The sequence below is a fragment of the Trematomus bernacchii genome, unplaced genomic scaffold (assembly GCF_902827165.1).
Source record: "Trematomus bernacchii unplaced genomic scaffold, fTreBer1.1, whole genome shotgun sequence".
In the NCBI taxonomy this organism is placed as follows: domain Eukaryota; kingdom Metazoa; phylum Chordata; class Actinopteri; order Perciformes; family Nototheniidae; genus Trematomus; species Trematomus bernacchii.
Window position 1 is genome coordinate 13621187 of NW_022987720.1, and position 72089 is coordinate 13693275.

General features: G+C 40.6%; 2 protein-coding genes across 3 annotated transcripts in view; one reads left to right on the forward strand and one right to left on the reverse strand.

Moving 5' to 3' along the window:
* Positions 1-1041: 1041 nt before the first annotated feature.
* Positions 1042-31144, forward strand: mrc2 (mannose receptor, C type 2). 2 transcript variants are annotated; one of them, XM_034143088.1, is made up of 29 exons: positions 1042-1306; positions 6742-7146; positions 8842-9015; positions 9154-9318; positions 10008-10121; positions 10336-10479; positions 10572-10763; positions 11232-11386; positions 11538-11642; positions 15062-15177; positions 15266-15414; positions 16303-16520; positions 18822-18964; positions 19056-19149; positions 19238-19367; positions 20221-20253; positions 20378-20544; positions 20784-20952; positions 21034-21176; positions 24739-24847; positions 25206-25372; positions 25461-25569; positions 25674-25912; positions 26042-26204; positions 26654-26803; positions 27045-27158; positions 28046-28225; positions 28732-28755; positions 28850-31144. In XM_034143088.1, exons 1-29 carry the CDS (start codon positions 1180-1182, stop codon positions 29068-29070), a joined length of 4419 nt encoding a protein of 1472 aa, XP_033998979.1. In that variant the 5' UTR covers positions 1042-1179; the 3' UTR covers positions 29071-31144. The 2 variants fall into 2 exon arrangements, with proteins under 2 accessions (XP_033998979.1, XP_033998980.1); XM_034143089.1 differs by having other exon boundaries at positions 21037-21176.
* Positions 31145-66308: 35164 nt separating this feature from the next.
* The window catches only part of rnd2 (Rho family GTPase 2), a 24995-nt gene continuing 19214 nt past the window's right edge, over positions 66309-72089 (reverse strand). Inside the window, exons 4-5 of the mRNA XM_034142921.1 lie at positions 69696-69830; positions 66309-67370 (exon numbers count right to left, since the gene is read on the reverse strand). Of these exons, the coding sequence (XP_033998812.1) occupies positions 67101-67370; positions 69696-69830 (405 nt within the window). The 3' untranslated portion in view covers positions 66309-67100. The remainder of the gene's footprint in view (positions 67371-69695; positions 69831-72089) is intronic.

A 72089-nucleotide genomic window follows, 5' to 3' on the forward strand; every position in this document is an offset into this window, starting at 1 on the left:
TTCCAAGAAACTGCTGTCCACAGTTGGTCAGAGAATTGTCAATAGAGTGATGCCGGACATCCTGCAAAACTACGCCACCCATTTCGCTGTACAGTTTACGAAGTGAAGACATGTTTTGTTGCCGTTGAAAAGATTCAACAATTATCGATTTTATGACGATTTTACAGCAGTTTCATTAGGCGTCAAAGAAGAAAAGGCCCAGGTATGAAGTGATGGGTACAAAGATATTTAATTGATACAATTTGAAGTTTCTCAAACTGTATGTTAATGTTGTAAGGATAAACCTTTATTACGTTTTCAAAATCAATCCAAACATAAGCTTTGACTGAAATATACACTTTGATATACCAATTTATGTTTGATTCACATCCTCCCTTCAAGCACCATCATACTAGCTTTCCAAGAGAGGCAGAGGAGTGTGATGCCTGGATAATGTTTAAATAATGTCCACAGCCTTCAGCATCTCAGGGTGAGTCCATATCCATACTTGGGGTGAGGCCAAACATTTGGTACAGCTCTGGTTCTTTCTCTGCCAGAGATAATCCTCCAGGTCTCTAAAATTGTCAGCTGGGCCAGGGGTCAGCAGACTATGTGCCCGACTTGTGTGCCAAAAAGACACATGAGTAAAGAAACAGAAATGTTATAGAAATGTTTTTGTGCAAAAGACTGAACATAATATATACTTAAAATAATAATAATTATGTCCAGAATGGATTTCGGACATTTTCAAATATCAGAATCAGATTTGACATGTGATTTTTGTTCATCGTTATACTGTATTTGTTTCATTTAGTTGTATTTTAATATATTTTTTCCGACAGCCAAGATTAGCTTATTTTCAGAATGGTTTTGTCGGATTCTTAAAGACTTTTTTCTCAAGTTGGTGTTGTTTTCTCCCTGACACCAGTCCTCGGATGCTATTGGGGGTTCTATCAGGCTCCTGGAGGTCCCCGGACCACATGTTGGGAAACACACACACACGCGCGCGCACACGTTGTTGACGCTGCTCCATTCATCTCACTCTCCTCTGACTGAGGCAGACGGAGCTCTAGCGGTCAGACTCCTCTCCGTCCCTGCATCACATCAGAGTCAGACACTGGGGCAGTCCTGCTCCGGATCACTTTTTTTCTTGGGACGTTTTTTTTGCAGCGTGTGTGTTCGTGGGTTGCAGTTGTGAGCATGCAAGGCAACGGACGTCACCGAACCAAGGAATCAAGGAGAACATGGACAAATTGGCAACTTTTATTTTACAAATGCACTTTATATTTATTCATCTTTAGTCTGGAACTGAAGAGGAGCGTCACTGGTGAGCAAAATATCAACTTTCGCTTAATTCCAGTGATGTAAAAGTCGAGAAACCAAGTCGACGTGTTACCTGTTGTGCATGCTTTCTATTTTTGGTAACGACTTACAGTTAGGAAATGCGTTAGAAAGCCGACACATAAACATAATTTCTGCGCATTCTGCAGTTAGTGCTTCGGTATGCCACGAACCAAAAGTCCGAGCAGTGAGTGGAACCAGATGTGCAGAAAAACGGAGGGAGGAGGGAAGGGGCTGCTGGCTTACTGTCTCTATTGTGATTTCTATTTATATATACGTTTATGTAAAGCCGCAAAACAACGCACACATTGCTTTGTTTGTTCTATTTTCGTGCCGGGTGGTGTTTTTCTTTAGGCTACATTATAAGGGGTGACGCTTGGTTTGGCACCCTGCGGGCAGATGTGACCTTTTCATCCGGTTACAGGCTGCAATTAACACATTGAGCCGGCCCTGAGCAGCTACTACACCATTACATGTTATGGGATGCTTTGGAGAGTACAACCAACCACACAATGTCTTCTAACACATAGATTATACTTTCTTTCTTTTTTAAAGTGTTGTTGTTATTTTTCATCTCGTATTTATTTTTTCCAGTGTTCAGGCTTGTTTTCAATGTGTTATAACTTGAATAAGCTCTCTGTGATGTTATTATTATTATACAGTGAATTGTGCAACTTCAAGATGGGTTGCATCATGATATTGTTTGTTGGACTATATTGTCAGTATTAAGTAATTTGAGCATAAATACGTTAAACTCTGGGCAAAATAGGCTACCATAAAGTATGTTCTCTTATTCACCAACACAATAAATTTTCATTTTTTCCTTTAATCTTACATTTTCATGCACATTTGTTGCAAATGCTTCAGCTTCTCTAATATAAATGTTGCAATTATTTATCTTCTTTTGTCAAATTAGACTGAATATCACTTTTTTCTATTTATTTAAAGACATAACCTTACATTTTTTTGTACCACTTTCTGACATTTTATAGTCCAACCAATTAATCAATTAATTTAGAATACAATAGGCAGATTAATCGATAATGAAATTAATTGTTTGCTGCAGTCCTATGATGTACTCTTACTTTGATCTTGAAGTTACATGGAGATACTAAGATTGGTTTACACTTCCACTTTTTACACTCTTTTCCCTACAAAATTGGCTCCTGCTATATACACATCCTAAACAAGCTGGAGCTCTTTTTCACGATGTTTAACTGCTTTATTTTGAAACTAATTCTGCCTATATGCCATCAAATTCCCCTGTTGCCAAAGTTAACAATCCCTCTTCAATTCTTTGCACCACTGGACGAGCTGCAGAAGGATCGAAGGGGAAATAGTCTTTGTGGATTTATTTTATGAAATGTGTTTTTGGATTTGTTATTTTTATTGTTTGCGCAATTTTCAGCCAGTTAAACGTTAAACATCTTAGCCTTTTATTATTGAACTCTCATATTTTGTTCAATGTCATTCTAAATGAGTTTAATGCTCTGTGGTGGTTTCTGGTGTCAAACTCACGAGAAACACTGTTATTGATCTTACACTAAACACCTTTCAGAAATGATTAGATCATTTATCTTTATAAATCAAGGTTCAAGGTTCAAGGTTCAAGGTTCTTTATTTGTCAAACGAACATAGCTACAGTGTAGTTATGTCGATGAAAATCTTGTGTCACAGTCCTTACCTTGGTGACAGATTGCACCTTTTTTCACGTATGTTTCTACATTTCAAACACACTTTGCTAGAGGTTCCAGTTCGCTCCGTTTGTGAATGTGGCTGAGAGATGCATACCCTTCTCTCTCCAGATAGCCCTCTCTTTCTCTCCTCTGCCAAGGTTCTTGGATGAGGTTAAACCTATCCACAGTTTGGGTTGCTTCAGAGGCCAGACCACCATAAAACACCAAAGAAACAAACACAGCAGGCTGGAATTTCCTGGCTATTTGTTGATTACATTATATCACACTGGCCAGTTAAAGGCCTGTTTTTTTTATCGCAGACATCTGTCAAAATATGGAGAGGTTACGGGAAAAGCCTGCTTGAATGTCAATCTAGATCTTAATATACAATCTCACGAACAACACATTTGAAAAATAGGCTATGTTGTGGTAACTATTTGGCAACAGCAATGAGTCACACTCTACCAAACAATGTGATCTCGAGAAGTTTGTTGAACTTGTATGGTTTCATGTCGAAATTTGCTTTTGAGCCTTCACCCACGTTTGCAAGTATTGTGCTCAAATCTGGTCCAGCAGATGACCCCATAGTGGAGGCGGAGGTTCTGGGAATACGTGCCTCTACTGGCGCATGTCCTTGGCTGTGAGATTCAGCCTCTTTCTTCAGCAGGAAACTGTCTCCAACATTGAAAAAAAGGTGTGACAGGGCAAAGAAGAGGATGAGATCACAGCAGGAGAGCTGTTGTGGCTTAGCTTTCACAGGGCTCAATGGCTTAAAGTAAATCTGGAATTCTGCTCTCTCTCTCTCTGAGTGCCCGGGAGTTTTCGCACATCAAACATCCAGTTGTGTGCCCTCCAGACTGGAATTAAAAGTTATTTTTGAATTTGCTTCTTGCTGTCAGGATCTGCAGCTTCAGGTTGTCTATAGTGGTTCAAAAGCTTTTGCCAGGAACTTCTTATATATTCAAATATGAATACTGAGCTTACATTCATATATAGGAGTTCATTTAACACTCTCTGTAAGGCTGGGCTGGTACCAGTGTTGGAATCTTCTTACAGGCACGTTAGAGCTGACACTGATGTATTTCTTTTTTAAAGCTTTAATTCCCGTAGTGAAAAGGACAAAATGTCATACGACCGATATGTTGGCACATTTGTTAACAAGTCAGTGTTGTGTAACTCCAGCTATTCAAGTAGGTGTACGTACATCCTGAGCTTAGTTAATAACGTTATTTGTCTATTGTGGAAGACATCATTTTAATTCAGGGGTGTCAAACTCAATTTCATCACGGGCCACATCAGCATTATGGTTGCACTCAAAGGGCCGGTTGTAACTTTAAGACGAAATAATTAATTAATATAACTTCATAATTAACTACGTCTGAAAGCAGAAGTCTAGGGCAAATAATTGCAAGTCTCTTCAGTAAGAATGTCACAATATGATTTTGATTGTGACATTTTGAAAAAGAGAAGTGACATTTTGAAAAAGAGAAGTGACATTTTGAAACAAAAATCTATTTATGAGAAAAAGGCTAATTCTAAGAAAAAAGGCATATTTGGACAAAAAAAGTCAAATTCTGAGAAAAAGTCAAATTTGAGATGCATTGTGGGACATGTCGTTTATGGGCAACGTGCTTCTGTAAAGTGGCATGTACTGTAACCGTATAATAAACATATTATATTCTTTGCAAGCTCTTGTGGGGCCACATAAAATGAAGTCGCGGGCCGGATTTGGCCCCCGGGCCTTGAGTTTGACACCCCTGTTTTAATTGTATAGTAGAAACAAATTACAGCAGAGAACTGAGGACAAGGCACAAAGGGATTCCATCTTTTTAATAGTTGATTCATCTGTTACATGACTTTTTAAACAGAAGTTCCAAAAATAATGACTAGTTATTCACTTTTAATTCCAAAAATATAATGCTCTTTTTCTTCTTTTTATAAAATAGCTTCCAATTTTAATGGATTCACCAGACAGTGATTTTCCACCGGTTTTTGCTGATTTAGCTGACGTTTGATCGAGGAGTCACTCAAAGATCATACTGCTGGAAAATGAAGACCAACTGAGATGTTTTTTGATAACTGAACTAGTGTTTGGATATATGTTTAACTCTCCTGAGATGTTGTGTGAACAGATTTGAATCTTTAACAATCAAAACAATGAACAGGCAGTAAACAAGCCGACCAGCTGGGTGTTACTGTAAGCTATATGGAGTTATAAAAAGAACATGGTGGTGGTAATTATATCTGATTAACCGTAAAGAGCACTTTCAAACGTATGCTAAACCACTCTCCCACTGCGCTCTCTTTCTGCTTTGCTACCGACCAAAAGAGCTAACACTGCTTCTGAGAAACTCAACCGCAGAGGCTGGAGAGCGAGGAGAGAGGCGTGTCTACCGTGTCCTCCAGATTACAGGGCGTTTTATGGGGGGGCTCTTGATGGGACTCCATTGTCTTTGTGTCTATAAAAGCAGCACAGGAGGTTTTGAGTGTTTGAGTAGAAGTAGGAAACAAGAGAGTGCCGCAGACTGAGTGGAGTGAAGTTTCCACACATAGGAGAGTTATGTTTTTCAACCAAATGCACAGTGATCTTTTCCTACCTTCCCCACTTCCTGGCCTCTCACAGGAGCCCGGCGAGAAGGAATGCTGTAGGTCTCGTTTTTTTTCTTCTCTGATTCTCAGGTCTTAGAGAAAGGATTTATGTGAAGGCATATTCCTTTAAATCCTTTTAGCACAACCTTAATTTAGAATCACTCCTACACTCCTGATTTGCCTCTCTGTTTACCAACTTCACACAGACTCACTACCTCGCACCATTATCTTCACAATTATGGCCTCTGGTTACCAATCTCTAAATCCTTCACAAAGAAATATCACAAAGGAATGAAGGAAAACCACATATATTTTTGAGAAAGGGTGTTGCAGACTTCCAGTCACTGAGGCTTGCGCCCAGCCACTGCTCTGAATGTGTTAAGTTCAACACTTTTTTCCATGACTCAGTTTTCTGGTAACATTTAGTTTCTATTTGATATTTTTGTGTAGCATATGAGTATTTGAGAATACTGCAAAACTTTAGGTTAACAGCTTGTAGTAAACCATAGCTCCTATGAGAATCACATTGAAGTTGTGTCAACAGTGTACAGCAGTGAGAAGTCAGCAGAATGAAAACAGCCATTTCTCCCCTGGGGATAATTACAGTTTCATCAATTTACTCAAGTTGAGAACTGTCAAAACATAAAGTAATTTTTGGTCATTGTATCACCTAACAGCTTTTTATGATAAAGACCTTTTATATTATGTGTCTCCCAAAACTGCATAGTCAAACCCAACATAAATAGACACCACACAATGCAATGAGAGGCAAGGCCAGGTCAGTGTTGGGTAATGGGGGTAATTCTTGAAACACGGTACATGTTGATTCAACCCTGATTGCCAACCTTGCATTAAAAACATGTGTAACCACTTTTCACAGTTTATTGCATGACATTTCTGCAATCTCTCCCTACTGAAAGCTCAGGGATTTACGGTTATTACAAGATTATTATTATTATTAATACCACTGACTGAAGTGTATTACGCAGGAACATCAGAGGGCGAATCTCAAACTAGTCCTGACCCAGCACTGCAGCCATTAATGGAGATATTGATCCAGCTGCTGACCTCTTCTCTGCCACATTTGCTGCTAACACGGAATGTTGCTTTCATCAGCGTTATTGACTGATGCCATTGTTTTCCTCTCTCTGCACAGCGCCGCTGGACTCTGACGATTTCGCTTTCTTCCATGAGGGCGCCCAGGGGTGCCTGGGGGTGCGGGATCACTCCCTCGTCCTGGCATCCTCCTGTGAGGAAGACAACCAGCGCTGGAAGTGGGTGACCCGGGGTCGCCTGTTCAACCTGGGCTCCTCGCTGTGCCTGGGAGTAACCACGGGTAACGCCAGCTCCAGATCGGACAGGTCTCCTCTGGGCGTGTACACCTGTGACCACGAGCCCCCCAGAATACGCTGGACCTGGAACTGTGGCCAGGTGTTGGACAACCTCAACATCTATCTTCCCTCACCCTCATTTTGGAACTCCTCCTCAACCGCCCCCCCTTCAAAGCTCAAGTGGACCATGCATGGTGGGGTAGAGGACCTGTGCTCCAAAACACATCGTGGTAAGCATGCTTATAATCAAATGCAATTTCAATTTGCATAAGAAGGATTCTTCAGACACCTAAACATGGACAACTACACTCACTAATTCCTTTTAAAATAGCTTTATTTTTTTAACATTGTTAATCGTTAACACATAATACGGATAATACAATAAACAATAAACATTTGTATTGATTTTTGAACCAAAGAAAAAAGAGATTGCTAAGTAATTCAATTGCTAAAGTTAACAATTATGTGGTGAACACATAAACAACTGAGATTTAAATAATATTTGACATGAAGCATGTAGAGATCTGTTTTTGCCTCTGTTTGTGAAAACGTAATACTGTAAGAATTGCCTATTAGATTATGTAGAAAAAGGGTAGGCTTAAAAAACCTTAGCTTGAAAAAATATCCTCTATGACTACTCTAAGGACCAATAAAATATATAGATATACTTTAAAATATATGTATTTGAACATATATAGAAATAAAGAAAAAATTCATAAACAAATACATAAATAAAAAAACAAGTAAAATCCATACCAAATTAAGAAATGAGATCACACTGGAGCATCCATTCGAGGTGTACACATCTTTCTCTATTAAACCGACCGACGCCCCTCACTTCCCAGCTGTGGTGATTCAGCTCCTCTTCTGTTTGGCCGCTGAGTGAGGAAGATAGACTTACTGTTGTGAAGGCCACAGCTGTATCTGATCAAATGGATCTGTTCAAAATGTTGCTTCTAGGGCATCTTTGAGGACAAGTGGCTGACTGCCAGTCACAAAGCCAAGGAAAACATAGCTGGTGTTTGTAAACTCGCAGTAAACACAGAGCTGTCCTTGCCCTCAACTTTATTTGTATTTATATATAGTTTTCAGTCCAGATTAAATCTAGCCGTGGTGATTTACTGCTAAGCCTCATTTCCGCTGTCAGTATACCATTCTTACCGATATCAAATGTCCCAGGTTGTTAATTGACAAACTGTGATGGAAGACCACAAAATCTCCTGTTACTTTCTTCTTTATCCGACCTCTTCTCAAACTCTTTCACTCATGTGTGGCTTTCTATTGCCGATCTTCACACATTTCTCTGTAAAGTCAACTCGCTGCTGGAGAGGAATGCCTCTGCCATTAGTCAGCAGAGGAGCGACTCCGCTGCAGCCAGCCAGCAGCGGAGAGGGAGTTTCAGAAATCTGTCCCCCCTCGTATGTCTGCCATACTTTCCATTGGTTTAACATGTTCTGGTAACTACAGATCCAGCCTCTCCCTTTCTTTCTTTGCTTTGCTCTTTTCTCCAAACCAGACCTGGGGATTTTCAGAATCAGAATCAGAATACCTTTATTCGTCCCACAGAGGGGAAATTTACATTTGTTAAAGCAGAAAAGAGCCAAAGACAGCTTAATGTATATATTACAGATTGTGCTTTGCAACATCAATATTTACATCTAATCCCTTTTGTATAATAATATTTTCCGGACAACCTTCATATTTCTGTTTGTTTACTCTTCCTTCCGCTGACCACTATTTGACTTGACTGTTTTGACTGTAACATCATCCTCTGTTTTTCGCCGTGTGTTTGATTATCCAAATCCTTGAGAAAACAGATACGGTATTTCAGTTCAGCACAGTTCACAGCAATAACTTTAGGCAACACGAGCACGTCGCTCCTGCTGCGTGCGGGGAGTCAAAGTCTCTCCTGTCTGTGTTCCCAGAGATCTACACAATCCAGGGCAACTCTAACGGACGGCCCTGCTATCTGCCCTTCCTGTATGACGGCCAGTGGTTCCACAGCTGCACCAGCATCGGGCGTGAGGACGGTCACCTCTGGTGCGCCACCACCCACGACTACGGCAAAGACGAGCGTTGGGGCTTCTGTCCCGTAGAGAGTGAGTTATGACTTTGAACTTGATCAAACTCAGCAAGCTTCACCACAATATCCTCTCTCCCAACTGTTTGCTTTGCTGTTATTTCCCTGCTTTCTCCCTTGGCCTAACCACCTTCTTATCTCCTCGCCTCACTGTCAGGCAGTGGCTGTGAGATCTTCTGGGACACTGACCCGCTGACCGACAGCTGTTACCAGTTTAACTTCCAGGCTACGCTGTCGTGGAGCGAGGCTCGGATCAGCTGCCAGCAGCAGGGATCAGACTTGCTTAGCATCACCAAGCTGCATGAGCAGACATACATCAATGGTAAAGATAATGTGCAAATGAAGACATACGTGAACAGAGGCATCCACTTCTGTTTTATAGTAGCTTTATTTTGGGTACACAAAATACACTAGCATATAAAACCTCAGAAAGATACAGTACAAATAAATCAATACTGAGCAAAAGGTTAGACAATGTATCATGAATTGACATACCAGCATAGATATTATATATTGAGAGACATTTTAAGATTTTTCTATTTGTTTATAACCTTCAAGGATGTATTTAAATTGACAGTAATAATGAACATCTTTTTGAATGTCAGTGAGCATCATATTGTATTTAACAAGTAGTTGTGTTTTCAAGCCTATAAATAGAGCCTTTTTTTCTTATCTTGCCTGTGTGACAGACATGAAAAATAATCTAAAATTATGAATCTATAAGCTATTTTGGCAATTAAGGAAAATGTTGATAGCATCATGTTTACTTGTATTTGCTGTGCACGGTAATAATAGATTTCTGAGACGTTGTGACTGTTGTCAATCATATAACAATCATGTCGTCCGCCCAACAGTTGACAGTTAAATCCACAGATAACTGGAGAGATGAATGGACTGGACATCAAAGCACACTATTGAGTGTTATCTTTCATTGTGTCCCTCTTCACCAAAGAAAACGTATTTTTGTCATATTTCCAAAAAATTAAGAGCGGTGTTTTTCTTCTGTTTCAGGGTTACTGACAGGCTACAGTGCAGCTTTGTGGATTGGCCTGAATGACCTGGACATCAGTGGAGGCTGGCAGTGGGCCGACTCCTCACCACTGAAATATCTCAACTGGGAGCAAGGTTAGACTGTAAAAACAACTCAATGTTTACTGCCTTTTTTTAAACCTCAAAGCATCTGTGGACCTTTTTAAACATCTATTTCCCACAGAATGCTGAATAAGCTTGTTTGCTCGTTTTCACCAACACACTGCTCTGAGTTCAAATACACTCTTTTTGGTGATCCCAGTACTTTTTCAGTCCTTCACTGTTTCTTTTCTTAACTCTCTTCCTACAGACCAGCCAAACCACGCTGAGGAGGAGAACTGTGCCGTGATTAGAACTGAGTCATCAGGTCGTTGGCAAAATCGTGAATGCTCTGTTGCTCTGCCATATGTGTGTAAGAAGAGGCCCAATGCCACCCTGGACCCCTTCACCACTGGTCCGTGTACTGACATTAAAACTAGTCCATTAAAGTGAAATGCATCAGTTTAAGTCCAGAGTTTGAGAGGTTTCATCTTTTTGCTCCCACAGACTCGTGGGCAGATGATGAGAAATATGAGTGTGATGTGGGCTGGCAGGCTTTCCAGGCTGGCTGCTACAAGCTGAATTCAGACAAGATAGAGTGGGATACAGCTCAGAAAAGTTGTCAGAGGATGGAGGCCAACCTGGTCAGCATCCACACACTACCTGAGCTAGAGTTCATCATACGCAACCTCAAGAAAGGTGATGTGACCTGATTTATGTACTTCAAAACACCTTTTAATGTATATTCTTCAGTTTAAATGAACAAAGGGGGAGAACAATGAACCAATGTGTTAGCTGTGCTTTCTTCAGCTTCAAATCTGAACACTTTCTGATAGATTTGGATACATTTCCATTTAAAAAAGTAAACATTCCTGTTATTTATATATATTTTATCTGTTTGATTTGTTTTATGTCCTATATATATTCATGTTGCACTGTTGGAGGAGCCTGTGACTTAAGTTTTTCATTGGCATATCTATACTGTAGCTAATGTGCACATGAAAATAAAGCCTTGAATCTTATATACTATCAACACGAAATGGCATTTTCAAGGTGTTTTCCAGTCCTTATTATCTTCCTTCTTTGACCTTCTTTCTTATTTTTATCTTATCTTATGTGCATCCTTTTTCCAGTAGTAAAATGTTTTCTCTCTTTTGCTTCTGTCAGACATTGACCAGCTGTGGATAGGGCTCCATGATACTAATATGCAAATGGACTTCCAATGGACTGACCACACGCCCGTTATCTTCACCTACTGGCACCCCTTTGAACCCAACAACTTCCGCAACACCCTGGAAGATTGCGTCTCCATCTGGGGAGCTGTGAGTCGATCCCCCTCGCCCTCACACTGACCCCCAAAGTCAGGGGACTTAATCACCTCAAAGTTATCTCACTGACAGCCAGTCTCCGACATTTGTATATATTTAACAGCTGTGTGCTCTCTTTCTGTTTGTGTCTTGCTTAAATATGCAGGAGGGCCGCTGGGATGACAGCCCTTGTAATCTGACTCTGGCCTCCATCTGTAAGAAATCGGGCACAAAGACTGATGGGAAGCCAAAACACCAAGGCTGCAAACAAGTAATACTCTCTTTGCATTTAGTGCTTCATGCTTCATTGTCTTGTCGTGAACATTTTACCTGGGTGTTAAAAAGGAAACAAAGAGCAGTATATTGCAGCACTCTTTGTAACTAAAAAACACTTAAAAGTTACAATTTCACGACAAACCAATTTTTTGCCATCATGCAATAACATTCCAACAGCATTGCACTGCATTTATAATTAAGAGAGAAACACGTTTTTACATTTTCCACTGTGTATTCAGCTGTATCGTTGCTTTGTTTTAAAATGTTATGGGTTTTCCTTTGTCATTCTGTATCTAAAATGGCTTCCTTGTGACAGTGCTTTGTTTTTTTATGGCAGCTAATAGATATTAAAAATATATAAAAATGTGGCCAATCAAAATTACATTTAGATTTGTAATTAAAACATTTTAGTATAATTATCATAGTAACATTTATTTTTATTAAAATGTTGTTTTAAATATCTTGTACCCCCTGCAGTACTTCAAAGTACCCCATTTGAGAAGCACTACTTTAGATTACTGATTCTTTTTTTTTTCTTTTCTTCCCACAAGAATCTGATGTCCTCTAGCATTTCTCTCTCTTATTCCAGCTGCTGGCAGTTTGTAGTGTAGCAGGGAACATAACTATTATTTAGTATTTCAGCCGTTCACCTTTGACCCCCTTCCCCAGAACTCTCTTTCATCTCTCACTTTTCAGTCCACTGGTCCACCAGTCCACCCCCGGCCTCTAACTGTAATATAAATCAATCCATTAAGACGGTGAGCATGCAGCCGAGACACTCTGACGCTGCACACTCACACTCTTTCCTTTGAAATATTTTCCATTGGCCCCAAAAAAAAAGAAGAAAAATCATTATATATATATTTTTTTAATTGTCATTGTGTCTTCCTTCAACAAGTCCGGTCAGTACAAACAACAAATTGTACCACCACGGCTTGTGCCAACATGATGAACAAAATCCCATCTGGAGAATATATCTACATCTGTCTCTGATTTCCCGGACCATAATGCATTCCATATGAGACTTTAAGCCTCTCATACCTGACTTATCTGTACCTGACCACTGTTTTCTATGGTCACTGGCCAAGTACGTTTCCCTGTCCTTATTCCTGTAAAGTGTGACATATGTTATCACATATAGGGATAGAAGCAAACAAAGTGTGTGTTTGTGTTCTTTACACACTTCAACAATGTCATATTTTTGCTAATTGTTTTTGATGAGTCATGCTGTTTCTCAGCTGTCACATTTAACAAAGGTCTTTGTACGGACTGTTTGGTGTAATGAATCTTCCCTCTCCCTGGAGAGCAGGACACCATGGGTGGTAATGTGATGAGGGTCATTTGGCATGGCACATGCTGCAGGGCCCCGTGGCAGTTTGCTCTGTATCGAGCAGACGAGATCAGTTCACGCAACATGTGAAACAACAACGACAGAAAGCCCGCTGACTGCTTTAGCAACATTACACCACATGATCCCCAAATCACATACCCCATCATGCACTCGGCTCATTACTCAACAAATATAAAGGATTGCTCATCACTGTAATGTTGGCATTTTATTTACTCACTGGAGCAGTCACTCATCATACAAGTGTTGCGTCTCTGCTTCCAAAGATAGAGATTTTATCATAAGGATAACTCAGTTTCTTCATGTGTGAATAAACAGAGTGATGAGACAACACTAATCAGCGGCAGCCTTCGGCGTTAGCAGCTGCTAAGACCCCCTCAGTCACCAGGGGGCCCCTACCATCATTTAAATGTGAGCTTTGTTGGTTGTGTTCATTTTTGGGGATTTTTTATTTTCTGTTTTTAAAGAGACAGTTCCGAGATTGGATTTATAATAACTGAAAACAATGAGAAAGGGGTTGCTATCGATTAACCTTCCAATTACATTACATTACATTACATGTTATTTGTTAGACGCTTTTATCCAAAGCGACTTACATACATTCATTACTCTGGACAATCCCCACAGGAGCAATTTGGGGTGAAGTGTGTTGCCCAGGGACACAACGACATGCTGGCTGCAGTGGGACTCGAACTTGCTATCCACTGATTTGAAGTCCAGCACACTATCCACTGAGCCACAGCCTCCCCTCACCTTCCAATTACTTTCTAGATTAATCAATGAATCGGTTTAAATTCAGAATAAATTGATAATGTCTCTCCCAGTTACCGTGGAGCCATATTGATGTGTTATACATTATTTAGCGGCTATGGAGACAGATATTTCACTCAGGAGTGGGTAGAGACCGTTAATGTATGCACTTTCCATACAAAAGACAATGCTTCTTTGCTGCATAGGCCAGGCTTATATATTGCTTATTTTCAAATCATTTAATTGACTTGTTAATTGAATCAGCTTCTGTGTTATTTATGTGAAGGATAATACAAATACCCAATGGACATATGGGTGGAAATAGGTGTGGTGTCTCATAGCATTACTATATTGTAATAGATTCTAGGTGCAATTTGTCTTGATGATGTAACATGTTATACTGTAGTTATTAATAATGGCATGTTATAAGAATTCTATAATTCAACACTGATGTAGTGACTGTAGGGAAAGAAAGGACAATAAAGAGAGTCAACAAAAGAGTTTGAACGGATCAGACCTCTCCAGCTGTAATCTTTGAGGTTTTTGACTAGATGCCAAACGTGGTTGCGCAAAAAGCCTGAGGTTGGGCTTATTCACACAATGCTATATATTAACTGTCTCTCATTATCATTCTCCTGCTAAATGTCACCTCCTCTGACCTCCTGCGTGTTGGCAGCGCTCTGCATCTGTACACGTCCGCAGCTACAGTAGGTCTGAGCTGTCAGCAGGAATCGAGGCCAGGGAAAAGTTATTTCTGCATGCCTAGACGTGTTCTTTTTATTGTTCTGTATTTGCCATACACTTGACTGGCTTAAATAGACCCTTTGTGACTTTTAAGGATTTTCTGAGTGAATCATTTATGGTTTTACCTCTGTAAAGCAGAGGCTGAAGGAAACTAAGTACATTTACTCAAGTATTGTACATTGTCAACATCAAGGTACTTTACTTGAACATTTCCATTTATTGTAGCTTTATACTTCCTCACCAATACATCTCAGTGGAAAATGTTGTATTTGTTTTGCTCCACAACATTATCCTGGCAGCCTTAGTAACTTTACAAAGATTTTTTTTTAAATGTCCCTGTTGTCCATTAAAACTCATGTAATTGCAGATGATTTTAAGTGTTTGCGATAAACTGATGGATGAAGTTTCTGTTCATGTGTTGAGAGAATTATTCTACTTGTTAAGCCGAATAAACTATTGAAAACACCTCTCGGTTAGAGTGTTGAGAAGCGTTGTAAAATTCTATTCTTTGAAAGGTTAACTTATTATTTTTTAAATTGTCCATATCCTGTTAATCTCCCTTCTCTCCACAGGGCTGGAAGTGGCACAGTCCAGCGTGTTACTGGGTGGGAGAAGATCTGTCTATCTTTGATGAAGCCAAGAAGGCGTGTGAGGAACATGGAGCCGCCCTCGTCACCATTACCAATAGGTAGGAAGTAGGAACACTTACAGTCCCACTCACACAGATATCAGTTTAGTCAGTGCTGCCTTTCTAAACGAAACCCTGTAAATCTAAGGTTCGAGCAGGCCTTCGCCAACAGCCTGGTGCTGGGTCGCTCTGGAGACTCCTTCTGGATCGGCCTCCATGACCAGACCAGCCCCGGCTCCTTCCACTGGCTCAGCGGGGATGAGGTGTCTTACACCAACTGGAATCGTGATCAACCAGGTAAGTCACTTATTGAGTGAGTGTGTGATTATTTTTATTGTTCATGACCTGCAAAATGATCTGATTATGTGTACAGGATGCAGGATGACCATACTGGGATTGTTGCAGTATCTTTTCCACCCACTGCCTTTTCACTTCTTCATTCTTTATGCTGTGAAGAGTTCTTTTTAAACCTGAGTCAATAATCATAACAATTTTGAATTTAATCTATTAATAAGAAACTGGATAGGTCCCAGGTGTTTCATCTTTAGCCAAAATATAGACTTCGAATGACCATATCGTGGTATCCTGATTTGGCTGTTAAGCAGACTTGGTAAGATCCAAATCTATGAAAATGATCAGCAGTTAAGAAAAAGTCCCAGCAAGGGGTATGAGGAATGAGTCAGCACACTGGCGAACACTGCTTGCACAATTCGGGCTATCAGGGATCTTGGATTTACCGTCATTTCCAAAGCAGACTAGCTGACTCAAAAACCAGTTGTGGGCGAGACCTCTGGCTTTCAAGTCAGAGATAGATCCAAAAAATATAAGCTGTCTGAACTCAGCAGGGACTATAGCTGCTCTTTGATGCTTTAGTAGACTATGCTGTGAAAGACTTTGGTGTGAGTTATAACTAAACAAAAAAATGTCATCATGTAGAAGACTATTCCTGATGTACACACCATTAGAAAAAAGATGATCCATAACTAAGATCAATAAGGAAGGTTAGAGAAAGAAAAACCTAAAAAAGGAAACATTGCCCTTGTTTGGAGAATTGAATCTAACATGCAACTCTTAACATACATTTTCCTCAAATCTTTTACATTTCTTTATTTCCACAAGTTTCACCATGGACGCCTCATTCTCTCCACTTACTTACATTCATCCCTCTATCTTTATCTATTTCAGTCAGCGTCCATGGCGGATGCGTTTCCATGGCGATGGGCTCCGCAACAGGTCTGTGGGAGGTGAAGGAGTGTGCGTCATCAAAGGCGAAATTCATCTGCCGTCAGAACCAAGAGACGTCTCTGAGCCCCGAGCCCCCCGCCCCGCAGCCCACCCCCAGCCTCAGCGGCGCCTGTCCCAGCGGCTGGAAGAGCAACAGCAACCTGCGCTACTGCTACAAGGTGTTTCACAGGGTCACTCCAGCACACTTTGGTTTTTAGTCTTTCATTTATTCAGTGTTAGACTTAAATGGCTAAACTGGGTAATAGATCAATTGTAGCTTTTCTCATTTTATTGTGTAAACATCTGACAAAGTGGAATAACTATTTTTGTATGTGATTTAGAAGCATAAGTTCAACTTCTTCATAGTTAAAAACAAGATAGACTTCATAATTAAGTAACTCTAAAAGTGTTCGTTATGAAATGCTGAAACAAATCTTGCAATATTCTGTCTTTCATAACTAAACAGGATAATATATCTCATAAATACATTAGTCAGGATCATTTCTTTAACATTTCTCATATCTGAAAGTGTATTTTTCAAAGCTTATAATAATGTATAGATAGTTAATGAAAATGTGAATATTTTCAGAACCAATACCAAAACCTTGATCCAATGAGTTACTCATTAATATTGTGAGCTGCTATGCATACACTTTACCTAAAAAAATATAGTGTAGAATTTAAAAAAGGATAATTGAAATCATTAAAGTCTATAACAAAAAATAAGTAGTACACTGTAAAATGTTTGGCTGTAAAATTACAGTAAATTACTGGCTACTAGTTGCATGGATTTCACAGTAATTAACTGTAAATATTTCACAGTAATTAACTGTAAATATTTCACAGTAATTAACTGTAAATATTTCACAGTAATTTACTGTAGATATTTTACAGTAAATTAGAATAAAAGTACAGCTAAATACTGTGACTTTACAGTTGCCATGCCCATGGAATTACTGTGATATAGCAGTACAGAGCTGTGGTATTATGGTACCTTGCTGTACATAAATTACAGTAATTACCTGTATTTTCACACTTTTACTGTAGAAGTAATGCAACACAGTAGCCAGTAATTTACTGTAAATATAAAAATGTAAATAATACGAAATTTGACTAGTTAACTGGGATTTGACCATAACTACACAATTCAATCAGCTCAATCAACAAAGAAAAACAAAGAAAAAGAAAATGCCAATTTTAACTTTGTATTACTCCATTGAAGTGCAAAGTACATTTCACAGTGTCTTGGACATGTTATACGACCCCAACCTCTACTCCGCGGTAGTGGCTCGTACTGAGACCCGCAACATGAAAGAATACACGCAATAACCGGTACTTGGTAACGAGCATTTATTGATAATCAGCCATTTGCTCACACAAGCAAAACGGGAAACAAAAAGAGGTCTGGAGGACTGGCCAAAAGGAACAAACAGAAGGAGGGAACCCGAGCCAGCCAGACCATGGACCGTAGGACCCAGAGCTCCCCCCCCCCCCTAACCAGAAATCAATTATAAACCCTATGGGAAACAAAATAAAGTCGCGAAAACTGGACTACCAGGTCCTCCAGGCTAAACATAAACACATCTGCAAAAATATGGCCTACAGCTCAAAATGGCAAAGAGGTATGGAGAGTGTCTCCCGGCGTTAGGATAGGCGAGACCTCCTTCTCCTCCAGCTTCTCTTTATATATACATGGCTGAGTGGAATTAGGAACACCTGGGCAGAGGCGGAGCCAGGGGCAGACCAGGTGCACCCCATGCGCACTAACATGCGCAGTAGGGAGACAGAAAAGAAAACAAGAAGGGCAGCACGTAACACATGTCTACACAGACATCCACTCGAAGTCAACCATTTTTCTGAAGAATGTGCTGACATAGGGGTTTAAATTGCCATGCCTCTTTTTGGCTTTCGAGCCCGTCTCAGGATTAATGCCCAGGAAGCACCTGAAAACAATAAGTCAAGACAACAATTTCAATTTTACATAGATTTATATGTTGCATCGTTTATTTTAAGGCACATGCAGCTGTGCCCCTTTCAATTTAAGTAAAACCTGCACCAAAGAAAGAAATTAGTATTTAAGCCAAGCAAGAGCGATAAAAGCAAGAAAATCACTTAATTTGTTGTGTTATCACAGAGGATGGTCTGAATACAGTATTTTACTATGAAATAATACAGTAACATGTTGTGAAATCCTGGTAATAATTTATCCTGTACATTCACAGTAATTAACTGTGCCTGCATTGATTTCACTGTGAAATTCAAAATTACAGTATTATATTGTGAACATTACAGGTAAAGACTGTAAAGTGGTAAAACAGTAATTTATTGTAAAATATTACAGCTAAATATTGTGAAATCATGGTAATATTTTACAGTGTAGACACAAAAGTTGAAGTGACACAACTGCTAATTCGAATGCTGTTACACTAGTATTGCATTTCATTTAAGATCTATATAACACCTTTATCTCGTGTGTGCAGGTGTTCCATTCCTCCCAGCTGGAACAGAAGCTGAGCTGGCTGCAGGCTCATCTCACCTGCCGGAGACATGGAGCCAACCTGCTGAGCATCAGCAGCCCCGAGGAGGAGCACTTTGTCCTGCAGGTCCTCCACGAGGCCTTTGGGTGGGTGTGCCTCTCTGACCGGGGGGCATGTGGTGTGATATGGTGATGATGACAATGATGATGATGGTGATGATGATGATGTGGTCCACAGGGAGTCAGAGGATGAGCAGCACTGGTTTTGGATTGGATTGAATCGCAGAAACCCGATGGACAACGGCAGCTGGAAGTGGAGTGATGGAGTGGCTGTGAGTAAAGACAAAATGCAACCTTGGTACGAATGCTGAGTAAAATAATTTTGAAGCATAATCTGTTTACTCTTTGCTTGTGTCTTAGTTCACATACCAGAATTTCGGCCGCTACTACTACAATGTCCGGCAATGTGCTGCAGCAGACCTGGGCACCATGACCTGGCTGGCCATGCACTGTGACTCTGAGTTAGACTGGATCTGCAAGATCCCTCGAGGTAAAACAACACTGGAACACTTCTTTGGCCTTATTCTGAAAGTCCTACACTGTATAAGAACATTAACAATAGACATAATATGTCATTTGGATTCTCTTAATCGAAACAATAATAAAAGAGCTTCATTGACAATTCAGTCTTTCATTGTTCATCGTTCAGTAGGTTTTTATCAGGAGCAAAATTATCCACAGATGTTTTCTCTTTTACAAAATCAATGGACTTACTGATTGAAAATGGTAAAAACGTTTACAAATCAGCGGTTCAACAGTAGACACAAGAGGAGAAGCTGCGAACCATCCAGAAATGTTTGCTGAAAGTCCTTTTTGATTAACTTAGGTTTATTGAATAAACATTTTTAAATATAAAGTCAAAACGACCAAGATCTAAAAAAGTGTACAGTCAAAATGTTGCTCAAATTGGATAAAATGGTAATTTAAGACAGCTTCTGGCAGACAACTTCAAGCTGTCGCATGTGCAAAAGGATGACAACTCCATATCTGGTGACTTATCGTAAAAAAAAAACAGTTAACAAATATGGGATTCATCTTAATCTGAAAATTGTTGGGATCATTTCATTAAACAACTCAAAACATTTTCAACAAAGGTCTAGACATTTTTAGACATTTGAATGTATAAATGTTAAACACTTTACCTTTAAATCATCTGCCAGAATTAGTAATTTTTGTATTCGTTTTCACACTGAACATTTTCTAATAATCTATATATATACCCTCTCCACCCATAGCATCACTCTGATACAAGTCTCTCAAGATTTCCAGTTTTCATTCATTGCATTTAGAGTCTCCCACATTATGTATTTCATGAATGAAATCTATGATGTGTGTTGTTTCAGGTACTGTTGAAGCGGAACCAGAAGAATCTGAAGGTCAGTGTTTTTCTCTAAGCTTTGAACTTCTCTCAGCATACTGAATTGATTTCCAAAGGGCTTATATCTAAACCTTCCTATTATGTCTCATGACTATCTATCTTTCTTCTCTCCCCCCTGTCAGGCAGCACTTCCCTGGAGTGGGTTGGCTTCCAGGAGGCTGAATATAGACTTTTTGACCATCGCAGCACTTGGGACCAGGCCCAGAGGATTTGCTCCTGGTTTGATTCCTCGCTGGCCTCCGTCCACTCAGCTGAGGAAGAAGCTTTTCTCGCCAACACTTTAAGCAAGGCACTGCACACTTTATCAAAAAGTTCATAATTGTTTATACGAGATGACATTATCCAAAAATGCAAATAATTACTTGTGGTTAAGCAGGCAGTTCTGTTTAACGAGGGCAAAACTCTGTGAAATACCTTACAAGCAGCAACCTGTTTGTGGTCTGTGTAATTATTGTCTTTATTCTGCATGGCAGACTTAAAGGCTGTGAGGCCTCAACACGCCTTTCACAGTTTCTATCTCACGTTTAGATGTCGAAGGCACATGGGGACAACTGGTGGCTGGGGCTTCACACCTACGAGAATGATGGCCGTTTCCACTGGTCTGACCACTCGGTGCTCAATTACGTGTCCTGGGCCCTTGGTAGGCCCCACCCAGTCAGCCGTGATCGCAGGTGTATCCACATGTCTGCCAACAAAGGTAAGAACAGCCGAAATGTGAGACCTCAAGAGACATATTTGAATACACATACATGAACGTGTATTTTCCACTCCCAAACAGCAGATTGGGCTGATCAGAAGTGCCACTCTGACCTTCCCTACATCTGTAAGAGAGTGAATGTCACAGGCACCATCCCTCCAACCCCCTCAATCCCACACCCACCTGCAGGCTGCCCTGACGGATGGTCTTCCTTCCAACATAAGGTAGAGCTTCAACACACTAGGAGATCATACTGGGGGTTTTATCATTTTTATTAATCTCATTCTGAATATTTATGTTCTGAATATAATTTGTTTTACAAAAGTTCACTTCCTTTTGAAAACTATTCCACAAACGTACTCATGTAACAGTTACACATATTGGTAGCACTTTACAATAAGACTACCCTTATAAAGGGTTTACGAATAGTTTGTAATTAATTTATTAATTAGGTTGTGAACACTTTATAAATCATTAATAAGCTTTTATAAGACATGAGATAAACATGGCAACTGTGACCGGTTGCTTGCCAAATAGTGAGCCCACATTTATCTGTACTGCTAAGCCTTATATTAGCTTACTTCGTCTTCTTCATCAGCCAGCCAGAATCCTTGGTATCTGTTGTTCACCGAGTTGATTCTCCCCCCTTCCATCTTGATGTTTCTTGGCATCTCTTATGACCATTTATGAATGAGTTACTAACATTTATAACTGCCAAAAGGGAGCCTTATTGTAAAGTGTGAAACACATCACCATCTATTAATGAGTTACTACCATTTATAATTGGTAAAAGGGAGCCTTATTGTAAAGTGTGAAACACATCACCATCTATTGATGAGACACTAACATTTATAACTACTGAAAGGGTGCGTTGTTTTTAAGTTTAATACACATGTCCATTTATGAATGAGTTATAACATTCACGCTGACCTAATACACATTTTTCGCATGAAATGCAAAGATGCAAAAGAGCCAAGCAAAACATTTTATTCACACATGAAGAAAATCAGGACTCAAAGTAATGACTGTTTAGTATGACTGATACACATATTTAAACATAAAAGCTTTTCTCAGACATAAATGAAAGACTTGGTTAGACATAATGGTACTCAGACTGGAAAGGCATTGTGTATATCCTTGAACAAGCGTCCAAGCAGTCCATCAGTGTGAGCAGAGCCAAGCCAAGATGACCATTCAAGAACCTTGAGGTGTTCCTCCAACAAACTCTCTGTATGGTTTCCTCTCAGTCTACGGACATGTCCTTTGACGGTCGACCAAGCTCTTTCATTATGTTGGGTATGACTGCCAGTCTGGGGGTTCACAAACCACCTGCTGTGGTTTATGTTGTAGTGGTTATACCCCATGTTCCTCAGCACTCTCCTGTATGCCCTCCACTGATCACTAATAATGCTACTTCCTGACTTAACATGCCGTCTAATCAGAGGGACAAGGTGGCATCTTGATCGTTTCTCCACTAGTTTCAACACTTTAGTCTCCGCCTTTTGTCTTTAACTCCCATATGTCCAAAGCGTCCACGACGTGCATACTGACAACAAATATATCATCTTAGTTAACAACAAAATGCACACAATTTACAGTAAAAGTTATTGCACATCATGTTTCAAAATGCCATACTTGTTTATTAGGTGCATTGTATAACATAATTTAAGGATAATTATACAGTAATGGTCCATATTGATTTTTTTTATTTTGTGTTATTCTCTTGTACAAGAAAGCCCAGTCTATAACTGCCAAACACAGGAACTGGGTACAGTACCTTCTCCCAGACATAAATACTAAAATAAAATAGTTTACTTTATCAGCATAGGTATTACCAATGCTTACTATTTATTTGATACCAATTTGGTAATACAATTAATAAAAAGAACAAGTTTTGGGTTCGTTCTTCAGATATGACTGTGACGTTAACATGTAAGCTTAATAATGAACTCCAGCTCAACCAACCATATTGTAATATCTAAGTAATCATTTTGAAATATGACATTATTATTTGTAATATACACACATCTTATTGTGAGGTTAATTTCACATACACTACGCCGCTCTTCAACACTACTTTGACGTTAGCTTGTCTACATAATCGAGCATAGCTAATTTAAATTGACCTTAGCAATGCTTAAAGTTATCTACCTAATAAAATATCTCTCTAACTTACAAGAATGACCTTATTTTACCAACCTCAAACAAAAGCCATTTATTCTACAGTATTATCCCACTTAAAGGTGGGGTAGGTAAGTTTGAGAAACCGGCTCGAGATACACTTTTTGTTATATTCCATGGAATGCTCTTAACATCCCGATAGCAATGAATATCTTAAGTGCTTTGACAAAAAATCCATAAAAAAAATTCATCTGTGGAAGCCGTAGTACTGTAAAAAGCACGACCAATCATTTTAGCCGGGCCGGCTAAAATGACTGGATGGCCTACCTGCCTGTCAGCCTTCCATCTGTGCACACACTTATCTCGTGCCCTCATTGGTCATGTGCGCTTTCGTGTGTGTTGGAGGAGGGGCTCTGTAAGGAAGTGGCAGATTTTTTCCGGTTGTGTATTTTCAAATTCTAGCGCACTCGAGCTGGTTTCTCCAAAATTATCTTCCCCACCTTTAATGCTTAACACTTCTCTATTACGTTTTAACTTGGAGGCTACGATTAGCATCGTTAGCACAGATGTAGCTACCACTTGCTTACATGCTAACCCAAGCCTTAACATTCATTAACGTTAGCTGACTCAAAACATAAGCAAAACATAAATAAAGTACTCAAATTTCACTTACCGCAAAACTGCATTCATGCACCGTCTGTTTTAACCGCAAAGCGAGTCACAATAGTTCGATATAAGCATGAAGAATAGTCCACAAGGCACCAGCACAACAAACACGGCCGAGTTCAAGTTATGTTCCCCGGATGAGCTGAGCAGGCGGAGCCGCTGTAGCATCACGAAGCTGCTAGCAGAGAGACAGAAAGCTAACAACAGCAGTCACTGGAATGACCTGTCACTCAATGTGACCACGCCCTAATTTATGCATAACTTTAAGGCTTAATATGACTTAAACAAATTATAAATGGTAGTAACTCATTAAAAAATGGAAATGTGTTTTACACTTTACAAGGCTCCCTTTTGGCAGTTATAAATGTTAGTAACTAATAAATAAATGGTCATAAAGAGATGCCAAGAAACATCAAGATGGATGGGGGGAGAATCAACTCAGTGAACCACAGATACCAAGGATGATGGCTGATGAAGAAGACGAAGTAAGCTAGGTAGCCAATATAAGGCTTAGTCATCTTGCCAAATAGTGAGCCTGTGTTGATGTATGAAAACTATGTTAGAACTGGTTTATAAATGGTTCTTAATGATTAATAAAGTGTTTACAACCTAATTAATAACCTAATTATAAACCCTTTATGAATCCTTTATAAGGGTAGTCTTATTGTAAAGTGGTACCCACATATTTGTATTGCATTTGTTCTCAACTTTGACTATGTACGTGTTATCTTGTTTACTTACTGTACTTTAAACAATGTGTGTGCAAAGTCCAACTGAACAAAATGTAAGAATGTGAGTTTATAAATAGTACATTGCTTGGTTAATGATAGTATATAGAAATATAAAGGATTCAGGATGTATCAAATGCATCAAAGAAGTATATCATATAGGCAGGTAAGAAAACTGTTGTTTTCAGGCACCTGCTCTGTTTCCAACTCAACCCAACCTGATCAATATTAAATTAATAAATGATTGCAATGACTTGTGGTGTTTCTGCAGTGTTTCAGAGCATTTGATCAGTCACACCGACTCACATGGTCTGCAACCAAGTTGAAATGTGAAACACAGGGAGGTGTACCGGCAGTGGTTTCCAATCATTTGGAGCAAGGTAATAACAGCATAATACAAAACATCCAGAACAATGTTAAACAAAGGTTCATGAATTCATCTCTCTACTTGATAGTACATTATTCATCTTTCAGATCCTGCTACTTTTAGTAGATAAATGTCTGGTCTGACATGGTGAGCATCAGATTGATGTAGTATGTTAGAGCATCAGTCTTTTTATTGACCCTGCCAAGCAGATTATGTTGTCGGCTAACTGACAGACAACCGTTTGCATTGCTGCATCCCTCTGTGCACTCCAAATGTCATTTTAGTTTAAATTGGAATCGCTTTATTCATTACTGAGTCTCACTGAGTCTCACTGCCAACATTCACACTGATGCAATCAATTCCTCTCTCAGCCTTCATCACCACCCTGCTTCAAAATGCCAGTGTTGACCTATGGGTGGGTCTGACCTCAGACTCTAAAGGTCATTTCCAGTGGGCCAAGCCAGGCCTGTTGAGCTACACCAACTGGGCTCCTGGAGAGCCCCTCGACAACAGCGGACCACACCACAACAGGACCCCGGTACTCCCACAACACTCGCCTATAAGCACACACGTTGTGATGTTATCCTCGACCTGTTCCTGTTCTGAAAATGTTTCTGTCCTCCCAGGGAAACTGTGTGGTGATGATTCATGGGAACCCACAGAAGAACACCGGGATGTGGGCCTCCCGAGCCTGTGAGATGGAAAGTAATGGCTTCATCTGTCAAAGGCAACAAGGTATGATGTCCACAAAGGTTTTCTGCTTTAAAAAAGTGTAGAGAATTTGGACCACAAAGAGAAGTTGACTTGAACCATTCTGTGCAACTTTGTCATTTCTTCAGATTCAGGTCTGCCCCCAGCCCCGGTCCTTATCCCTGCCTCCCTGTCAATGCCTGTTGAGCTGGGTGGAGTGACTTACCGGGTTGTGGAGAAGCATCTGGACTGGATCGGAGCCCTGCACCTCTGTGAATCTTTGAATGGGACCCTGGCCATGTTGAAGGATCCCTACCAGCAGGCTTACCTCACACTCCTGATCAACAGCCTGCACCGGCCCGCATGGATAGGACTCTACAATTATGGAGTGAGCCTGTTACCTCACCGTGTGTCTGATTATAATATTAAGACACATGTTAAGACGTTTAGAGGTACACAGTTGCAAAGTTATTGTCCTGTCTGAGGAGACTGTTTAGAGCAACTTGTTTTTTCTCAGGGACCGAGATTCACCTGGCTGGGTGAAGAAGAAGTGTCGTATACAAACTGGAAATATGGGAAGCCGCATCAGACAGCTGGATGCGGTCACATGACCACTACTGGGCAGTGGACTATGAATTCCTGTGATGATAAACTGGACGCTGCTATCTGTCAAATGAGTGGTACGTTTGTAATGTAACAAATTAATACAAATCAATTGCAATTTTGCAAAAATGCACAAACCAAATCACCATAAAGCCACACACAGTGCTGTTGTTTGAAAACACTTTACCTGTCATTTTCTCTGATAACATGTCCGCATCCACTAAATATTTTCCCCATTTATTACTGACTCAAGAAATGCAAAGTTAAAACAAAGGATACGCAGTTTTAACAATGAATAGACACACAAAGTTGTACTACCTTTTCACCCCCTCCAAACCAATATACAGATCTAAACCAACAGTTTACCAGTGCACCCTCAAACAATATCAGCCCTAAACATTATTATGAATTGTGACACTTTTTTACTATCACCCATATTACAGCATATTCTGTCTTATTATTTTGCAGTCTAAAAAACGTTTGTTGCATTAAATGTAATTAACTATTTTGTTTTTCTCCTTGCCAGATGACCCTGTGCAGCACGACTGGGTCTTCCCTGGCCAGTGCCCCCACTCTCTGGGAGAGTGGGCGTGGGTGCCTTTCAGACACAACTGTTATGCCTTTAATCTGCAAAGTCTTAGACTGCAGCAGGATGCACGAACATCCTGTAAAAAAGGTAGGAAAGAGTTTCATAAGTTCCCTCGCCCGTACAGCTCGTGATCCTGAAAGCCAATTAAGTGCAACACTTCTGACCTTCTGCACTGCAGACATAATTGACAAAATGCATCAATATGTCTAAATTTAGAACAGCTATTCACTGAACTGTCTGCACCGTTGTTAGACATCCTTACATGATCAATTCCATTTTCTCTTTTGTTAATTCTCTGTGTTTATTTTCTCCCTTTTCTCTCTTCTAGTGGGAGCTGAACTTCTCTCTATCTTGGACGAGACAGAAAACGGATTTGTGTGGGAACACATCCAGAGCTATGCAGAGCAGGCGCATGGAGCTTGGTTAGGCATCAGTGTTAAAGGTCCTGCAATGTAGCATCAGACAGTTACATCACCCTCTACAGCTGCGAACTTATTAACCTTCAGATTTTCAAAAGTTGTTTTCATCCAAGGTTATTCATTTAAAGGTGGGGTAGGTAAGTTTGAGAAACCGGCTCGAGATACACTTTTTGTTATATTCCATGGAATGCTCTTAACATCCCGATAGCAATGAATATCTTAAGTGCTTTGACAAAAATCTATAAAAAAAATTCATCTGTGGAAGCCGTAGTACTGTAAAAAGCACGACCAATCATTTTAGCCGGCCCGGCTAAAATAACTGGATGGCCTACCTGCCTGTCAGCCTTCCATCTGTGCACACACTTATCTTGTGCCCTCATTGGTCATGTGCGCGTTCGTGTGTATTGGAGGAGGGGCTCTGTAAGGAAGTGGCAGATTTTTTCCGGCTGTGTATTTTCAAATCCTAGCGCACTCGAGCTGGTTTCTCCAAAATTACCTACCCCACCTTTAAGGCTGCTTTTAAAGATTTTTTTTAATTCTTCTTGCAGATAAGTCAGAAAGTTTTACCTGATCGATTATAATTTCTTTAATAGAATAATCATGAAACGTCTTAATTAAATACAGGAAACCTAATTAAGACTAATGCTCTTCTAGAACAGGATGTAACTAATCTTGTCTTAAGATAAAACTATTGAAACAGTTCTGCTTAAATGTGTTTGAAACTCCACTGAATGTGTGTGTGTGTGTGTGTGTGTGTGTGTGTGTGTGTGTGTGTGTGTGTGTGTGTGTGTGTGTGTGTGTGTGTGTGTGTGTGTGTGTGTGTGTGTGTGTGTGTGTGTGTGTGTGTGTGTGTGTGTGTGTGTGTGTGTGTGTGTGTGTGTGTGTGTGTGTGTGCTTGCTCCTGCTGCAGGTAGAGGTCTGGTTTGGACCGAGGACACAGAGATGTCCTACACCAATTGGGAGGTACATGATGTCGCCTTCTCTGTTCTATCTCCAAACTCCTGCTTCTGGATCCAGAGCAACAGCGGCCTGTGGAAGCCAGGCTCATGCAGAAACCGAACACATGGAGTCATCTGCAAACGCCCTCGAAGTAAGCATACACTTACAGTATAGCCATGGGGAAGTTATTCTCAGAACCACTATAGTGAGCAAATTAAACCATTTTTAAGGTTTCATGAATGCTGATGAAGCTAGAGAAAAATATTGGCTTATCAATTGAAAGAGGTTCACAGACGCATACATCCCTATTTTGATTGTATTGTGGAAAGAAAATAAGTGAAAAATGAAGCAGCAACAGAACAAAACACATGTGTGTAAGGTTGCAGAAACAGTGGCACAGGAAAACACACATGATGAGATGAAGTGCAATTAAAATGAATGCCAAATACCAAATCAATCAAAGAAAAAACATACTCTTTGGGACTCCAAAATATATATATTTTAATAGGTGGGGCTATATAAATACAGTAAAGTGATCTAAATCTTTCCACTCCTTCTTAATCATATATGTATGTTATACCACTCCCACACTAACAACACTAGACTAACAAACTGAAGTGATCCAATTTTACTCACTGTCAATTCTACTATTTTCAGGTGCTGAAACCGCAACTGTCACAAGTAAGTATGTTTACTCGGGGTGAATAATAAATTATTTCACCTGAAAGTGGATTATTGAAACTAATCCTGTTTTACATCTTCCACCTCTCCCTAGTGGACAGTGACCACCTGCCCACTCTGATTGTTGTCATTGTGACGTCCCTGGTGCTGTTGGTGCTGATCGTTGGCATTCTCTACTTCTACCGCCGGCGAACTATCGGGTCCCGGGGGTCCTATGAAGGGGCCCGGTACAGCCGCACCAACTCCAACCTTGCTGAGCAGGTAGAGAAGAACATCCTGGTGTCGGACATGGAGCTGAACGAGCAGGCGGAGTAGGACCATGACACAGGAGAGGCTGAATTCAAAGTGTGGACTGTTGACTGATCTTTTGTTGTCTCATTTGAAACCAAAAAAAGATTTTTAAAGTGCTGAAGGGCTGTGTAGAGCGCAGCAGATGTTTAATTTTTTAATTGAATTCCCGCCTTCCAAATCCTCTTTTGCCAAGACTTAACAGCCCTAGCAATATCTCTCCAGGAAACCACAGATCCTTCCATATGTACAGCTTTTCCCCAAAAGCATTCATGAAGGCCATGGATGGATCTACTGGAAGCAGGATAATTCAACATTACTCGTTTTTTATGAAATAACTCCACAGTATTTACTCTGGTGCCAATGTCAGCTTTTGTTGGTGTATATTTCCTTTGTGGTTCCCTTTTTGATTGAAAAACATACAGAGCAAAACATACAATCACAGATCGACACCATTTGGCTCTGTCCTTTAAATACACAGTCACAGTTTTCTTCAGGAACAAATTCACTTTTTAAATGTTTCTGTTTTGCCATGACAGTATTTACCTGACAATGGGGTGTTTTTGTTGTTATTGCATTCCTGTTATTCCCATTCATTTGTCATGATCTGTACTGCTGTGGGGAACTGTTACTGATGATGCATGTCTGTTTTTTGTGAGTCTGCCTCTCTCCTCCTCTATGATCTGACACGTCAGCACCAGCTGTCAGACAAGCAGAGGATGAACAAGTCCAAATTTGAATGTGTGGAGGGTGACAGGGACCATTGTTAGTGGTGACCGTCTAAGGGCAGTACACTAGAATTGTGCACATTACTGATACTAAGTTCTGTCCTTAGTATTTAAAACTGGACTTTAAGTAGACTACACAATCAGACTTTCAGCTTCCATGGAACCACCTACATTTAGGCACTTTCTACTACTAACTTGATGTTATTCATCCACTTGCCTTTCGTCATTTCCCCTAAGGTAGAATTGCTGTTCAATGATGCCAAACGTTTTTTTTTTCTTTTTCCATCTGGTGCTGTTTCAGCATTTGTAAGGGCAGTATTCACTTTGTATGCACTATTGAAAAAGGGTTTGCAATTTGATATTTTTCTGATACATCATTTGTATGAGCCGCATTTCACTTCTCTGTATGGGCTTTTTGTAAGATATTCTTCTGTATCTCTCTCTTGGTATTGATGCTGGTCTCATTAAGTGTTTTGACTTCGCATACGACTGGTAATGCTTCGCTACTTTAATGGGATAACAAAGAAACTTGAACCTCCCATTGCCCCACAAAAGAAAACTTCCCTTAGGTGAATGACACCACTTTGGTTTTTTATGAGTAAATTCACAATTTTGTAAAAAGAAAACCTCATTCCGTTCTTCTTCCCTGTCATTTCATGATTTCACATCTGTGCAGCGTAATGACCACATTTTTCTGAGTTCATTTGCTTCCCCAAACTTTTTTTCCCTTAGCTGAAGTCTCTGAGTTCATTTCTGTCTTTCTGCTTGCACAAATGCTTTGGAGACATTTCAGTCTTTTGGTGTCTTAAAGAGCTGCTGTGAAAAAACCCTGCTTTTTTTGCTCTGTGAGTTGGATTTACATAGAGGGGGAGGGGAGGAGGTGTGTGTGTGTGTGTGAGTGCGTGAGTGTGTGCAGTCTCCAGCTGTGGAATGTTGAGTCGGCAAGAAGAGCTCAGTGGCACGTCTGGAACCAATCAGAGAAGAAGGGCTCAGGGACATGAAGGGTCAGAAAGAAGATTGAAAAAAAGGAAAATGAGAAGAAGGAGAAAAATGGGGGAAGAAGAAAGAGTGTGAGGAGGAGTCAGGGATGTATAAAGAGAGAAAGGCAGAGAAGGAGGAGTGTAAAGAGTTCAGTGGTTTGTCCCAGCCTTAGGCCGGCCTCTGCTGGTAGTTTTACTGTACAGATGTGTCTTTATTTGCAGAATGATGTGAACTGTTCAAGGTGATGATGTGAAAGTCAAATACCCTTTGGCGTCTGCAATGCAGGCCAGCTTTTGTCCCCGAGAATATTAGCTGAAGCACCTGTTCAACTTTTTTGAAAGTTTCTGTTGCAATTTTATATTAAATGAATAAAGTCTATGTTCTCAAAACTTCTGATTTCACGGTTATTTCGATTGTATTATTCTTAGTGGAGCATGGTCTCATGTGAAATTGTAACATGAACAGGGAGAAACATTATTCTATCAATATCAGTAATCTATTTGGTTGAACATAATGGTCATTTTTCTCTGTTGAGAGTTTTAGAAGTCAGATGGAAAATGAATTAAGGACGTGATGCATAAAAAGTGGCGGTAATGTTGATGTCTTTCCACAAGATGGCACAATCCGCCTGCTGTATGGGACACGTCCTCTCACACAATTGTCTCTCAGTGCCCAGGAAACTGTGTTTTCCATGAACCTTTACAGAAGGACCAGTAAAATGGTGTGACCTCAATCATGTCTAGACTGTACGGGTTTATACAAACAATGTGTAATTCTTACCTGATAAGATGCGGCTAGTTAGCATTAGTTAGTTAGTCATTGTTTTCCAAGTCACAATAAAGTCTCAAGTTTTTGCAAAAAAGTCTGATGTTAAGACAGGCACGTCACAAGGCATTCACTTTGTTTTATGAGGTTTAAAGTCAAAATGCACTCATAACAAACTCTAACCTGCACATTTTGCACATTGTAATTCATAACGTTAGTTCTTCATCGTTTTTTAATGCAACTTTAGATGACTTTAGTTGACAAAGGAAATAAAGTAACATTAATTCAATTGTTGCACATATTTTAATAACCTACTTTTGAATCTTGGGACTTTGAGGAAGGTATCAAGTAGTTTCAAGTCAAAAGGCTTGACTTATGAACTGAGGTCACAGGTCATTGGGGTTCAAGTCCAAAAGGTGAAAGTCTTCATTATTATGTCGAGTTAAGTCTATAGTTTTCAAATTTGTGACATGATTCCAACTCATGTGCCTCAAGTCAATCCCTCTGGTACTTAACTAGAGTAATTGTTGCAGATGCAAGCCATACTTCCCCCCCTCTATCATTCGTACAGGAAGGCAACACGAAGTGGATATTTTATACCCAACACCTGGTGTAATGGGAGCTTATGGCCTCTTCTTGTCAGAGACCTGCACCTCTGCAGTAACACATCAGAGCCAGTAAATTGCTTGTTATTCAAATCAAACTGGCTCTCTGTAATCCATCTCACTTAAGATGGGTGTCACAACTCATCCAACTGCATGCCGCAGGCACTCAGTTTTAAGCATTCAGGGGTTATGTACTCCAGCAGTTGTTTATAAGTTTCACAGCCTCGGCGCTGTAACACCACATATTTCTATCTGTTGAATTGAAGACTTGGCTCTAGCTGTGATAAACATTTTACCATTACCCTTATTTGTATGATGTAGTTGCAACATGTAGTCTAAATACTCTTGTATGTTTGTTGTGACACAACGCTTGACATTTTTACAGAAATATTTGTCTTGCTAGTTACCTGTACATTTCAGGTGCAAAGTATCCCAATGCTGAGGAACACATTTAAATAAAAGGTTTCCCTGGCAACAGCTAAAGGAGTTTGATCGTGCGTGTGTGTTTGCATGCTACATTTTGCCATCATCTTTCATGACAGGAAGACCTGACCTATACCTGGCTTCTTTGAAGCCCATCTTCTGACTATACAGTTTTAGTTTTAATGAGTATAGGATTCTTTACTATGCTGCTTCCTCCTTATTTCCTCAATTCATGATGCAGTAATGGCTCACAGTAAGGTCACCTTGTTAATGTAAAAGTGTTAGTGTGAGGTGAAAAAGGTTGAATAATGAGGATGATTTCATGGTAGTGTGTGGGCTTCTCTTTGCACATGCATAGCATATATAGCTACAGCAGCAGGCCTCTTGAAGGCTTCTTGAATTCATCTGTTTAGGATTTTGGAATTTAAAGATATAGCTGTGCTGGTGGTCTCTGCTCAGGGAGTGGCAGATCAACATCACTGCTTTATTCCTCCTAGCCTTCTCTGAGGTACTTGAGTAAAACACTTCCAAATGGATTAACCAACAAAAGAAAATAGAGAGGAGAATAATACACTTCAAATAGCTCAGCTCATGCCTCATCAATGTCTTCTTAATTTGTAGGTTTCACTCTTAGATCAGGCTCTTGTGTTTTTCATTAACCCTTGCTGTTTGCTCCTCCTCTTGCTACTTCCTCCTATCTGGCAGTGTTGTCATTGCAGGTTTAGGGAGGAGAACCATAGAGAAAGCAGCGTTAACAAGTACAATTAAAAACCCATTCACCCTCGTCAGTCTCACATGGAGACTGGCCAAAGGAGAAGCAGCTGTTAGGCAGCAATAAAGGAGGCAGACACAGAGAGAGAGAGAGAGAGAGAGAGAGAGAGAGAGAGAGAGAGAGAGAGAGAGAGAGAGAGAGAGAGAGAGAGAGAGAGAGAGAGAGAGAGAGAGAGAGAGAGAGAGAGAGAATCATTCAGAAATAGACATAAAGAGGTTTGAAAGAATAGGATTATGCACTTTTCCCCTTGAACACTAATATTGGAATGGGCTATGACGACAGAATTGCTGTTGGCTTATACAGTTCAATCAATTGCTTTTAATGCTCCAAAAAGGGATCTAGGGGATTGTCCATGCACTTTCAGCAAACTGCTCATGCTGATAACCACACATCCCTTCAATTTAATTCCCACTTACAGAAGAATATGCAATGATTAAAGTACAAGATGCAATGTAGTTTGCATGCACAGCAATGTAGGTGGACTTGGATGTGATCTTAACACAATTGTGTTGCTCTTTATCATTTGTATGGCTTAATTCTTTAGTTGTAATTTAGTCCAAGCACTAGACACAATGTCTGACCTATGGTTAATTCTTATTCTCTCTTTCTCTACAATAATTCTCCATTGCTTTTTGTCATATGATGGCTGATTTAAAAACCTGTAGGTTACCTCTGGTTTTATATAGCCGTGCATAACCTAGTTTCAGTTGACCTGCATGACTGCATGCCAATATTGAGATATTTGGCTCTGACATTTCTGCTACAACCTCCATGTCTACAAGGGGTTGGTGATATGTAAAAGTGTGTATCACAGTGTGGTATTTATTTGCGAGGGAGTGGTCAACACTCAACAGTGACAGGCCCAGCAGTGTGAAAAACGCAGGCAACAACAGTGTAATACAATAACGAATTATGTCATAATGGGTTAAGTTTAACATTATTGTTAAACCGGCGAGAGTTCCTAAACTTCCTAAACATTTAGTGATTTGACTGCACCGCCCGGCCACTACGCTAAGTGACCCGAATCGAACACACCCAACACATTTCGTTACCAGCTACATGCTCACGGTGGCTAGCATGCTAAACATCAACAATTACAACTGGTCATTTCTGCGTTCACTTCTGAGAGGCTGAGTGCTGTGGAGGAGTGGATACTGGAGCAGACTGTGGACTTCGCGGTGCTCGCAGTCATTTTCAGACAAGTGAGGATACACCAGCACTGTATCTCTCCAGAGGTGTGTGTGTGTGTGTGTGTGTGTGTGTGTGTGTGTGTGTGTGTGTGTGTGTGTGTGTGTGTGTGTGTGTGTGTGTGTGTGTGTGTGTGTGTGTGTGTGTGAAGTTTACAAACAGCAGCTCTTTACTTGTGTGGTTATTGCTGCATCCCCTGTGGAGTTATATTGTTTGGACATGTCCCTGTTGTATGCCTTTGTGAGGTTTAATTATGCTGTTAATTCTACAAGAACTGTCAAGCTATTAATTTTGTAGCTTTGCTTAAGAATGCTTGTTGAACCCACTTGTTATTTAATGTGTGTTACGCTTGTTGTGTTCTCTTTTGTGGTTGATACCAATAAGGGTACACTGAGGAGGCCGGTTGTGTGATTGATACTGAGTTGTTTAGTATGCACCGGCTGAAAAGTGCATAGAAAAAGGGTATACGATAACGCCTATTTCCAACCTGCTACTCTCTACTTTCATCTGGATTCAGTCACTTGTTGTCTACTAACCCTACTTTTACTTGACTATAGTATTATCGTACCATTTCCAGCCCTGTTGATAAATAATATATATCATGACATTGAGCACTTTGTGGAAATTAGATTGAGACATAATATTTAAGTAAATTAACCAGAAAAAAGTATCTTTTGGTGGTTAATCCAGTGAAATTAGTTCAAGGTATATCATCGCATTAAAGCAACAATCGTTTGAAGCTAACAATGGCATTTGTCAAAATCTTGCTTATTGAGCTAATGTATAATACTATTAAAGAGATAGTTATCTATCACTATAACAACATTTCTGAAGGTTGACACATTGATGTCATTATTGCCCAGTCTCACACAATACATTATGGATTGTAATGGGAATTGGTGCACAATGCAAAATGACATTTGGAAAAAAATCTTGACTCATTGCTGCCTTCACTTAAACTAATTTCTACAAAGCAAACAATCTTAGTGACTGATATGTCAAATCCCCATCCAATAAAACCTACACTATCTGCACGGTTATATAGGGACAAGTCAGAACACTTTGGGTGTGTGATTCAGATGAACTGCAGCTTTTAACCCAGCTGATTTTAGCCTTACTTTGACACCATAAAGACGATAATGTCCCTTTCCTTGTTATCTGCAGTGGCTAAAGCTCTTAGCTGAGATTGCTTCTGGTGTATCTGCATGCAGTTATGAAAGCTCTCTATACACCTGTTACTGCTAGATGCTTGTCATTGCCGAACCCCTCTGAACTGTGAGTGAGGAGTCAATATAATAATCTCCTTGGCCAGTGGGTCGCCTGATAAACACTTTGCCGCCACACTGAGACACACAGAGATGATGCACTTCACTCTCAGGAGAGAAGGCCAGCGAGAATCACCCATTGATTTTTTGTCAAAGTGATTTTTTGTATTGCCATGAAAACAACCCTGTGTGCCAACTTCTTTAAATTGGGGATCAAATGCCCTAATCTTTGTCCAAATCAAAGGCTGCACACTTCAAAGTGGCTGGGTCAGCAGAGATACTCAGAACAGCAACACCAGAACAGGAGGAAGAAGTAAAAAAAAGCTTTGCTGGCCAAACTTATTTCAACTCCTCTCTTTCTTCCACCTCGTCTTTCCAGTGAGTTTTCGGTGGCGTTTTTAAAAAATAATTTAGGTGTATGTGTGTTCTGATGGACAGTCGCAGGAGAGAGAATTTGGCTGGGCAAAAGGATGGATGGTGTGTAGAGGCCATTGGTGGAGATGGATGGGGATTTGCAGGACTGGAGGCCGGGTGTGGTGCAGTTATCTCCTCTGTGCAGATGAGAACATGTCTTTGCCTGCGGGACGCTGCTCTTTCTCAGGCCAAGGACAGCATCTGTGTGGTGAAAGGGATTATGGGCTCCCTGTTCCCAGCCTCTGCCTGTTGGGAAGCTGGGATCTGCACTTGGTTGTCTTGTGTGTTGCCCATTTTTCAGGTATGTAATTAGCATCCTTAATGGGTGTAATTAGGGCTTGCACAGCTTGTGCTACATTCAAAAGCAAACCCTTTTATGTACAGATGATAAAGCGATAAGAGCGCTGAGAAAAAGCCAGAGAAAAATGTCCCACCGCCCAGGGACAATATCAATTATCATAACAACCAAATTCAATTTGTACCAAACATTTTTGCTGTTTATCATTATCCGTTTTACTGCCCCAGAGACATTATTTATTGAAACATTGTGGCTCTTCAACAACAGCAATTCTAACCCTAGCCAAAGCCACACATTGAATTGAAATAGCAGTGACAGGATCACTCGCAGTGCCTACTCCTCCACCTGCACAAAGATAATTATTTACTGTAAACAATTAAAGGTACCATTATCACCCCTAACCAGGGACCGGATTAGACCTCCTTATTTGCATGGTTTCCCACCCAAAAATAATAATAAGGAGAAATAAAGACAAAAGCTGAAGTTAATTTATGGAAAGCTTGGCTGCACAAATGCTCACTGCTTTGATGCTTAATCTGTTATTAAACCCCACAACATTGGGCACTCACACATGAACAAGCATGTGCACACACACCTTGAAGAGCTGAGTATTCCTGAGTCTTAGGAACCAGGTATACTGAAGCCAATATTACCCCTCTGGGAAATAAAGATAGGCTGAGGTGCAGAAGGAGTGAGATGAGGCTACTGTGAAGACACGCTGAAGAGCAACAACCCAATCCCACTTGTGTTTACTTTCGCTGGTTACCACGGCAATGGCAGGAGGCTCTGCCTTTCCTGTAGAGGCAAACTCACTTAGAGGATATATTTCCTGCCTTGAAAATAAATCGGTGTGGGGGGGAAATGTTCTATTAATGTAAGCTTTTTCTCTTTGTTCATTCGATTTCTCAGAATGTGAATACACCACCCGCATGTGTTTGTGTGTGAGACGCTGCTTTTCTAACCAGAACGTTTCTCGCCTTTATCTTGTTATTGACCTGCCTTTTAGCAAGACATGAACATTTCACATCTCTGTAACCATTGACAGATTTAAGCTGTTTCTACTAAAAAGGTAGGTGAGATAAATGAATGAATGTGCAGCTATGATTGTGTCTTTCTGTATATGTGTGTTCTTTCCAGTGGTTTGCGTCACAGTGTTTTTCTCTGTGAAGCAGTCAGGATATGCAGAGATGAGCTTCATTGTTGGCATAAATTGCTTGGCTGAGGCCTGCTGCCTCTCCACTGGGCATCTCCCCCTCATACTGATCGATCTAATCCTCAGCTATAATGAGTTTCTCTGTCTGAGAGTGAGTGGTGGGCCCTGAAGTGGAGAGGAGAGTGAGCGGGAGAAATGTGCCGTACTTGTGGTGGTGCGATTTCAGATATTTACAGAGGTACAAAGTTATCAAGTTGTGATATGACAGCAGATTATCTTCATGAGGTGATGTTCTTTCACGAGGAAAACTTCTTTCTACTCGGTCTCTGAGACAATCTCACACACTACAGGATATTGCATTGGAAAATGGAAAAGGCTGCATCAATATGTACAGAAATATGACCTATTTAAATAGATCTGTAACAATTGTTTTGTGTTATTCATTCCTACCAGGAACTTAATCTATCACACATCATCCATATAGGTGTAGCCACACAACGAAATAGCTAGCTTCCAGAAATTAAGCCAATATTTTGCTGAAATATTATGAAATTAGTGAAGAATTGTGTCTAGTTGACTTCATCTATGAGAGCTGAAATCTTTGGACATGCAAACTCCGAACACACAGAGAGCAAAAACCAAAACATAAAGTATCCATGACAGGCACAGTTTCTTCCCTCTTGCAGAGACCAGAAGAGGCCAGATAGAAGAACAGATGAATAACAAAAGCGAGAAGCTGAAACGGAACAGAGACGGCTGCCTGTAGTTCACAGACTCCAATGTCCGTCATCTCCCAGAGAGTCGGCACTCTGCACATCAAGGTAGGAGACATGGAGATTTCTCACAACATAAAAAGGCTTTAGAGAGGAACAAAAAGTCACAGATTCAACATGTCTGTGAAAATATATATCACCCCTCTCTGAACCTCCAACAGGCCTCTACAGTATGCCTGGCCGTCTTCGCCTCACCCTTATCTTTAAGGAGCTTGGAGATGAAAGAAGAGTGATTAGTTTTATACTTAATTTCTAAGAACAGGTCACTACTTTCATCTTTCTTGTAAGTTTTAGCTTTTACATCAAATTATAAGCAAGTAAGGATTTAACTGACACTTACATTTATGAATGTATGTGTCCATCTAGTTCTAGAATAATTTGACAGTAATTATTTTCATGTCAGAAAATAGTGAAATCTAACCAAAAATGTCCCGGAACCAAAACATTTTAAAATTCCTTTTAATTTGATGAATAGTCTAGTAGCAACGCGTATTCAATTATCAATAAATGATATATTAATGGACTCTTTCCTCACTTGCGGCAGGTCTAAAACGGTACTGCTGTGTATCTTTGCATGATGGAGCATCTCTTAGTAACTTAGCAGGTTCAAGTGTAGCTAATCTGACCACCACGTGCCTTCAGGGCAACGGCCTGGCATGACAGAGGAATCCGTGTGAAAGGCCTCTTTGTTGAGCCGTGTCATCATTTGTATTCAGCGGGATCAAAGTCTCCTCGGCTGCTTTAAAATGTGTCCTGTGGCTAGTGTTGCCGAAGCAGTGAATGACAATGTCAAGGGATGCAGAAGAGCCTCACATTTACATAGAAATAGCCCTCGATATAAATGTGTGTACATGTGTATTTGGGGCGTATATATTGGGATGTATTCGAAAAGCCTAGAAGGGGAGGGAGGATCTTTGCCTTTAGATAGAAGAGGTTCATTCCCACCTCTTAATACAACGCTCCTTGATTTATTAATAGATTGTTTATCACTTCACCATCTGTAGTAAGCGATTCCATACAGTATTAGCAGAAGTATGATCATATTATCCTGTTTAATGTGGGACAGTTCGTATTCCCTGTTATTTATTTCCCCCCAAATGTTTGAATGAAAAGGGAAGACACCTGTAGCACAGCTCTCAAAGACACCGTCTGTGGGAAAGGAATAAACAGCCATGATGTATGCACAGAGCGAGTAATAATTAGAAAAAGTCCCTTGGCTGGAAATGTAACCAGGATGTCTTTACCATAATATCTCTTAATCTTTATTAGTTATATAACATTGAACTCACTGGCTAAAAGTAAAAAGTTAAGTTACCCAACATTTTCTTGTGAAACATCCATTAAAGTTCACAAACTATCTTCCTGTTTAAATTTGACCTACTTTAGTTTGTTGTTGTGCGAGCACCACTTTTACTGTCCACACAGGGATCACAGCCTACATTTCAGGGTGTGCCTATTTGAGATTTTACCTTCAAAAAAAGTGATAGAGATAATCTGGTTATCTCTAACTGTTAGCTTGTTGAAAGCTTCAGTCTGACGGCTTGTTGTTCTTTACCTGTCAGATTTCCTTATACCAATCTTAAGCAGTTTCCTTGGTGAGGTAAATTATATCATGACTGATGGCCAAACTGAAGACACAAGTTGTAAAAACCCTACATCAACCTTTAACATATGATTTTTGATTATTAAGTACAGTTTTTTAATCATACACGTATGTAGCTTGCCCCTTGAAGTTTAACACTAAATCCAGAAACTGTGTATTATTAATTATCTTGATCTGTCTTTTTACATTAAATTGTTTTTCTTACTAAGTCATATTAATTTCAGTCAGTACATAAGCTATACCCTTTCAGGCCTGCCAGGCGGTCACAGCCTGGTCTTTCTCCTGTCCATCTCTTGGAGAAAGGCTGTCAGAGCATACACTCATTGCTCTGTTTCAGCATTGACACCCGCTGTCTTCATTATTAAGGCAGACACGTAACAGAAAATCTATAGGGTCGTTGTAGACTTAATAAAGGTAAATTCTCCCCGGCCCTACCTCATGTTGAGCTAAAGTACCAGGCCCATTCAATTTGTTGCAAAAATGCAAGAAGTATTGATTCATCAGCCATTAAAACTTTCAAAAAGATTGAGAAGGAAAAAGGTGAAGGCTGATTTCAAATGAAGCCGACATTTCAAGTCAAAAGGGTTGTTTAGTGTGCTAGATAGGGCATTTATATGAGCTCTATTGGTTGGCCCCGTTTTTGAAAAATGTAAGAATATGAAGGTGGATATGAATGGAACTGGTGAGGCATGTCACAGTCTTCTCCACTGCCCCACAACAAGATATTGACTGTCTCTGCATAGTAACTGCAAAGATCCTTTTTTACCAAATGAGTGTATATGTAAACCTGATTTTCTCTGCCTTACATCATAACTGTTGCAACATTCTCTTTTGACTGCAGCTGAGATAATGACATCACACATCAGTGCACATGCTGTCACAATGTATGTAAATCGTTCCATCTGGAGTTTTTGTACTGATAAAAAAAGCCAAAAGCACATCATATCCAAATATATAAAAGCATATTGCGTGACCTGCTGTATAGGAGACTTGCACTTAATGTGCAGCATGATGGGTGGGTGTGTTTCTGGTGGAAATCTGCTTTTTCTTATGCACTGCTTTCTCCTGCTGTATTTAAACTTAGGGAGTTTGTTGTGTTTTGTTTCTTTTTGTCTGTTTGTTTCACTGAGGGGTAAGTCCTCACTTTTGAATGAGATTAGTTACTTCATTTGTTTTGGTCTCTGTTCAGCCTGAATTATATTGCCTCAGCTTTTTGACGCTATAACTGGGATCAAACTTGAACAAAGGATTCTGATTCCTGTCTTCATTATAGGATATCATTTGAAGCTGATGTATAAATGTGAGACTACCCTCTAATTTGGCAGATTGAACAGAAAAGTCTTCACACATTAGTTGTATTTTGTCAGATATCCAGAATGTTTAGGGCTTTAATTGTAATGTTCTTTTTAATTATTCCAAGCCTGTTTTTTATCAAAGCTTCAAGAAATGTTTTACACATTTACACACAGCGTTCAATTAATATATACAGTACATGAAGTCTAAACTGTTAGGTTTGTTTACCTGACACACCATGCAGTTGTGTCTATACTCTTGAAGGACTCAATAATTTCTTAGATTTGTATTCATTTGGACATTCAGGTTAATTAGCCTTCAGGCACTCCCCACATCCTCTACGAGGGAGCATGTAGCTCCCCAGCAGAGATGCACTGACTTTCAAACTGTCCAACCAAGCCTAGTGTTGTTACTGTCACCCTAAACACCCAGGAAAGGTTAGATGTGAGATGTAGTGTAGAGATCTAAGTCTTCTGCAAGTCAGATTGACTTGTCACTGTGGACAAAAAGCCCCCGGCGGTGAGGTGACTGAGAAGGCAGTGGCCTTGCTCTGGCCTGAGGCTTGTTGTCTGTGCATGCCAACCCGAGGCCTACATGTTTCTCATCTTATCTCCTTCCTCGGCTGCTGATATGCTTTTGAATTTAAAGCGCTCCTTTATGAATTGTAATGTCCACTCCTGATCTTGACCCACAGGCTGGACTGAACATCTCAAATGCTTAAAAACACAGAGATACTTAGCCAGCATGTGCATAGTGTCCTAATAAAACAGACCCTTGGGAGCATGGGTCTGTGGTTTTCTCTTAAAGCGGGGAGTGTGCTGAATTATTTAATGGACATTGAGAGGGCAAATGGTGAATACGGATGAAAATGTAGATTGTATGAGGGGGGGTTAGCTCTGTGTATATAAGATAAATAATATAGATTGTTTCGAGTACATCAAGATTTTGGTTTTGTGTGTCGACTAAATACAATATTTATGAGCTAGCTTACAAGATTCACATTTCCAAGTATAGCTATGATTTATTAAAACATGGGTCTTATGTTAATAGTTTTAGCCATTATTTGGGTGCTATAAGACGACAACCAGCCAGACAATAACAGTCAAACATATTTGGAGAAGAAAACATATTACTTTAACCTACTGTAGTAGGGGGCAATGACCAATTATTACCAGTACAATGTGATAATAAATGGTTAAAAAACTAAGCAAATAATATCCTAAATTTAAGAAACCAGAAACATCTCAATTTGTTATTTAGTGAATAGAAAAGCACCAAAGCTTATTTCAATGTAGCAAACAGCTGCTGATAGTGCAGTGCATTTTGATGTAATATATGTGTGCATGTTTCTGTGTGTTCTCTGTGGAGGATGTAATTAACAGCAAGGGGTAAATGGGCAAACTGCAGTCTCACAAAGCCAGAGTGACATGATGGCTTGCATCAACATGTATCCCAGCATGCACGCTGTTTTTACCCATGCTATACCTCACATATATCTCCCTTCCCCACTCTCCCCTCCGCACCATTGCTCTCACACACGAACCGCACAAACTAAAACAGACACCAGTGATTTGCATGGAACACCGTGCCTGCCATGCCAGTGACAATCAGCCTTAAGAAGCAAATCAGCCTATTTTGTCTCATCAAGAAGTCATGCTGAGCCAGTGGGCAGCCTAACCCAGCACCTCCCTGCCTCCTGACTGCTGCCTCCTTGACTTTGAAGGCTGCATTTGCTCACCTTTAGTGTCTGTTTGCCGGTGAAGTTCAACCCGGAGCGACAGCTGTGCACCAGAATACAAGCAGTGAATACTGAGAGGTGTCACTCTTTGTTTTGCACGACGTGTGCTGCACTGGAGCGGCGGTTTTTCTTTGCATTGCCATCCTCTTATCTCTCGATATGTATGTGTGGGTGGGCAGAATGGTCAAACGTGCCTGTATTGAGCGAACATAAGAAACATATGTGCGCTCTTCTCTAAAAGCATGCAGTCTGGTGTGTGTGTGTGTGTGTGGCATTGTGTGGCATGCTTCAGTGGTTCTCTCGGCAGGCCAGGTTATAATGAGATCCCTGGGGCTGAACGCAGGCTGCCTGTAAATCACCAGATGTGACTGGACTTGCTCAGTCTCCCCTCTCTTTCTAGTAGCTGACAGAGCTGTCACTCAGCTGGAAGCAGGTTGACTGACAGGTGAGGAGGATGCAGTGTAGGGCAGGGGATGGGTGAGCCTCTGTGAGGGAAGGGGAGGCAGTCACCTGTGTGGACCTTTGATCCCACAGCTCCTTGCTTCCAAACAAAAATGTCTGACAGCTAAAAATCCAAATGTCATGGGATAATGATGAGGCCTTATACTACTGCTACTGATGCTACACTTAAAAGGCAAGCAGAATAATCTGACATTTAAAAGCCATTTGGAGACTTTCAGATAAGATGCCATCTATAATCACATCGGAAATGACCAGTTAATAATGTTTAAGGCAGAAGGCTTGTAAGCGTGTGAAAATGGAGATAAACAAAATCTGATTCTCCATAAATATAAAGTGAATCCTTTTGTTTCATGTGACATTTTACCCTCCCGAGAATACCACTCTGACACTACACAAACTTTATCGGAAAAACAATTCAGGATGTGATTTTTCTCCTGTCTTTTTGTTCTTCAAGTCCCTAGAGAGAGCCAGGATGGGGGAACTAGCGGGGGCCCCCAGTCAAATGTTAGTGCAGAGAGCCAGAAACATCACAATAGGGGTTCTGTGTGAAGGAAAGAGCAAATGGGTGCCCACACACATAAACACACTCGCACAAACATCACTCTGCTTCTGGGCATACAGCCATCGGCCCACTGCAGCCTCCCAGTCAATAGATGTGCTTTGTGCTTCCTCCAACAGGAACCTGCTGCAGAAACCTGTTACTGTGTCATTTGCAGGCCACAGCAGAATTATACAATTAGCAGAAGGTTGCGTGATATAAATTCACTTTTTTTCTAACCCAAATACAAAGGAACACAATTTGAGTCAGCAATTTTGACACAGTCAACAGTTTTTAAAGGGAAGAGGTTAATCCAGAGTAACCAGGACATTGTTTCTGGAATAACTCACTGTTTTTAGCCATGGGTGTCTCTTGGGATTGTCATTCATTTTGTTCCAAGAAGCCTTCTGTTTGGATTCCCCAACTTTTCAAGTTAATACTAACAGCATGTCAACAATTTTTCATTTTTTGAAGTAAAATATCTCAACAACATTGTGCGGATTTACATGAAATTTGGTAAAGGATTAATTTTACAATAATTCGTTTTATGAACAAACAGCTACAAAACGTATTACATTCCCATTAGCCTCACCTGTGCTTTGTGCTAAGTAAAGTTCTCACTATACCTAAATTATGACTTGGATACGACACCTGCCTATAGTGTCTTACTGATACTGAAACAACACAATGCTAAAACCTGAAACCATGTTATTATTATTTTAACTCCGAAAGTATCGGGGGGGACCTGAGCCAATAAGACGGGGCGATTCACAAGTACCAGCATGCCCACTCGCTAAACTAAGATGGTAACCAAGGTAATAAAGCCTGCTAAACATTAGCATGCTCATATTTTCAGTGATGGCATGTTAGAATACATTCTTTAACCTTTGGCTGTACACTCCTTAACTTCCTCAATTTTCGTTTTACTTGTAATGCTGTGAACACCACAAATGAACTTTAATTCGCCTCCATTATATTAGATTGGAGTCAGAAATCTCATAGACTATTGCTGATTATCATTTGTGAGAAAACCTGCTGTTGAGTACATTTGATTAACTGCCACTTTGACCAAGCTCTGACCCTGGATTTGTTTAAATAACATACAGCATATTAGCACTGGTCACCGGCCCAAAGTGCAACACTGATCTGACAGTGGATCTTAAATATTTAACTACGCAGTGATGTACACTAGTAAATCCCTGTTCTGTGGCTCCCATTTTACTTTGTGAGACAACATGTCATTATCTAGATAATCAAGCTTGTTCTCATTATCGCTGCTCATTTTAATGAGCTGTGTACATCCACAGCACGGCCCCCAGAGATGAGCCATCACACAACAACGTCTGATGTTCTCCAGCATCCTCTAATGCTTTAGTAATGTGTTTTAATAAACCCAATTCTTTTTGTAAATGTGCTATCTTTGGGGCATGAAAATGAATGTTACTCTGTCAGGCAGAATTTGGAAATGGCTATTTTAGAAACATATCATAGATAGCAACCTTAGAGCTGCGAAGCAACCCCATATCTGCTCCACTGCCATTCGATCAGCACACACCGGCTGTTTTTTTTGAGGGCCAAATATGCAGCGTCTCCATCATCAGAGGAGGCAATGATGCATGACCCGCTTGACTTGGTTGATAAATGATTTATCAAAAGCACACACAGCCAGGCTAGGTAAGGGTTGTGGACACAGAGAGATGCAAGCAGGCAGAGGAATGAAAGCGAGCGCTGAATCTGAGAGCAGAACGCCGAAGCTCCAGGTGGACTCGGTGACAGGTGTGATTATCACTGGGAATTACGCTCCGCTTGTGATACTGGGGCTGCACAATGTGTGATAATTCAGCTCTAATTCCAGCTACACATCACACCATAGCAGAAGTGCCTTGAACATGAATGGCTCAAATCGACTAGGGCCTGAGTGTGTTTTGTAGATAGACTGAAAATAACATGATCTCAAGCCTGAAGAAGACATTTTTTCTAAACATCAAACCAGCTTGTTAAATAGAAATGTAAGGGTTTGTAAATTTGATGAATATGATAGATGTTTGTGAAAATGTGTAAACAGGGGACAATGTTTTATTGACTAACGTGTAAATCCTCTACAGTTTGTGTACAACATCAAATTCATAATAGTTTTAAAAAGGTGCGTTTGTGGTTTTTGTATTTAGATATGTGTGAGTGTGTGTGACAGTACTGTTATGTCTCCAAACACTCACCATGGGGCGTACTACTCTGGCAAAATAACGGTTTAGCTTCCCATCTCTTGGTGGCGGTTGAGCAGCTACAGCAGATTTGTTGGGACTTTCTTCCAGCGGAGTACTTTATCACTATTAACTTCCCTCCCAAGTGCCATCATTTTCACTCCATGTATTCTCTATCTCTTCTGGACACAAGAGCACATTGTCTTGCTGTTCCTCTGTCTTCATTATCTCGCTGTTTAAACTCCTTCAGACATGATGGAGGTAAAGTTACTCTTGCCCGGAATTCTATTTTTACGGGCTGTCTCTAAATCCAACACCACTTTACAGGGAGGAAAAGACAAAAGGAAATAAAGGCAAAAGAAAACAGCAGAGAAACTTCTAAGTGTTGTCCACTGCATTATATTTACATTTTGCTGTGAAAAATAGGCTCCTTTCGGCTTAACATAAAGCTGCTGTTTTCACTGCATCCTCATCGCAGACACCATTATAATTGGCTTTTATTCAGTGTAAGCAAGCTGTGAAAATGTCATTTCCAGTTGAAGAGCTCCAATTGGAGCTTATAGCTGAAGTGGAGAGCCTCACACTGTCTGTTGAATTGGTTTTGTGTGGCTGAGATTGCACCGGCTCCAACGCTGAGAGGGACGGGTTAATATATCAGAGGAGGCTGAGGGAGCAATATGGGCCAAGGGAAAAGAAAAGAAGAGGAGAGTATTTTTATAAAGTTAAAAGTAGCAAGAAGCATGTGGAGGTGTGAGGGGGGGAAGTGGATGATTGGCTTGATTTCCCACCGTATGTCTGTCATCATTGTGGGGCCAGTCTAGCCCCATCAGCTGAGCTGGGCTGCATCTCCTCATGCCGCTCCTGCCTACATTACATGGCTATTTGCAGCAAGGTGCTGTTCTTTGATGGCCAGACATATTGGTCATCATTGCCTCTTGGCAGGGAATAAACGAAAAGAGGGGAAATGCAATTGCTTATGTCACCCTTTCCATCCTCGCTCCTATAAATCCGGTGTGGAGATTTGCTATATTGTGTTTATTCATGCTGAAAATCTGTTATTAGCCCTTTGCTTTGTAGACAACTGCTTGCCATTTTTCGTTTTTCTTTCTTTTTACTTTCTATTATCTGATTAATTTGGAATGTGTGTGTGTGTGTTCGCTGCTTGTCTGTCCGCTGCTTTTTGTTCGGCTGTGTTTTTAAAGATTAGTTGGTTTTGTTCTGGTTATTGCCTGTCTGGTTCCTCCCTGAAGCGCTTGGCTTACCACAAGTCTGTGTGATAGTTGGCTGTCTCTCAGGTCTAAATGCTGGCACATCTTCGTGTTTATGAGACAGCGGGCATGTGTTCAGTCCCACCTGGCAGGGGGAGATAGAGAGGGAGGGGGGGCTTGAAGGAGTGTGAATGAGAGGCCTGTTGTGACGCTGTGGGGAGCGGGTGGGCATATTGGAGAGCAGCAGGTGCTCAGACAATCTGGGAGGTGGCCTGACCCCCCAAAATGGCCACCTCAAAGTGAGAGAGAGCCTCTGATTGGCTGCCGATCAAAACTGACAGGGGCAGAAAGCATGTTGCTTTGCCAAGGCCCCAGTCTGAGTGCACCTGGCCTGCAGTCATATGACCGGAGATGTCTCAGACAGACCCTGTGTGTGTCTGTGGGGGGCTGCTTTGAAGTCCTTGGTTCTGTCTTGATTGTGCTGTGACCACATGGGGAGTGAAGGCCCGGTTCTTCCTCTCAGGAGAGCCAGTGGGAGTGACTCTGCCGGTCGCCATAGATGTGACCGGCAGAGGGGGGGGGGGGGGGGCAAGTCAGTGTTCATCCCCTTTGCTAATAGAACACCAATCAAACACCCACAAGGGCAGAGTAAACGCCAACCCGAGCCAAGACCGCCGCCTCCTCATCTTGTGTGTACAGAGTATACACTCATAGACCAGAAGAGCCATCTGGACATGGAGTATGACTTCTGCTGCCAATACAATGTATATTATAGAGCATTGGTAGAAGTAGATAAGTATTAGACCACTGAAAAGCTGGTATTGTCAAAATAACAGAGCTGGCCTTATTCGTCAAGAAATATCCCAAGCAAAGCATAGCTAAAGTGCAAATGTATATTTGATGGTCATTTTTCCCTGGACTTTTTAGAAAGCATGTTCAACCCATAGACTGTATACATTAGGGTTAACCTCACAGTTCCTACAAGATACTTAATGGAAGCTACATGCGTGCGGTCACAGTAAGATTACTCTCTCATTAATATGTATCCAAGGTTATGATGTTATTTATTTAATGGTGGTTATGTTTATGTTTCCTACCAAAGAAAACTGACAAGATCGGCAGTGCAGAATGATTTACTCCATGCTGCGATTCCTTCTTGGTTTGGTTTTTCTTATGTCGCACTTTTTCCTTGACCTTGAATGCCCCATGACTCTGGAGGGCTGTGACCCAGGAAGATGAAATTACTCAGAGGAAGTGGTAACCCCCCACCCCTGACTCCCGCTGACCCTCATGTGCAGCTTGCAAAGAAAAACTACAGCTATTATGTCATTATTTCCTGCCTCAGCAATAAATGCCTGTAGAGAAAATGAAGAAAGATAAGAACAGGGGAGAGAACAGAAGACTGAATCGGACAGTCTGTTGTTGTGAAATTGCCCGTTTTTCTGTGTCAGGACAAAAGGGAAATCAATAGAAGATATTGATGTTGAGCTCCAGGCTCACTTGTATCGTGTCTGCTTTGTCATCTCTCTCCCTCTCTGAAAAGTGATTTTAAAGTTGTGCAATGATGCGCGTCGCTGTGTCTTTTTGTTTTGTGTGTTAGCTTTTCTTAGAAAGACAGAAGAAGAAGATAGAGATCTTGGAAAACCTGTGACCCCCTCCGTTAAATTCAGTGAACTAATCCTAATTCTGGAACAGTCTGCATGTACATACAGTATTTGCGTGTGTGTTTGTGTGTTATTTGTTGTTGTTTTTGTTATAGAAATGTGTGTAAATGCTGTGAATTTGTGTGCGTGTCGTGGGAACTGCGTCTGTGTGTGCTTGTTTGTGTTATTGTGTAAAAAAAAGACCATTTAAATATTTTATATTAACTCCACCATTGCAAAAAAATAGGTTTCTCTTTTGAATTTGTATCTTCTTGGCTGATTGCATTTATTGTAAGTTGTTTTGAATAAAAGCGTCAGCTAAAGCAAAGATGTAGAAACCCCAAACTCAGTGCTGAGAAAGGGCAGAGCATAACACTCGGTCAAATTAAACAGTAGGCAGGTTTAGCTTCTTGCTGATCTACAGTATTGCAAAAGTATTTTCGCTTTCTCTCTCCGCCTTTTTTGCCTCCCAAGTGAGCAGGGCTCTTTTGCTGTGTGAAGTTTACCACTGTAAACATTAATAGAGTTTGCTAGTCTTTCAAACCTGCAGCCAGCATTTGCATTTCATTAACCCTAACCACTGTCAGTAGTTAAGCAATTGTTTTAATTGCCGGCCCCAAACCGAATAGTTTATTTGATATAACCACAATCTTTCTCTAACCGTTTAAGACCAGATGGCTAAAAAACATTGCTTCACTGCCATACCTTACTGTTACATGATAATTGCTGCTCAAGCGTATGCTGTACTGCTAGATTATGTTCAAAAATGATGGGCCACATAATGTTGCACATACAAACATATTCAAGCAACCCACACACAAACACATGCGCACACTCAAGTAATTAAGTCTGAGAATCTGAAATGAAATCACAAACACAGGCTAATTTCCTTGGTGATGGCACGGTGACCACATCTCTCCTCATAACCGGCCATTTAGAGTGAGTCTGTGTCATTGTCTTTGCAAAAGAAGTAATCAGCGTGCGAGAGATAAAGACTGCATTATAGTAGAAAAGACAATGAAAGAAGAGAAAGCTTGAGAGGGGGCTTTTGTGAATGCTAGTGCTAGAAGTATACATTTTTAATCTGCTTAATTTAACATGCTGGTTAAACAGGCAATCTATTTTTGAATACTGACATTTTCCTTTGCAAGCACCTTTTGTGCCGAGGTAAGAGAGCTCTTTCTTCACTGCCATTTGCTGCCTGGCTCAGACTTTAGGGAGTGCTTGAGGCACTAAAGCCATTACTGTAATGTATTCCTGAAGATTTGTCAGTCATACACACCTGCACTTGAAAACATTACACTGAAAACAATACGGTTGTTTTTGTGTTCTGCTACTGAGAGGCTCAAAGTGAATCTTTCTTAGATTTAGGGTAATGATTTTAGTTAGCTTTAAAACTATTATTTGTATCTCTGTTATCTCTCTTTCATGTTTGTTCTCGCTCTGATCCAGTTCAATTGAACTATTTTACCATATGCAGATGTCACACCGTTCAAATACTGAAAGATAATTTATCAAGATAAAGTGCCTGCTTAATTAATCAAAGTTAAAACATCTTGATGATCAGCTGCCAGTTGGCTTATATCTGATAAAAAAAATGTTATGAAGAAAAGTGCTGATAAAGTTAAATGAATGACTGCACACTTTTACTTCGCCCCAAGAGAATATCAAATAAAAAGCATTTAGCTGCTCGAAGTAGCTTTCGAGGAGACGTGTTCAATATTATTGAACTAAAAGCCTCAGTCTGCACAAGAAAGCCATTCACAGAGAAATGGATTGTGGAAATGGCAAGCATCAAGGGAAATAAACCGCTAAGTTTCAACATCATGAGTATTTCTTTCAGCCAGTTGTCAGCTGTGTACCTGCACTTCCAACAGAATCTCACTTCGTTGTGGTTGCAAGCTCAGTCAAGAAACGTAAACACTCTCTGGTTCCTGCTGCAGGAAATCTCCCAAGTGTGAGATGCGTTTCCGCCTGCGTGGCTACAGCAGGCAGCTCTGAGCATTCAGCGCGGTCGCCTGACTCCGCCGAGCTAACCTCCCTCCAGGACTGCCCTGGGGGCGTAGGACTCATCTATGAGCCAGGAAGACATTCATGTGTTGGATGCCTTCTTATAACCAGCTTGGTTGGTTTCAGACTGGTCTGAAATGTTCATTAGAAAAACCATCAGCTGCAGTTTAGATGTTACAGGAATGTGAACAGAGAAAAGTGTATCTGCGGGTTGAGAATAAAAAGGAGAGGAGGGATCAAATGATTGATCTAAGAATAGCATGAGCGTGGAAAATATACTATAAACCCCAAATATATATGATGTTAAAGTATCTAAGGAGTAAAGGTCCATCTATCGTCTTCAGAGAGCTAAAATATTCTATCAGATGACTGCTATTTTCCCCACTTGTTAAGAAAATGCCCACTGTAGATTTAGTTTGTTTTTGTGAATATTCATTAATTTTAAAGTTCCCAAAGAAGCAGGAAAAAGTTTAGGTGAGAAGATACTTTTGTTGGCTGATTCTTGCAGTGGTCGTGTAGTTTGTGGGTGTAAAGTCACTCAGCGGGGGAGGCAGTGATTTATGTCATGCAGGAGGGAGGCTACACATTTTACTGAAACAAGTCAGCCATCAACAGGAGTTATGTCCACCCAAAAACACAAAGAGAACTCTGAAGGTGGACCAAACAGGACATAAAGTAAGCTTTGTTTATTGCCTTTCACTCTCTCCTACATACATCCACACAAAAGCCTCCAGGCCGGCCTCCTTCACTCACTGTTTGTTCATCTGTTCCTCTTTGCCCAGCAAGAAATGTATGCATTGCCACAGAGCATAAATAAACATGGGCACACACACAGGCAAAGACCCACACATACACTTGTGATGCAAAACAAACACACCAGATCAGACTGTAAATAAGCATATTTTAACATACTTCCACAAGCAAACAAAAATGCCCCAAAGTCTATAGAATAACCAGTAAACATATGTGCAGTATGCTGAAATGAAATAAGCTAATTGGATTTAATTATTAGCACATTGTTTGTCACCACAATGTTTTCTTTTCTGAGTTAATGAGGACTATATTCTTTATCTTATCAAAACACACAGATTGATAGATGCATTTCTTTATTACAAGGCAGAGAACAACGGCAAAAACAGTGTTTTCTCTACGGATGTAAATGCATGATAAAGTGCATAAATAACACGCATAAATTGGTGGTTTTGACATGTCAATCTCTCTGACTTTACTCTTCTGAATTACCAAATGCAAGTCATAGCCAGACAGATTTATACTGCTGACATTTAACTGCGGAGACAACATAAAGCAAGTGACTCTGCAGCAGTCAACATGACAAAGTTGCCATACGGTTTCTCTGGCCTCTGAGTCTAAAAGCAGCCGTTGCCAACTTGGTGATATGCCATCCAATTCAGGCAATAATGGCTTAACTGGGTCTGGATAGCTGCCAGTAACCCCCCCCTTTAAGCTACATGCTCACCGAATAATACACAGCTGTGCTTGCAAAGCCCATGCAAAGCCCAATGTCATGTACAGAAACAATTATGTGTGTACTGTATGCATGCAGCCGATGGCACACGCTTCATCTCAAAGTACATTTTTTGTGCTAACTCTTAGGATGTGTGGTGGGTACAATCACAACACCAGAGTCCTGATTAGTTGGGAGAAATGAATGACCCTTCATAATGCAGAGTGAGACAAAGCAGGATGAGGGGAGAGGAGGTGGGCAGCCGGCGAGAGATCCAGCCTCTGCGTCACGTTGGAGTGTGCTCAGGGCTCCACAGGTCTGATTAGGAACGGCTCAGTGGCTTTTGCCCACTGATAAACCACCTCTCTCTCTTTCCCCTCTCGTTTGGCTCCCTCTCCCTTCCGCCGTTTCCTCCCAGCATGCTTTGCTTTTTGTTTTGCTGCCCTGTTTGTGCTCAGTGTACTTCAGTGTGACTCACCTCCACCAGGTAACTGGCAACATGTCTTGGACATCAGCGAGCTCATTAACGTTCTGTAGCTTTCGCCGCCACGGTTGCCATGACGTCAACGTTTCTGTGGAAACTCATTCGAGGATAAGGTTCAGATTCACATCCTGCCACAATCATATTACTATTCATTCGGTCAGGTTCTCACTTTTGAATAATTAGTTTGGATTTATTTTTCTGCTTTCTCATCATAATTAATTGTTATTCTGAGCTGTGGATGTTAAGATAAAGAGCCGACCAGTGTGAAATGTCTGCAAGGCGAACACGTATGTGAAGGAAAACAGGTGACAAAACACCTGACTGACTCTAATGTGGGTTTAATCGTCCAAACCAGACTCATATTGTGTCAGAAAGCCTGGAAGCTCCTGTGAGCAGGTGGAGGGATTTTGGCATCAGATTAGCCAAACTGACAAACCTGTTCTGAGATACACAGGTGGACATGGTTTTATTACTCTATAATCACCTCCACTGAGCCAGCGAGAGAATGAGAGACTTTCTCCCCGGAGAGAAGATGGATGATGAGCCCGTCTTCCTGCTGATATTATGTTTGGACTGTCTGGGTAGCTTTTTCCTATGCAGCAAGATTATAATTATCTCAAGTGTTGGCCTCACACAAATGGTACATGGTATTACATACTGTACTGTTCAATATCAAGCCGAGTGACTGCATCATCGAAAGCAGCATGATTAGTTGTTCATTGTTAACAAGCCTTAATTATGTCAGTTTTTGTTCCAACAGGACACAGTTTTACTGTGTCCTGTTGTCTTCTGGATGACGATGGTAATCAGGGCCGTGGCGCGCTGCGAGGCTCCACCAACCCGCCCCCCGTCGACGATGCTGGCAAAACAGAGGGCCTCATCATCTAACTTTTCGTGGGGCCTCAAGTTGGCCAGGGACGGCCCTGATGGTAATAACCAAAGAATCGTAATAAATACAGTGAGCCTACTTTTGTATCACAAAATCTGCAATTAATGTATACTTTTATCACCATTGTTTTTCAGTAGTATTAAGGAGGGAAGACCAATATTTCCTTGAGGACAAACAAGTTAAAATCATAATGGAGATGTCATAAGCACGACTCTAGATTCTCTGCAGTCTTTGTTGTACTCAATAGTGATACAACTTTTTATATAGGAGCTTCTTTTCAGCTTTCCTTCATATAATATTTACCCTCCAACATGATTGCTGCTCTCAATCATAATTACATGTTATTGGCAAAGAAACAGGCATTTGTTTTGTTAGGAGCCAAGTTTTAAAGTTCAGTTTACCCAATTATCTAAACCACTTGGTGGAATTCAAAAATAGAGAGTGACCTTATAGCTTTGTAATGCAATGCCTGGAAATTAGGTAAGGCAAGGCAAGTTTATTTATATAGCACCTTTCAACACAAGGCAATTCAAAGTGCTTTACAAAAAATGAAAGACATTCAGAAAATGGCATTTAAAATCAGTCATTAAAAAGAAAAGATAATAAAATAAACATTAAAAGAAAAAATACATGGATAAAAGTTACAGTGCAGTTTAAGATGTGAATAGTTCAATTAAAAGCAGCGACAAAAAGAAAAGTCTTTCGCCTGGATTTAAAAGTAGTCAGAGTTGCAGCGGACCTGCAGGTTTCTGGGAGTTTGTTCCAGATATTTGGAGCATAATAACTGAACGCTGCTTTACCATGTTTAGTTCTGACTCTGGGGACAGAAAGCTGACCAGTCCCAGAGGACCTGAGAGTTCTGGATGGTTCATAATTTAGCAGTAGGTCAGAAATGTATTTTGGGCTTAAACCATTCAATGCTTTATAAACCAGCAGCAGTATTTTGAAATCTATTCTTTGACACACAGGAAGCCAGTGTAAAGACTTCAGAACAGGAGTGATGTGATCCACTTTCTTAGTGTTAGTGAGGACTCGAGCAGCAGCGTTCTGAATCAGCTGCAGCTTTCTAATAGATTTTTTAGTGAGACCTGTGAAGACACCATTACAGTAGTCGAGTCTACTGAAGATGAAAGCATGGACAAGTTTTTCCAAATCCTGCTGTGACATTAATCTTTTAATCCTAGATATATTCTTAAGGTGATAGTAGGCTGATTTAGTAATTGTTTTAATGTGACTGTTGAAACTCAGGTCAGAGTCCATGACTACACCTAGATTTCTGGCTTTATCTGTTGTTTTGAACATTGCAGACTGAAGCTCAGCGCTAACTTTTATACGCTCTGCCTTGGCTCCAAAAACCATTACCTCAGTTTTGTCTTTGTTTAATTGGAGAAAGTTCTGACACATCCAGTCATTGATTTGTTCAATGCACTTACTCAGTGTTTTAATTGGAGAATAGTCTCCTGGTGAAATGGTTATGTAAATTTGTGTGTCATCCGCATAGCTATGGTAACTTATTTAGTTGTTTTTCATTATCTGAGCCAGTGGTAGCATGTAGATGTTAAAGAGAAGAGGCCCCAAGATGGAGCCTTGAGAACCCCACATGTCATATTTGTCAACTCAGATGTGTATTTACCTATAGAAACAAAGTTGTTTCTGTCCTTTAAGTAGGATTCAAACCAATTTAGAACTGTTGATGAAAGTCCCACCCGGTTTTCCAGTCGGTCTAGTAATATGTTGTGGTCAACAGTGTCAACGCAGCACTGAGATCTAATAATACTAACACTGAAGTTCTGCCACTGTCTGTGTTTAAGTGGATGTCATTGAAGACCTTTACAAGAGCAGTCTCAGTGCTGTGGTTTGGACGAAATCCTGACTGGAACACATCGAAACAGTTATTTAAATGCAAGAAGTTACTCAACTGTTGAAAAACAACTTTTTCAATGATTTTACCTAGAAATGGCAGGTTTGATATTGGCCTGTAATTGTTCATTACTGAAGCATCTAGATTATTCTTAGGTAGTGTTAGAAATTAAAATCAATGTTTTATGGCATAATTTAGTCTAAAACATACCATCAGTTTAAAAGCAGTCTTATGAAGAACTCATTGATTTCAGTATTGTGTTCACACCTTAAAAGGTGTGAAAGGAGGGATTGTTAGAAATTAAAATCAATGTTGATGTGGCGTAATTTGAATGAAATACACTGTATTTAATTTAAATCTGTTTTATTCTGAAAACCGAAGATTCACAAGTGACTTCCGGTTTCCGCTGGTGAATTTCGTCATTTCCGGTTAGCATTAGCTTGTGGCGAAATGCTACGTTTTCAAACCGTGAATTGAAGGTGAAATAACGTGATGTTGTACACTAAACACCCTGAGTTTAACACTCATTTATTGACGCTGGAATGAGGTTTATTAGGGAATGTTTAGATGACCACAGACATCAGAGTGATGTAATTCAGCAGCAGAAACCGACAGGATTTGCATTGGACACGCCCCCGTCGACGCCGGCCAATGGGAGAAGACTACAGTTCTTACCGGGGAGACACAAGAAGGATCTCGCTCTCTCCTTGCCCCCAGCTGACCCAGGAGGGACGGGACCAAACAGCTGGCAGGGGCAAACCACCAACGAGCACATTTCATTTGTATACCACCGCATCTTTTGTGTAATTAAATGCTGTTAACTTTTATAAGCTTGCCTTGACTCTTTTCAGTCTCTCCTGCTCTCGGGGTTCAAGAATCACTAACAGTAGGTAATTATCTTAACATTCTTGCTACAGTATCACAACCAAAAATAAAATGGAGTGACCCCTGCTAACATTTTCTTTGCCCTTAAAGGTAATCGTCTCAAGTTTCTAATGGAAATGAACTTTATCTTATTTTTTATATCCAAATGACATTTACCTTTAGTCCCTGACATATTTCAAGATATTCTTGAAAACGCATTTTGAAAGAAGCTCTCTCAACAGGTGAAACTGTAGCGGGGACGTGTGAGATTATTTAAAACTATTATTGGCAGCAGTGAATAAATGATGCTCTCCTTCCCTTGGTGGTTGACAGTGATGTGACCTTCATTAAGGTTCTAAACCCGACTGCTCCAGCACGGCGTCTCTCTGGCCAAACTGTGAACAGCTAAAAGGGCATCTCCCTGATGTGCGACTATGTAAATCGATAACGCCTGCAGCAAATATGAGTTGGGTGGGTTGTTGATGTTCGGATTTAGCGACCAAAAAGGATAACTCTGTTTTTCTAAACAATTTACTAGAAGATTACGATCTACAGATCTGAGAGTGGAAAAATGAGTCTAATCTTTAAAACCTGCTTTAAGCACGTTGTGACCTTTGATCCAAAGCTGCTGTATGAATTAAGTATACTATTATTATTTAATCAACATGTCATAACGAGCAACACATACACACTGCAGTCGGATCAGTTTCCATGGTGATGTTATACAGCAGGTGGTATTGCAGATTGATGACCTCTTATCCTCGAATTTGAGTTAACAAGAAAACTCAGCAGTCTGTTGAATATTCCCAAAATAAAAACACCTGCTTCCAAGGTGACAAAGTATTTCTGCTGTAGTTATTCACCACATAATAAGCTGCTGACGGGTGGTTAGTTTGCCAGCTCCATCATATGGACGGAAAACAAATCAGATTCAGACAGTTATTGGGGCAGAAAATGTATATCATGTAGTAGAATCTGTAGCGGTAGCAAATTAGTATGACTAACATGCTCACAATGACAATTATAGCATAGCATGTTAGCATGTTTCCATTTACTAATTTGCAACAGCAATTACAGCTAAGGCAGATTGGAATATCATTCATTCAGCAGGTATTTGGTCATTAACCAAAGTATTGGACAGAGTGACCTGAGGATGGTGCTAGAAGAAAACTCAGAGAATCACCGAAACAGGTTTTTTTACTATATTTCAAAGTAATTGCCCCAATGGGTTTGAACATTTGACTCGAAGCCGATTATGTCAAGTTCATGGTGGTGCTGGACGAAAAGTCAGAGGGTAACCATGGTCAATGGGATTAATCGTATCGGAACTTTTTGTCAAAATTTGGCGCAAGTTCATCTTGTATTTTTTCAAATATTTAACAAGATAAGTGAAAACTTTGACGGGCCTTTGACCAATGTGGACAGTTCAGGGAATCCACAATGTCCTAAATATTCTTTTCATGGGCACCATTCATGTTGGTCGAAAAAATACATCAACCAACCAATGTTGACATCTCTAAAACAATGAGCTACCAAAAACTACCAACCATTTATCATTTGAAAATACAGCTTTTTAGTCCATATCATGGGAAAAAGCCTAAACACAGCCTATCTAGACAGGCTCTTGATAAATACTTGAATGTGTCCCTCACTATCACAGAGTAAGCTGGTTTATTTTCCATGGATGCCCTCGCAGATGTCTACCAGTCTGTGGGAAAAATTCAAAAACTGAAGATCTGGATGGTGAATAGTGTTGCCAAACCACCATCTTTCTCGTTTTACCAGACTTCCACACTCAGTTATACAAGCAGCTGGAACACAACCTCTAACTCCTCAGGGAAATATTGTGTGCATCCACCTGAAAACACATGATGGAAAAAACACTGCCTTCTAAAATATCAATAAGTCCTCCTATCAGTCAATCTCTCTGTGCTATACGCTTTAATTTAAAAATAGATACAATTACATTTTGTCTGCAGTAAGATGCTAGTCCCAGATGTAAATACAGACACCAAGACAAATTCAGATAAAGACATACACACACAACGACAAACTAAATGAAAGCACACTCACACATTTTAATTAGCAGCACTTTAGTGCAAAAAGCCCTACACCGTGGGATAATTTATCTCCACAGTCTGTGTGTTCACTGCTATACCACCTCGGGGAGGGGGGGGCAGGTTGCTCTCTATTTTTTTGAAGTTCAACTGCAGGGAAACAGGAAGCAATAAAGGTGAACATCTTGACAATTAACAGGAGAAAAGGGTCGTCAAATGAATATGCTGTTGAAGGCATTTGATTGTGCTGGACACTGGTGGTCAATTCCTGCACTGTGAATGTGGAATGCCAACAATATCTGTGTGTGTGTGTGTGTGTGTGTGTGTGTGTGTGTGTGTGTGTGTGTGTGTGTGTGTGTGTGTGTTGTGTGTGTGTGTGTGTGTGTGTGTGTGTGTGTGTGTGTGTGTGTGTGTGTGTGTGTGTGTGTGGTGTGTGTGTGTGTGTGTGTGTGTGTGTGGTGTGTGTGTGTGTGTGTGTGTGTGTGTGTGTGTGTGTGTGTGTGTGTGTGTGTGTGTGTGTGTGTGTGTGTGTGTGTGTGTGTGTGTGTGTGTGTGTGTGTGTGTGTCACTTCAGCCTAGTAACATACCGCCTCTCATTACAAATCCTCTCATGACTGTATGCAATTTGTGGTTATGCTCTGTAGCCTTTTGTCAGCAGGCAAGCCAAGTGCTGTCTCTGCTTCTCGCTGCCACTGTCCATCACTCCTCCTCAATGTGTCTCTGTCCCTCGCTCCGTCTCTCCCTATTTTTCTGCCATCTCTGGGGACACAACCCCATCTGTAAATTGCAGTAATTATCCAAGAACGTCTGCGATCGCATGCTTCCTGTGCGCATGATGTCAGCTCGACCATTCAGGGATAGGATGACTGGGCTCTCTGTGCTTGTCAGAGCAACTTGTATTAGCAGGGTATGAAGGGGAAAGTCAAGAATGCAGAATCAGACAGTGAACCCGCAAAGTTAATTCTAATCCTCCTGCTGTCTCAGCGGTAAAGGGCAAAAGGCTGATCAGATTGCTGAAAATTGAGGCTAGACATCCTGCATAAATAAACCTTCCTAGAAGATTGTCACGATAAACACAGCAACTGATTTGTATTCATCTTGGCGAGATTTACATGTGTGTATCAGTGTAATCGGGACTACTTTATTTGATGGATATGCAGGCTGAAGGGGAAATGCAGGCCAGTGCAACAGAGTTGATGCTGCCCAATGCCCACTCTGTTAAAAACACACACACACACACACACACACACACACACATCCTCCAAAAATATGCCCTGCTTACTTCTTTTCTTGAAATGGAATACAAATCAAAAACATTTAAAAAATCAAATATTCACCTCATTGTAGGCTTCAAAGCTGGCTCTCAAAGTTTGAAGCATTATCATTTGCAGAGTAGCTTAGACTCACAGTGATTAAACTCACAGTAAGTTACATTATATTGATAGGAAAATGTGAGTATAGAAACCTCTCCATGGCATCCTCATTGATCCATGTATTCAGTTTGTTTCAAACTATAATAGTTTCACCACCACAGAGATACAGAGCTCCAGAACAGTGGGAACAGTAGAAACTCAGTGATTTGTTGGCAAAGCAACAATTGTCTAAAACACAGGTTTCCAACTTTTTCACCTTGTCACACTTTTTAGCCAGGTATTGTCAGCCAGTACCCCTGTTTGCAGGGTGCATGCAATGTGAATAGTTTGACCAAAGAGTTTGTATGTGTGAAGAAGTAAGCCTTTCTAGTATTTTATAAAAAATATTTGAGAAAAACCCACTTCAGCCTTGCCGGACTGTTCAAAATACCTTGCAACCCCCAACTCTGTAGTATACTGACCAAACCAACCCGGTATCACGGCAAGACGTGAACATGTGACGATCTACCATGCTGGGAGACGTGAATATGTCACGGTTTCGTCCCTTCAAACGTGACAGTTACACGGTATTGTTAACATGGCCCAACCAGTGGAGAAATACCCGGAAGTGCCAAGCAAATGGTCTACCGCGCCTATTGGTCGTTTTATTTTGTCAAAATGAGATGTTTTTAATAAAAAATGTAATCGTCACACTTGATTTCGCCGATTTTCTTGTTGCCCTAGCTAGTCGACACCTCTTTTAGCAGAAACAAAGGCTACATTAATGTATTAAATCGATGTTAATCCATGTGTGTGGATCCTAGGTTGCGGTCGAATAGTCCAAAAATCAGCTCCTAAGTTCTAACACTATCGTCTATTCCTTGACCTCTGAGTGAAACGTCACGGGGTTAAGGGATAGTGGATAGGAGAATTCAAAAGGATTTAGGAGAAGAGACTGCGGTACTTTAGAGAATCCGACTGCACTTTCACTATCCGACGTGTTTATGATGCGCCAGCGGAGGTCATAAATGTGCGTCTGCTGCTGTGGGGAAACTATGGAAACTACAGTTTTCTATACAGCGGACTACAACATGGATGTTTAATAAGAACGAGGGACTACTGTAAACTCATCTAGAGACTCTGCACCGTGCTCTGATGCTGTTGCTTTATGCTTTATGAACGGGGACAACAGAGAAACATTTTCTTCATGACCAAAGTTGGAATTGAAATAAAAAAGGAAAGTGAAACTTATGCTCGTCACCCTCTCCCTCCGGTCCACATTAATACAAATGATCCCAATATGTATGATTGTATGAAAAGATCTTAAAATCAATACAAATGTATTTATTATAAACGTTAGTCCTTAACATCTATCACTGTGTATATCACCATTCAAACATCTTTTAAAAGTTGAACAAACCCCACACAGCTCAGTAAAGACTGTGAAATGTTGACTTTATTTGATCATTTCAGTAAAAACTAACGTTCATATTTCTCTTTTTGATTATAATACTGATGAACGTTCAAAACAAAGCACTTTGGCAACTTACCACATATGTTTTAAAATGCTTAATAAGCACCGTAACTTTCATGATATTATTTCTCGTTCATAATCGGTTGTTTCCGTGAACGGCCGACTGTTGTGTGACGGCAAATGCCGCGGCCGCAAGGCATTGTGGGGCAGCATTTTCTCCTCTCCTTTAGGTTAGGGAGGTCCAGTGGTTCCTCGGCTAAAGGAGGTTATAAAGGAAGTTTGAAACCTCCTTTCCTTTCATTTAGAGAATTCGAACGGCACTTATCATGGCTGCCACTGAGGGACTTCCGGGTCATTTCACTCCGTTAGGAAGGTTCCTAAGCTAAATGGACTATTCGACCGCAACCATAGACTGGTGTGGATGTGGAATTAACGGACGTGACGTTGTGCGATTGCGTTGCCAGGCAACGCAATTTACAAACTCTTCAACTACAACCCTAATTATATTTTAAAACATTTCAGAAGGCCTCACAAAATACTTTAATGTAAATTCAAATGTAAATGTGAAGGGGTGTGTGTAATGCTTTATATATACAGTTTATGGTGTAATGTGGTGATTGACATTATTCACCCACGGATCTATGGGTTGGGGGTATTGTTCCGCACGGACATTTTAGTTAACCGGACTTACTGTTGATGTGAAATCCGAAAAAACAATTAAAAATAAAATAATACTTTATTCCGAGTTTGCTTGCTTTTCTCTTTGGAGGTCATCACATAACGGCATTGTAATACACGGTTCGGCTGCATTAAATATTACATATCTGCCGTAGTTCTGTATTTATAGAGCCCTGATGAGAAGACTTCTGGACAAACAGGAAGCACTGCCGCCAAAACTGAAAACGTGACGTGGATCATAAATATATCAGCAATTAAACAACATCTTACATTTCTTTTCACACAATACGTCTCCTTGCAATATCAATACTAATTCGGCTGACTTTTATATTTGATCCAATTGGTAGATAGGCTGTATTTACACCATAACGGTGCACAGCTGATAGAAAGGCACATCTAGTGGTTAAAGCACGTTATTGAATTTGATTATTTTATTATTTTTCACAAAAATGAAACCATCAATAGCAAAAACAGAATTAACTGTCATTAGTAAACCACCCAAAAAAAAAGATCATAAATGGTTTTGTTTTATATATATTTTAAGGATAATAATAGCAATGTAACACTGTCTATGACACTTACTGTATAACACTGATTTGAAAAACATACAGAAAAAACTAATTCACTGCCCTTAATAAAGTATTTAAATATACATTTCAGGTGCGCTGTTTTGTTTAGATCATTGACATCTGGAGCTCTTTTAATGTCCTTTTTGATTATTGTTACACCAGGTCTTGTCAAAACCTTTATTACATATTCAATATCCATTACTAAACAAAACAGCAATTCTACTCCACTACAATTCAGAGGTTAACCTGGTATTTTTACTCCACTACATTTATTTTAGTTACTTTGCAGATTCTGATTAATGATGTGAAATATAAACAACCCTTAAATCAGGCTTTAGTTACACCTGAGTAAAATTCAGGGAAAGGTGATTGTCAAGTGCCAACAATCAGGAGAGATATTTGATAGTTGCTGCTTGAGAAGACTAAACATTTATCTGCAGATCCCTATAAAGTATATTCATTACTCGTTATTCTCTACTAATAGTTAATTAAAGACTGTATATAATGGCTATTTTGCATATCCCTTTCAAGATTTCAAGATTTTCTAAGGATCATTGACATATCATATACACAACTAATTCAATAACGTGCTTTAACCACTAGGCGGTGCACACAAGGTACACACAGCCATAATAACTTTGTATTATTAGTGTAGGACACTTGTGTATGTATAACATCTGAAGATGTGTAGTTTTATTCATGTTTTCACATAATTGTACAGGATATTGCTATATTATTTCACATGTTTTACTTATAATATCTGATTTGTAAAACATCACAGACAGAAAGGTATATCCGTCATTTAACAGTAAGCTATTGAAATTCTGAATCCATAGATGTGTCTCCCATCACCCAAATCCCCTGACTATTCTCTCAACTCAGTATTTACATTCTTATATTCAAAGAAAATCAGTAATATCTTTAAAAACGACAAGTCCTTTTATATCAGCTGTGCACCGTTATGGTGTATAATTTTTTTTCGGATTTCACATCAACAGTAAGTCCGGTTAACTAAAATGTCCGTGCGGAACAATACCCCCAACCCATAGATCCGTGGGTGAATAATGTCAATCACCACATACATTACACACATCCCTTCACATTTACATTTTAATTTACATTAAAGTATTTCGTGAGGCCTTCTAAAATGTTTTTAAATATAATTAGGGTTGTAGTTGAAGAGTTTGTAAATTGCGTTGCCTGGCAACGCAATCGCACAACGTCACGTCCTTTAATTCCACATCCACACCAGTCTATGGGTGTTTCTCAATCCCGAGTACGCTTGCTTGGTAGCACATGTCTGCCGAGCATCTTGCTTCAGAAGCGAGGCAAGAATACTTCCTGCCATTCGGAAAACGCAGGGTGTTTCTCAATCGCGAGTAAAGCTGCTTCAGAGCCACTATCTCAAGCATACTACGTCATCGAGTGCCGCCGAAGTACTGTTCCAATCTCCAGCATACTTGGAAATCTACCGAGCCCGGCGTACTCCGTTTGGAGAAATATTGAGGCTGCACATGAGTAGACTCCGCGGTCTTAAAATCCCCACAATGCTTTGCGCACGGACCAATTTCCCCAAATCTGTGCGGAAGATGTAAGGCCTCTCATATGACGCACACCTGCACACTTGCTAGCGTCTTCCACTCTTCGTTTTCCGAATGCCAGGAAGTATTCTTGACTCGCTTCTGAAGCAAGATGCTCGGCAGACATGTGCTACCAAGCAAGCGTACTCGCGATTGAGAAACACCCAAAGAGTGGAACAGGCTAGCAAGTGTGCAGGTGTGCGTCATATGAGAGGCCCCGCCTTACATCTTCCGCCACAGATTTGGGGAAATTGGTCCGTGCGCAAAGCATTGTGGGGATTTTAAGACCGCGGAGTCTACTCATGTGCAGCCTCGATATTTCTCCAAACGGAGTACGCCGGGCTCGGTAGATTTCCAAGTATGCTGGAGATTGGAACAGTACTTCGGCGGCACTCGATGACTTAGTATGCTTGAAATAGTGGCTCTGAAGCAGCTTTACTCGCGATTGAGAAACACCCTATGATCCACACACATGGATTAACATCGATTTAATACATTAATGTAGCCTTTGTTTCTGCTAAAAGAGGTGTCGACCAGCTAGGGCAACAAGAAAATCGACGAAATCGAGTGTGACGATTAAAAAATAAATTAAAAACATCTCATTTTGACAATAAAAACCGACCAATAGGCGCGGTAGACCATTTGCTTGGCACTTCTGGGTATTTCTCCACTGGTTGGGCCATGTTAACAATACCGTGTAACTGTCACGTTTGAAGGGACGAAACCGTGACATATTCACGTCTCCCAGCATGGTAGATCGTCACATGTTCACGTCTTGCCGTGATACCGGGTTGGGCCAAACACATCAATGCGGAGAAGATTATTATGCTGCAGGAGTGGCTTTAGAACTTTCCTTGGATGTTTTAATACATATTGGCCGTCCTTTTTTGCTGTGAGTCTATTGTGAATTTAATGTAAGAGCTGTAAATCCAATCTCATTCTACAACTTCTGACTTCAGCAAAGGAACAAGACAGCTTTCAGAGCTTCATTTCAAGCCTGCAGTTGGTTTGATGTATTATTACTTTTAAAACTTCCCACCAGCTACACGCTGTCTCTTCCCATTTTGTTTATTTTCTTTCTCTTCATCTATCCCATTTTCTCTGACATTTCAGCTCATGTTGTCAATGGTTTAATGTCTGGCAGGGATGAGGGGGCAGCTTAGTTTTCAGAAAACAATGACAGTTGTAAAGGTAAATCTTTTTGTTGCTGCCAGAGCACTACGACTTCAAGCCTGTCCACTCTCACCTCTGCCTCAGTGCTGTCAAGAAACAACATCTTGCCAATTTGAAAACACTGCAGACAACAAGTCCTGTTGCCTTAGAGAAACTGTTCAAATTTAGGGTGACCAATGGATTTTTTTTACAGACACAGCTTAGGGGAAAAATCAACTTTTGAAGCTTTGCTATCCCAGAATCAACGGGATGGCAAAATTGTTATCTGTGGATGATAGAGCTCACATGTCATGCCATCTGTCGTACTGAATTGTCTTGAAGCTACTGTAGTCTGTCATTTAAAAAACAATACACAAGTGCTTGGATGCTGCTGCATTGCAGTTCAATTGTGTTGTTGCCAGCAGAGGGATATGCACAGTGTTCACATTACACTGAAAGACTGACTCATTCATCGGGTTGCAGTGCTGCATGAGGGTAATGACACTCAAACAGGAAATGGACTGTTATTATTTACAGATATGGCTTTTGAAGGCCAGTAGAGGAATGTACATTGATCGGAAGTTGTAGAGGAACATTTGAGCTTGTTGAGTAGAATTAGTCCTCAGTCTGAGCATTATGAGACACTTGTAGTAAAAATCACTGGATTTACATTTCCATGGCAATGTAATGAAAAAAAGGAATGAAATTCTGAATTGCCAGAAATGGTTCTTTTCTTGTACAGACAAGCTGTTGCTTTATTTCAGTGAAAGGAAACCAAATAGCCTAACATTTAACCACTTTATTTTTCACAAAGAAACATCTTTCAAATAGATACAACAGCATTAACTTCAGTGAATCAGACTGAAACAATTAAGAGTGGATGAGAACAAATGTGTTAAATGACCAACATAAAATTAGATATTTGTGACTTCTTAAATGCACTTGTGGTGGTAATGCACACCGTCTCAATATTTCAGTGTTACATAATCTCATTTCCAGCTCCTAAGGTATGGTTTGAGCCACCATTCATCTAGTCACTAGAATCCCTTTTTTTTTTTTTTTAGAATCATTGTACATTTTTCTCTCAAGATTGCAACAGGAAGCAATTTCAGACAGTGCAGCTAGAGAATTAGTCCTCATGGTCGCTGAGCAGCACTGTCTTTGAAAACAAGACGCTTCATCCGCAGACAATATCTTTCAACATGGTCCTCCTCACACGCTCTTCACCTCCTTCGCCGCAGTGCCATCCTTCTTTTAGAGCGGCTTCAGGAAATGAATTCCTCCTTAATACCCGGGACTAGTAGGCATTTCCACTACCACAGCTTCCTCTTGTCCAGAGGTTTAGTCCAATTTGCCATGATTTCAAAACAACACAAATATGTAAACAGCTTAGGAAATATGCACACACAACAAAAAGAAAAACATCCAAAGCATTTTGTTCCACCGCGCAGTGTTTCCTGTATCCTCATTCCTCTGCAGTGCAAAGAAAAAAAACAATAAATAGACCTCCTCTGTCATATATTTCTGTGTTTATCTATATACATATATATATTTTTCATAGTGATGTGTCTCTACATGAGCACACAGCTCTTGGCCCGGTCCTTCCTCATGGTGGGGGCCTCGTCCATTTGTTCAGTCCGGCCCGGCAGAGGGGGCAGGGGGAGCTGTGACACCCGCTTCAGGCCTCTGCGGGAACTGCTGCGTTTGAGCTGCGGCTTGTGCGCCCGTTGCACCGATGCAACCGTTGTGATGTGGAACACGTCCCGAACGCTGTTCTCCGAAACCTTGGAGGTGCACTCAACGTAGGCCACCGCCCCCATCTGTCGAGCTATTGTGCTGCCCTGAAACACGGAGACAGGCAAGGCAACAAGCAATTAGAGATTTCAAAACCGTTCAAACATAAAAGGGGAAATGGGAGACTACATGCAACATTCTATCTGGTGCCATTGACAATATCAGCTTTTAGCCATTTGTCCTTCCTTTCTCCTACTAGATCTCCAATGTCTTCTCTGGGTTTTGCTTTTAGAGGCTGTGTAAGATAGGAGTTTACTCCACTTCAAGGTGCTGTGTGAGTGCTTCACAAGATAATGACATTTTACAACATACACCCTATCCATCTTTGTACCTTTGCATAAGCAGGCACTATATCTCAACTGTGGAAGACTAAATGTGCCTGGAAGAACCAGCAGATCCAAGACAAAGATGACGATCCAAGCTGTAGACAGAATGCCAATGATCCTGGAGACAAATGAAGCTCCTCTATCTGAGGCATGAATAATGTAGATGCTCTGACTCCTCAGTCTTTGATAAGAGAGAGGGAACAGAGCCCACTGGGCCGCTGTTGACATGGTCTATGCAGCTATTTAGAGAGGAGAGACTAAACTCTAGCAGAACCCTAACCTGCACTCAAGCTCACTCCTGAGAAATGTTACAATATACCCAGTTAATTGAGACCCTAAATTGTTTGCTCGGGATCAAATCAAAGACAAATTTAATTTTAGAGCCCCTTGGCCTCTCTCTTCGCTACAGTACAGCCTCGTCTCTTGTTGCTTGATCAAGACTTTAAACCTACATTTTAGTTTAGTTTAGTTTAGTTTATTTATTTTTTTCGAGCGTGTAAAACCAAAGAAAATACAAATGAAACAAAAGGTGATACAGACATGATACAGTACTATACAAATGAATGCAATAACAAAACGAAACATTTAATTAATAATTGAATAATCTGTAGTATCATTGTCTGATATCAATAAACAATAAACAACAAAGCTTTAGCTAATTACACGTCCAAAAAGATTCACGCAGGATCGAGACATCAAGACAAAGGTTGTAGTCTAAAGTAAAGGTTGTAACATATGAGACAGTACTGCATTTCCCATGACCCTAAAATCGCATGCTCTCCAACACAGAGAGCTTTCATTCCCAAGGGGATGTGGTTTGATTCTTATCGCGGCTGTGCACTGAGCCGCGTTTAAGAAGCAATGAAGTCCTCATTAGGTGGAACGGCAGATTCAGATGCAGGGGTGGCGGCAGGAGGGGGACAAGGTACAGATTGTCGTGACAAGCGGGGAAACCTTGATCGAATCTTAGATTAGTGCGGAAATGTCTGGAGTTCACCCAGTGGTCACTTGCTGGCAGCTCCTCAGCTGTGTTGGAATTCAATTTAAGATCAACAACGGGATAAAAACGCAGGCTATTGGATTAGAACACCAAAAGGTTATTGTGCTTAGCTTTTGCATCTGCTATGTGACACACATTTTCTGGGTATGTTAGAGGAAAAAACAGTAGTAGCTTCAAATGTAAATAGTGAGTGTAAGCAGAACAATAGCTAAATGTGTGTCTGGCCACAAACTGTTCCTAGCTATTTTACATTATCTCTGTGGTAAGCCACTCCATCTTTTGCTTATGCGTCTTATTTACATGAACTGTCCGTTGTTTTCAGTTGTTTATTTTTTTGGAGGCTGCGTGTTTTAAGCTTCCGGCAAGCTCTCAGAGAGCGGTGGAAAATAAAAGACTCCTTTGTTCTGAGGGCTTTTGTGTGGTTGCACCCCTCCCCTTTTGTGTATGTCCAACACAGGAGAGCACAAAATGAACACGCTGAAAGCTGATTAAAATTCACCGATATACACAACAGTTTATCATCCCCTCCTGCTTCTCCCCATCCCCTTGGCTTAGAGGTCATGGTGGCATGCGATAAAAGGGCTCAGTCATTCATCAATGTCCGTTTTTCTATTCATCTTGCATTTTCAAAACCCCTAAATCTGCATGAATATTTCATTTCAGGGAAAAACGTGTCCCTAGACATAAACTCCAATAACAGCCCGAGTCTCTTCCTCAGCCCTCGCCAACCTTACATCACTTGTCAGCAAATATGGTCAAAACGCCAACCCCAGCAACATGTCCCAGGGGGGTTTCACACAGCTCTTATTCTGCAGTGGTTGATTGTGTTAACTTGAGCCCCTTTCACAGTCCCTTCCTATGGGACCAGAGAGAATGCCACTGCTGATCTAAGATGAAAAAATTGTATATAGATGCTGGATTGCTTTCCAATATCTCCACCGTTGTTATTCTCCAAGTCTTTTTTTCCCAGGGCACAAAGCAAGTCCCTCACTCATTACCCATTCCACTCCTTTCTTCTCACATATTCATCATCTGCTTGTTCTCACCTGCTCGTGGGTGACAGGGATGAGGCGCTGCTTGGAGAGCTCCCTCAGGGTGCTGACGTCTGTCCTCATGTCCAGCTTGCAGCCCACCAGCACCACTTTGGCGTTGGGACAAAACTCCTGCGTCTCTCCTTGCCACTGTTGAGACATGAACCGACAGAGAAACAGATATAAATCACTGAATGTGCCAAATATGAGAGGAGAGATGCCTGTACTGACTGGTGAGGCACTGACAGACAGTGATGACCTTTGGGCTCACTGACACTGGATACCTGAGCTCCAGGGAGATTAAAGCATCTGTTCAGCTAAGGAGTCAAAGGGAAATTAAAACGTTTATTTTGAATATATCAATATGAGCGTTCCTGTGATTTAAAGAAGTTAAATTCCTTATTTTGTTCGAAAAAGAAAATAGCAAAAATCATAATCAATCACCAAAAAACTAATCAACATTTGTGATAATATATAATTGGAAGACATCATCTTAGAATCTGCGATATTGTGAAAGGCATATTCACTATGTCTTATCATGGTACGAAACAATTAATAATTTAATTGACAAAAAAAATCCAAAGATGAATTAAAGCAAGTGTTGAGTTGCAGCTCTATTAGACATTAATTCATCCATTTACAAAAACAGTAGCTCTTTAACTAACAATTATTTTCAATATGATTAATCTGGTGGTAATTTAGCTCGAAAAACGTCTTAATAGTCAATGCAATGTCATAATTTCCTGAAACACATCTTCACATTTTGTTTGACCACTCCAAGACCCATATTAAAGACCCCTATTAGATTTATTTTCACATGAAATAAAGAAACACAATAAATCCTTGCAACTGAAAAATTACAAAAAGAGCATGATTGGCATAATCTTTTGTCAAACAACCAATCAAACTAACCATTCAGTTAAACCAACAACACCAAGTATTGTTAATAAAAGCCTGTCCTAAATGTTCCTATTGTTTTAATCCAAGAACTCTTTCATTGTCAAATTAAAAGGCCATTCCACTACAGTAACTAACTGAGAAACCAGGTGAAAATGTTATATATGTATTCATGCCATCTTGGTTCAGTTATCTGCTGTATCTGATGTGTGTCGTACTTTCCTTATTTAACCTCCGTAAACAGATCTAATGCAGGGTTTACACAGAAAGCTTGACAGGTCCTTTTCCTAAAATCTCTCTGAGATTAAATGTCACTTCTGAAACTCAGCTGAACCAACACAGTCCCTCAGGTTAATACACAACGGCAGCCGACAGACAGCCTTGAAATATTCACCATGCCGTGTGCAGAATGTCAGGATGTCCATTCATCTACCACGTTGAACGCGGCCTTTGACCTTTTAAACCCACCCCTATTTTGCCAATAACACCCAATCAAAAGCTTTGATTGTTCAACCCTCTCTTCTCCCCCAGCTGTCATCCAGAAACTTTGGTGACCTGCTTGTTTCCAGAGGTCAAGAGTCTAATTTGGGATGGTGATTGTGCAACAGGTTTCCATGTGCCCCTCAGTTTCAGAGATTACCAGGGCGACAGCCCGGGGTCAGGGGTCATGGCAACCCCCTGCCAAGGGATTCATGGGAAAACCAAAAGCTTGACGGCAGCTCTGCCTCCCCCTGTTGACAGAGAGCACTGAGGCTTGGGAGATATTCCTGAGTTAAAAAAAGGTGTCTCGGGTTAGATCTACAAAGTCTGCAGGGGCATTTTTGCGGCTCCCCTCAGACCACTAAACACGTCAACAGGCCAGCCGTGGGAACAGTCTCTGGCCCACAAGGAGCACAGTTCAAAGACAAACACACACATGGCTCCAAGACGAGAAACCACTAAAAGGCACAGTCCTATTTTACATGACACACATTCACATAAACACAGCCATTAAGTAGGGTGTCTCTACATGTACAATAGGTATTGCCAGCAGCTGTAAAAACACGTCCATGACAACAACCCCGTCTGGCCAGTATCACATCAATGTCAGCTGCAGCAGCACATCTGAACCTTAGGCTACCTCACACATGTTAAGTGCTGCCATCTGGAACTGTTCTGCATACAACTCAGATTTTAAATGTAGGATGAGAAGGGCCATTTTAGTCCTCTTCATCATGCTCTGCAACATCTCCTCTTTGATATGGCTGATGTGGCTAATTTGCGTATCTGCTATTCCTCTCGAACCCACCCGGGTGCTAAGACTCTCTTCTCATTCTTTACTCTGACCTTCCATTCCTCAGAAGAACGAGGGTCAAGTATCCATGGACGTTTTGATGAGATAAAGGAAAGGCAGGCTCTAACCTCGGTGCTGATTTGCTCTATTGTTGAGCCATGAAAATGCAAGCTGCTGCTGCTGAGAGGAAACAAGATGCTGATCAGGAAAAACTGGATTTTTTCCGGTTAGTTCTCCTG

Coding starts and splice junctions, on each gene's coding strand:
- mrc2 (XM_034143088.1), top strand. CDS start 1,180: ATGCAAGGCAACGGACGTCACCGAACCAAGGAATCAAGGAGAACATGG. Junction 25,913..26,041: donor TAGGACTCTACAATTATGGA/GTGAGCCTGTTA, acceptor GTTTTTTCTCAG/GGACCGAGATTCACCTGGCT. Junction 28,756..28,849: donor TGAAACCGCAACTGTCACAA/GTAAGTATGTTT, acceptor ACCTCTCCCTAG/TGGACAGTGACCACCTGCCC.